At 52.2% G+C, this 67620-nt stretch overlaps 5 protein-coding genes across 10 annotated transcripts in view; 3 read left to right on the top strand and 2 right to left on the bottom strand.

Annotated features, from left to right (window-relative positions):
• The window catches only part of HDAC5 (histone deacetylase 5), a gene marked incomplete at its 5' end in the record, with an annotated part of 29507 nt that extends 17776 nt beyond the window's left edge, over positions 1-11731 (top strand). For 2 of the 4 annotated variants that reach the window (XM_079725721.1, XM_079725720.1), the window contains 24 exons: positions 88-347; positions 444-588; positions 698-812; positions 1095-1225; positions 1362-1508; positions 1598-1710; positions 2003-2134; positions 2355-2577; positions 3898-4109; positions 4370-4684; positions 5536-5701; positions 6516-6649; positions 7032-7152; positions 7617-7666; positions 7809-7916; positions 8284-8339; positions 8476-8563; positions 9507-9626; positions 9879-9976; positions 10129-10247; positions 10722-10855; positions 11121-11205; positions 11349-11514; positions 11606-11731. In XM_079725721.1, coding sequence (XP_079581847.1) covers positions 88-347; positions 444-588; positions 698-812; positions 1095-1225; positions 1362-1508; positions 1598-1710; positions 2003-2134; positions 2355-2577; positions 3898-4109; positions 4370-4684; positions 5536-5701; positions 6516-6649; positions 7032-7152; positions 7617-7666; positions 7809-7916; positions 8284-8339; positions 8476-8563; positions 9507-9626; positions 9879-9976; positions 10129-10247; positions 10722-10855; positions 11121-11205; positions 11349-11514; positions 11606-11645 — 3278 coding nt within the window. In that variant the 3' untranslated portion in view covers positions 11646-11731. Of the gene's footprint in view, positions 1-87; positions 589-697; positions 813-1094; positions 1226-1361; positions 1509-1597; positions 1711-2002; positions 2135-2354; positions 2578-3897; positions 4110-4369; positions 4685-5535; positions 5702-6515; positions 6650-7031; positions 7153-7616; positions 7667-7808; positions 7917-8283; positions 8340-8475; positions 8564-9506; positions 9627-9878; positions 9977-10128; positions 10248-10721; positions 10856-11120; positions 11206-11348; positions 11515-11605 lie in introns of all 4 variants that reach the window. The other 2 variants (XM_079725722.1, XM_079725719.1) reach the window with 2 other exon arrangements.
• A 1962-nt stretch (positions 11732-13693) lies between these two features.
• G6PC3 (glucose-6-phosphatase catalytic subunit 3) lies at positions 13694-17934 on the bottom strand (the record flags this gene model as incomplete). The annotated part of the gene is made up of 6 exons (XM_079725614.1): positions 13694-14350; positions 14585-14726; positions 14910-15028; positions 15226-15316; positions 15727-15833; positions 17717-17934. 6 exons carry the CDS (start codon positions 17932-17934, stop codon positions 13987-13989), a joined length of 1041 nt encoding a protein of 346 aa, XP_079581740.1. The 3' UTR covers positions 13694-13986.
• A 2788-nt stretch (positions 17935-20722) lies between these two features.
• LSM12 (LSM12 homolog) lies at positions 20723-39246 on the top strand (the record flags this gene model as incomplete). Of its 3 annotated transcripts, none has more annotated exons than XM_079725422.1 (5): positions 20723-20846; positions 22692-22825; positions 36249-36358; positions 37775-37901; positions 38687-39246. In XM_079725422.1, 5 exons carry the CDS (start codon positions 20723-20725, stop codon positions 38777-38779), a joined length of 588 nt encoding a protein of 195 aa, XP_079581548.1. In that variant the 3' UTR covers positions 38780-39246. The 3 variants fall into 3 exon arrangements, with proteins under 3 accessions (XP_079581548.1, XP_079581547.1, XP_079581549.1); XM_079725421.1 differs by having other exon boundaries at positions 37691-37901; XM_079725423.1 differs by lacking the exon at positions 22692-22825 and having other exon boundaries at positions 20723-20806.
• A 12550-nt stretch (positions 39247-51796) lies between these two features.
• On the top strand, positions 51797-55280 carry TMEM101 (transmembrane protein 101; the record flags this gene model as incomplete). Its single annotated transcript, XM_079724935.1, has 4 exons — positions 51797-51933; positions 52246-52426; positions 53311-53457; positions 54236-55280. The coding sequence occupies 4 exons, from the start codon at positions 51797-51799 to the stop codon at positions 54542-54544; spliced, it is 774 nt and encodes a 257-aa protein (XP_079581061.1). The 3' UTR covers positions 54545-55280.
• Positions 55281-56709: 1429 nt separating this feature from the next.
• On the bottom strand, positions 56710-61142 carry NAGS (N-acetylglutamate synthase; the record flags this gene model as incomplete). Its single annotated transcript, XM_079724637.1, has 7 exons — positions 60702-61142; positions 59857-60131; positions 59529-59742; positions 59049-59229; positions 58326-58497; positions 58045-58227; positions 56710-56863 (listed from the first exon to the last, which is right to left on the bottom strand). Exons 1-7 carry the CDS (start codon positions 61125-61127, stop codon positions 56710-56712), a joined length of 1605 nt encoding a protein of 534 aa, XP_079580763.1. The 5' UTR covers positions 61128-61142.
• Positions 61143-67620: the final 6478 nt, after the last annotated feature.

Genomic DNA, 67620 nt, shown 5'->3' with positions numbered 1-67620 from the left:
TAGCTTTCTGGGCCCCAGGCATGGCAGCCAGGGCCCGGTGGGGTCTGGGGTGGCCCACTGACCCCTTCCTGTCTCTTCTCCCTGCAGTGGAGGTGAAGCCGGTGCTGCCAGGGGCCATGCCCAGCTCCATGGGGGGCGGGGGAGGAGGCAGCCCCAGCCCCGTGGAGCTGCGGGGTGCGCTGGCAGGCCCCGTGGACCCCGCGCTGCGGGAGCAGCAGCTACAACAGGAGCTCCTGGCGCTCAAGCAGCAGCAGCAGCTGCAGAAGCAGCTCCTGTTCGCTGAGTTCCAGAAACAGCATGACCACCTGACCCGGCAGCATGAGGTCCAGCTGCAGAAGCACCTCAAGGTGAGCGAGGGAGGGCGCGGGGGTGGGGGGCCACCCAGACCTCTGACCCCCGCCCGGACCCGGCTCACCCAGCCTGCTCCCCCTGCGCCCCTGCAGCAGCAGCAGGAGATGCTGGCAGCCAAGAGGCAGCAGGAGCTGGAGCAGCAGCGGCAGCGGGAGCAGCAACGGCAGGAGGAGCTGGAGAAGCAGCGGCTGGAGCAGCAGCTGCTCATCCTGCGAAACAAGGAGAAGAGCAAAGAGAGTAAGGCCTGGGGCCGCCCGGGGCCAGCTGGGACTCCTGCCCCGCCCCACGCCTGCCAGCTGTGGGGACCTGGCCCCAAGCTCCCGGTCAGCTGTGCCCTGTCCCGCAGGTGCCATCGCCAGCACTGAGGTGAAGCTGAGGCTCCAGGAATTCCTCCTGTCGAAGTCAAAGGAGCCCACACCAGGCGGCCTCAACCATTCCCTCCCACAGCATCCCAAATGCTGGTAATGGCCCCTGGCAGGCATGGGTTGCAGAGGTGTCCTGCTCAGGGGCTGCTTGGCTGCAGGATGGCAAGGGGCTCCTGGCCTGAAGCCATATAGGGGCTCTGTAATCTCTCCTAGGAGATGAGACTCCCACCCCTGTTTGTCTCCTCGCTGCCCTCCCCAGGATCCATTTCCTATCCCCATATGCAGTGGATGTTTCATAAATGTAGATTGCTTGGTGGCCGGTCCAGCTGGCTGGGTGATAACCTACACCTGTTTCCATCCCCTCCCTCCACCCTGCAGGGGAGCCCACCATGCTTCTTTGGACCAGAGTTCCCCTCCCCAGAGCGGCCCCCCTGGGACGCCTCCCTCCTACAAACTGCCTTTGCTTGGGCCCTACGACAGCCGCGATGACTTCCCCCTCCGCAAAACAGGTGAGTGAGTACAACCTGGCCTCCCAGGATATGGGGGGGTGGCGGGGGCAGAGGTGGGAATGTGGAGGGGCCAGGCTAGGCTGCAGATGTGTCCGTTTGTGTGCGTGTGTCTGAGCCCTGGCTGCCTTCTCCCCAGCCTCCGAACCCAACTTAAAAGTACGTTCGAGGCTAAAGCAGAAGGTGGCAGAGCGGAGAAGCAGTCCCCTCCTGCGTCGCAAGGACGGGACTGTCATTAGCACCTTTAAGAAGAGAGCTGTTGAGATCACAGGTGCCGGGCCTGGAGGTAAGGGCTCCTCTCCTGTCCCTGTTCTGAGGGCCGGGGAGTGGGGGATGGCTCCGAGCAGGCCCAGGTGACAGCCACTTCTCCCGTAGCGGCAGCCGTGTGTAACAGCGCGCCAGGCTCCGGCCCCAGCTCTCCTAACAGCTCCCACAGCACCATCGCCGAGAATGGCTTTACTGGCTCAGTCCCCAACATCCCCACCGAGGTACAGGCCTGCCAAGGGCTGGGCGGGTGGGCCAGAGCTGCTTTCTGTCCCATCCGGTCTGTCTGGCTGAGAGTGCCCAGCAGGGACCCCTCTGCCTGCGTGGACAGGCTAGAGGGACCTATTGCCCCGAAGTGGGATCTGTCCCACGGGCCTCTGAATGGCTCTTATCTCTCAGTCCCCCCAAGGTGGGGCTTGGTGCAGGAAGCGGGGCGCCATTCAGAGCCCTCAGCCTTGGCCCCAGGTGGCCCCCCTTTGCCTGCTCTCATGCTTGTCTCTCCCAACTGCTCCCCAGATGCTCCCCCAGCACCGGGCCCTCCCTCTGGACAGCTCCCCCAACCAGTTCAGCCTCTACACGTCTCCCTCTCTGCCCAACATCTCCCTAGGGCTGCAGGCCACGGTCACTGTCACCAACTCGCACCTCACCGTAAGTACGGGGCACATACCCTGTCCTCCCTCTGGTGTTGAGGTCTTCGGTCCTGGATGCCCCCGGCTGGGGCTGTTGTCCTCCCAGGGTCCTGATGGAGATCAGATGGCCCTCCTGCAGAGCTGGGGGTGGGCAGAGGGTAGGTGAGGGATGCTGGTCCAAAGTCGGCAGGACTGGGGCCAGTATAAACCCCTCCCTCGTCTCCATCTCCTCTCCCCAGGCCTCCCCGAAGCTTTCGACGCAGCAGGAGGCCGAGAGGCAGGCCCTCCAGTCCCTGCGGCAGGGTGGTGCGCTGACGGGCAAGTTCATGAGCACATCCTCTATCCCCGGCTGCCTGCTGGGCGTGGCACTGGAGGGCGACACCAGCCCCCACGGGCACGCCTCTCTGCTGCAGCACGTGCTGCTGCTGGAGCAGGCCCGGCAGCAGAGTACCCTCATCGCTGGTGAGTGGGCGGGCAGCCGTCCGAGGAGGGGGTGTCAGCGCCCCCCATTCTGAGGGCTCAAGGAAGGACCAACTGCCAGGGAGAAGTAGCCAGGGATACTCACCAGCCCTGTCACAGCTCCCCTCCGTGGCATCAGTGATTTCTTCCATATTCTACAGACGTTATTGAGTACCTACAGCCGGCCAGGCACTGTTCCCGAAATCTGCCGTCGTAATGGAGCTCACATTCCAGAGCAGTGCTGTCCAGTAGAAATATAATACGAGCCGTATGTGTACTTTAAAGTGTTCTAGTGGCCACATTAAAAAATGTAAAAAGGAACAGGTGAAATTAGTTTTAATAACATATACTTAACTTAGTATATCTAGGATACTATCATTTGAACATAAAATGAATATAAAGAGTTAGCAATGAAATATTTTTTATTTATTTATTTATAAAAATAAATTTATTTATTTATTTATTTTTAATTTTGGCTGCGTTGGGTCTTCGTTGCTGCGTGCAGGCTTTCTTTAGTTGCAGCGAGTGGGGGCTCCTCTTGTTGCGGAGCACAGGCGCTAGGCGTGCGGGCTTTAGTTGTGGCGTGTGGGCTCAGTAGCTGTGGCTCGTGGGCTGCAGAGCGCAGGCTCCATAGCTATGGCGCCCAGGCTTAGCTGCTCTGCAGCATGTGGGATCTTCCCGGACCAGGGCTTGAACCCATGTCCCCTGCATTGGCAGGCGGATTCTTAACCACTGTGCCACCAGGGAAGTCCAGCAGTGAAATATTTTACTTTGTTTCATACCATCTTTGAAATTTGGTACGTATTTCACACTTAGAGCACATCTCAGTTGAGACAGGCCATGTTTCAAGTGCTCAGTGGTCACGTGTGGCTGGCAGCCATGGGATTGGACAGCACGGCTTTGGACAGTCAGCCCATAAGTAGCTGGTGGCATCAGAAGAGGTTCTGCTTAAAAGACACGTGATCCTGGCCTCCAGGCTTCCCAGCTGGGGGTGGGATCCTCCACGTCCGTGATCAGGGAGGTCTTGCAGTTGGGGACAACTAGTCATTGTTCATGCACACGGAGGGCCCGAGACTATACGTGCTCGTAAGTGAATCCAGGAAGTTTTGCTGGAGGTGGTGGCTCTGAGCTGCAAGACTGTTCAGTTGTGGGGAGGAGGAGGAATGGGGCTCAGGTTTGGGGGCAGGGTGCTCCAGGCCCCTCGAAGGTTTTTCCTGAGTATGGAGGTGGCGCTGTTCCAGAAGGGGGAGAGTCTCGGGGTGGGAGTGGGAGCCTGGTGCCCTGACAGTGATGGTTACTTCCCTCTCCCCACCACCTCCACAGTGCCGCTCCACGGGCAGTCCCCGCTGGTGACGGGTGAGCGCGTGGCCACCAGCATGCGGACGGTGGGCAAGCTCCCGCGGCACCGGCCCCTGAGCCGCACTCAGTCCTCGCCGCTGCCCCAGAGCCCCCAGGCCCTGCAGCAGCTGGTCATGCAGCAGCAGCACCAGCAGTTCCTAGAGAAGCAGAAGCAGCAGCAGCTGCAGCTGGGCAAGGTGAGCCGGGAGAAGCAAACATCCAGGGCTGTGCTGGGGTCAGGACACAGGGTGCCGGGCTGGCAGGGGGCTGGCACCCAGGCCACTCCCCAGGCTGCATCAGAGGAGCCGCCTCGCCTTTTTCTAATTCACATCAAAGGTCTGTATGGGCTGGGCGGCTGCCTGCCGGGGAGAGAGGAGGGAAGGATAGGACCTCCTGGGCCACAGGCTGCACAGCTGCGCCCCCTCCCAGCTGCCGTGCCTCCTTGTTCTGCTCCTAGATCCTCACCAAGACTGGGGAGCTGCCACGGCAGCCCACCACCCACCCCGAGGAGACAGAGGAGGAGCTGACAGAGCAGCAGGAGGCCTTCCTGGGGGAGGGAGCCCTGGCCATACCCCGAGAAGGCTCCACGGAGAGTGAGAGCACACAGGAAGACCTGGAGGAGGAGGAAGAGGAGGAGGAGGAGGAGGAGGAGGAAGAGGAGGAGGAGGAGGAGGAGGAGGAGGAGGACTGCATCCAGGTCAAGGATGAGGAGGGCGAGAGTGGTGCTGAGGAGGGGCCCGACTTGGAGGAGTCCAGTGCTGGTTACAAAAAGGTGTCCCCTCCGCCCCGGCCCTTGATCACCACCCCTGTGTCCTCCCCCCTATCTTTCCACCTTTGCCTTTCCCTCTCCCCAGTCTGCAGTTTCCAGGCTGTGCAGGAACAACGTTTTAAGAGTGAAAGGGGAGCAGGAAAGAGACAAGGGGCTGTGGAAGGGAGGGAGCTGCTTGTGTCAGTCTCGGAGCTGTCTGTGCCCCGTCTGCCAGCCCCTCCCTGCGTCTGGGACTGCCCCCGCCTGTCTGCTTCAGTGTGTGTGTGTGTGTGTGTGTGTGTGTGTGTGTGTGTGTGTGTGTGTGTGTGTGTGTGTGTGTGTGTGTGTGTGTGTGTGTGTGTGTGTGTGTGCGCGTGTGTGTGTGTGTGTGCGCGCGCGCGCGTGTGTGCGCGCGCGCGAGCATGCACGTGCACGTGGTCTGTGTATATCTGCGTTTCTGCCTGCGTAGGGCCGGTTGTGCGTCGGTCTCTGCGTGCGTGTGTACACACACGCCCCTGCTGTTACTACAGTCTGCCCTGGTGCCTAGCACGCACTCCATTCATTGCGGACACAGCTGAGCCCTCCGGGCCTGACTCATCCCACCCCCTCTCACACCCCCGTCCCTCCCAGCCTCTTACCTCAATGCTACTCCGGTAGCATGACTCATCACGTTCCCCCCGCCAATCTCTCTCCATCTCCTCGGAGATGGAGATGAAGATGGCTAAGGCTGGAGTGTCTCCTGTCCCTGGGGGGAGGAGGTGATACAGAAGAGAAGGGCTGGATTCAGGCCCCCCACCCCCTGGGAGGCCACCTGTCCTCTCTTCCATTTCAGGCTAAGCCTCACCCAGGCTCTCTCCCACTCTCCTCCTTCCCAGGTGTTTGCAGATGCCCAGCAGCTGCAGCCGCTGCAGGTGTACCAGGCGCCCCTCAGCCTGGCCACTGTGCCTCATCAGGCCCTGGGCCGCACCCAGTCCTCACCTGCTGCCCCTGGGGGCATGAAGAGCCCCCCGGACCAGCCCACCAAGCACCTCTTCACCACAGGTGAGCCCCGCGCCCGCACAAGCTGTCCTCACATCGTGTGCCAGGGGGCCTGTGCATGGCATCCAGCCTTGGGCATCGTGAAGAGATAAGATACAGCCCCTGCCCTGGAGAGATGGCCAGGGCCCCTCAGAGCGTCCCGAAGGGAGGGAAAACAGGCCTTGGCTCCCTCCCTCTGCACCACAGCCACCTGTGGTAGTGGTGGCAGCCTCTGCCTCAGTGGGAGGGTGGTGAGTGTCCCTACCCGCTGGGGCAGCGTCTTCTTTCAGGGGCCCACCCCACCACTGCTGAGGGACCGCCGGTTTGCGCCCTCGCCACACAAGCCCTGGAGGCCTAGGTGGAGGGAGCCCACTGTCTCAGTTTGGTCCTGCTGTTCTAGCTCCCTCTCTGCCCTGTGAGGTTAAATGTGAGGCCTCAGTCCATTCCAGAAGGCTCTTCCATGTGAAACTGCCCTGTGCTGGGCTCTGAGGGGGCACAGATGCTTGAGGACGGTGTTGGGGGTAGAGGGGCAGCACACAGGGGCTGTGACGGGGGGGAAAGGAGGATGTGCCATGAGGTCAGAACCGACGGGGGTGTCAAGGGCGGCCTGCTGGAGGCTTGAGGAGCAGGGAGGCTTTCGACAGGCGGTGATGGGGGAAAGGGATTTCATGAAAAGAAGAGGGGCAGGTGTGTGGGAGGGCAGCTGGGGTGCCTGTGAGGAGGTGCTGGGACCAGGGTGGGCTGGGGAAAAGCTCAGTGAGCTCTGCTGAGGATGGCAGGGGCCAGGCTGTCACACGGCCCAGAGCAGTGCTGGCTGACAGGTGTGTCTCTGGCCCAGGTGTGGTCTACGACACGTTCATGCTGAAGCACCAGTGCATGTGTGGCAACACACACGTGCACCCCGAGCACGCTGGCCGGATCCAGAGCATCTGGTCTCGGCTGCAGGAGACAGGCCTGCTCAGCAAGTGTGAGGTAAGGGAGCCCCTCCTTCCAGCCTCCACCTCAAACCCAGCGAAAGCCTTTGTGTTTCCCCTGTCGGGGAAGCCTCTGTCTGGGTCTCTTCCTCATTCTCTCTTCAACGCCTGACTTCAGGGCCAGGCCCCCCAGGCACCTCCCAGTTCCATCCCTTGTAGCCTGGTTTCCCCATGGTCCCCAGCTGAATGGGGGAGGGTCCTGGACTGGGGTCCCTGGGGGACCGGGGCATGCTTTCTCAACAACCTTTGGATCTCCCGAGGCTAGAAAGTGGTTCCGTGTGCCCCAGGCTGTGGGGCAGAGAGAGGGGCTGGGCCTCGGGGGAGCTGGGCCTGCGGTGCCGTCCCTCTCACCGGCCTCTCTTCCTGCTCTCCCCTGGCAGCGGATCCGGGGTCGCAAAGCCACGCTGGACGAGATCCAGACGGTGCACTCCGAATACCACACCCTGCTCTATGGGACCAGCCCCCTCAACCGACAGAAGCTGGACAGCAAGAAGCTGCTCGGTGAGCTGGCCGGCCGATGGGGGCGGCGTGGGCCAGGCCAGGTCTTCTGCCCCGTGGGACGGGGGCTGTCAGGAAGACCACCACTGGGGTAGGCAGGTGGGTTCCCGTGGGCGCAGTTGCTACATTGCACGCCTCCAGAGGGCACCATTCACACAGACTACAACATGCTGGTGGGATGTGTGCAGGAGGATGGGAGGTGACAGGTCAGGCCCGGTGATGGGCTTTGCCCTTCTCCCCAACCTGTCAGGCCCCTTTTTCTCCCTGCCATTTGCCCCAGAGGTAGGATGCCCCCCCCAGGACGGGGGACAGACATCTCCCAGCTGGCATGGGCTGCAGAGGCCTGTCGTGTGCTGGGGCCTGGCCGCCTTTTTCTGTGATTGAGTTTGCTGCCCTCTGCACACCCCAACCCGCGGCTTTGGCGGTTGAGGCAACTTCCAGAGTAGCTCTGTTCCTCTTCCCTGCAGGCCCCATCAGCCAGAAGATGTACGCCATGCTGCCTTGTGGGGGCATCGGGGTGAGTAGGGCACCTGCCCGTGGGGATGGGTGGGTGGTGCTCCCAGCTCCAGCCCCTCCCTTCCTGCCCACCACAGCTGCACCCCCATTCTCGCCCTCCCCCTGCAGGGGGCACGCTGAAGCCTGCTCTCCTGCCCCCGCAGGTGGACAGTGACACCGTGTGGAATGAGATGCACTCCTCCAGTGCCGTGCGCATGGCGGTGGGCTGCCTGGTGGAGCTGGCTTTCAAGGTGGCGACGGGGGAGCTGAAGGTGAGTGTGTGTGGGGCCTTGGTCCTGTTGCCTCAGGAGCGGGGGATGGGGGCAGCCGTGGCTTTCCTGTCAGTAAGACACCATCCTCTGTAATCTCAACTCTCAGGTGTAGGTGTGGGGAGGAGGTGCCAGCTCCAGGCCAGCTGGGGGGTGAGGGGTATAGAGGGAATGACCAAGAGGCACTAACGTCTGTGCTGTCATGGGTCTCACGTGGCCCTCGGCTGGCGCTCCTAAAGGTTGTGGGATTGACGCTTATGACTTATGTTCTCGTCCTGGCTTATGCTTCTCTCCTGTGTCCACCCACTTCGTGGCCACCTTGCCCGCCTGTCTGCCTCTGGTTTCTGTCCCTCCGTCTGTACCTCTCCAGAATGGTTTTGCCATCATCCGGCCCCCAGGACACCACGCGGAGGAATCCACAGCCATGTGAGTGCCACCGCAGCCCTGCCCCAGACCCACTGCCCTCACACCATCTCCCTCTCAGCAGAGCTGATGCGCGTGTATCTGTGAGCAAACGCCCACTAAGGCTGACGACCTGCCCTCTTCTCTGCTCGCCCCCCAGGGGATTCTGCTTCTTCAACTCCGTAGCCATCACAACCAAACTCCTGCAGCAGAAGCTGAATGTGGGCAAGGTTCTCATCGTGGACTGGGTAGGCAGTGGGCTGGTGGGACCAGGGTCAGCCTTCCTTCAGGAAGCCTCCACCCCAACCCCACGCCCTCTTCCTCAGGTGCCCGTGCTGGGGCTGTTAGCCCAGCCTTCACAGTCCCATAGGGCCCCCCTCCTCACTAGTGGAGACTCAAAGTGCTTTTAGCCCCTGGTCCACCTTGGCCCCCAGCCCGCAGCCTTGAGCAGCCGAGGAGATTTTCTACCTTGAGTGGTAGAGACAGCTCCTGCCGTTGCTAGAGTCCCTCTTGACTGGGGGCTGACCGTGTGCCAGACACGTGGTGCTGCTTCGTGGCCACCTTGCTACCTAAGTAGTAGGATGTCCATTTCGATAAACAGAGACACTGGGCTGTTGGGGGACTTACCCAACCAAAGTTACTTAGCTTGGGATGTTGGTACTGGGTTTCAGATGAGGCCTGTGGGCCCCGGCATTTCTGCTCCTGCTGCCACGCTGTGCTTCTCCGCCCCTGCCTCTCACGGCAGAGGGAAAGGCCCCCACCGCTCCCTGTGGGGAGCAGGCCTCAGCAAGGAGGGATCTAATCTCTTGCCCCTGTCACAGGGCTTGCCCCAGCTTGGGCTTCAAAGTTCATGATGTTGGGTTCTTCTTCAGAATGCATCTGTTTGCTTCCAATTCCTGACTAGCCGTACTGTTTCCCTCCACACTGCTGAGCAGAGTGGGCTCACAGGGAGATCCACCACGTTCGTCCCCTGGCTTTGTGTCTCCTCTGTGCAGTGCCATGTCCCGGCCCGCAGACCCTGGTTAGAAAAGCGTGGGGTGATTCCGTGGCGAACAGAACACAGATGCCCTGTAGCTAGTGGTGGGCTGCACCCCCAGAGTCCACCACAGGGTCGGGGTGGGCCAAGCAGAATTCTGACCTTTGGGTCAGACCCTGGGCCTTTTCCCTGACGCTCCCACCCCTTCCCACTAGGACATTCACCACGGCAACGGCACCCAGCAAGCGTTCTACAACGACCCCTCCGTGCTGTACATCTCCCTGCATCGCTATGACAATGGGAACTTCTTTCCGGGCTCTGGGGCTCCTGAAGAGGTACAGCTCCTGGGCTCAAACGTGGGGCCCTCGGGGAGATAGCAGAATGGGACCTGGCAGGGAGCCATGGAGGCCCGTGGTGGTGCTGGTACCTGGGGAGTCTGGGCTTCTAGTGGGAGGACCACGCCAGCCAACTGCCCCTCCATGCAGAACAGAGGTCAGTGGAGTGAGGGCTGGAGGCAGGGCTGAGGGCGGGGCAACGTCTGGGATCCCCAGGCAGTGAGAGTAACCCCTCCCCCACCGTGCTGCCAGGTTGGCGGAGGGCCGGGCGTGGGGTACAATGTGAACGTGGCATGGACGGGAGGTGTGGAGCCCCCCATCGGAGACGTGGAGTACCTAACGGCCTTCAGGTGGGGACTGAGAAGAGCCGAGGGAGGGGTGGGAACCGCCGGGCCCTGCCGTGGGAGGGGCAGAAGGCACTCAGTTCCGCGTGGGTGGAGGGGGTCGGCTCTGCGGGGGGCAGAGCCACCTGCCAGCGTCAGCTTGGGCCCTCCCTTTGCAGGACAGTGGTGATGCCCATTGCCCACGAGTTCTCACCTGACGTGGTCCTGGTCTCCGCCGGGTTTGATGCTGTTGAGGGACACCTGTCTCCGCTGGGTGGATACTCTGTCACCGCCAGATGTGAGCCTGTGGGGGCACCGAGGGAGGCTATGGAGCAGTGAAGATGGGGTCAAGTGGGAGGTTGGGAGGAGGGTTGAAGGCAGGTCTAAGACTTGCAATCATTCTGGCAGCATCGTCCCACTCTCCCTCTGCCAACCCTGGCCTCGAGGGGCAAGCAGGTTGGGGGGAGTATCTCCTCCAGGAGTTGTAAGGATGGAGCTCGCTGGTCCCTCATGTTTCAGTGGTGGTTTTTCATGGTGCTCCTTAGGAGACGTGTAATTGGATCTTTTTAGCCTCTTATGTTTTGTCTTTTATGGAGCATTTAGTCCATTGACACTGAATTTTATTATGGATATCTATTTGGGTTTAAATCCACCATCTTCTTTTGTGCTGTTTGTCCCATCTCTTGTTTCTTTTTCTCTCCGTTCTTACTTTTTCTTGAATTGAGTTTTTTCTTTAACCGTTTCCTCTTCCTCCCTTCACCCGTCCCTAAAGGTTTTGGCCACTTGACCAGGCAGCTGATGACGCTGGCAGGGGGCCGGGTGGTGCTGGCCCTCGAGGGAGGCCATGACTTGACCGCCATCTGTGATGCCTCTGAGGCCTGTGTCTCCGCTCTGCTCAGCGTGGAGGTGAGGGGTGCACAGCGGGACTGGGGGAGGTGGGCCAGTAGGCCAGGGGGTAAGGGGCCAGCGAGGGAGGGTCCCTTTCCCGGGTCAGGCGGCACCGAGGGCCCTTGGGGAGGTTTTCCTGATTCCTGAGGACAGGTGGTGGCCAGGGAAGGCTTCCTAAATAGAGGTTTCCCCAGAAGGGCTATGCTTGCCCCTGTCACGGGGCTGAACGGCGGGATGGTTAGAGGGGCAGCCACTCTAAGCCTTCTCTTCCTTCCCCTGCCAGCTGCAGCCCTTGGACGAGGCAGTCTTGCAACAAAAGCCCAACGTCAACGCAGTGGCCACGCTAGAGAAAGTCATCGAGATCCAGAGTGCGTGGGCACAGGCAGAGGGACTCAGGGCCCAGCTTGCCGAGGGGGCGGAGCTTGCGTGACGCCAGGGCTAGGGCTGGGGGTGTCCGTACGTTTGGGGGTTTCTGGCTCTCCCTGACCCCCGGCCCATCCCTCATCCACAGGCAAACACTGGAGCTGTGTGCAGAGGTTCGCTGCTGGTCTAGGCCGTTCCCTGCGGGAGGCCCAGGCCGGTGAGACAGAGGAGGCTGAGACTGTGAGCGCCATGGCCTTGCTGTCGGTGGGGGCCGAGCAGGCCCAGGCTGCTGCAGGCCGGGAGCACAGCCCCAGGTGAGGTGCCCCCCACCTCCCTGCCCTCACCCAGACTGCTCCCCCCCATCCCGCATTGCTTCAGTGCCCTTCCCTGTGCTTGTGCCCACAGGCCGGCAGAGGAGCCCATGGAGCAGGAACCTGCCCTGTGACGCCCTGGCCCCCACCCCTCTGGGCTTCATCATTGTGATTTTGTTTATTTTTTCTATTAAAAAACAAAAAGTCACACATTCAACAACGTGTGCCGTGTGGGTCTCTCAGCCTCGCCCCTCCTCCTCTAAGCTGCCTCAGACCCCCCCTTCCCCGCCCCACCGTGGCCCGTGTCTCAGCTCTAGAAGTTTGCGCCCTCTGTAGGGCGAGGAGTACCCTTTCCAGCCCTTCCCTCACGTTGTACCCCACACCCACTTCCTGCATTCTGTCTTTGTCGCCCTTGGAGCTTGGGCCAGCTCAAGGTGGGCCTGGGGCCCAGATAGCACCTTCCGGTTCTGGGGTCCCCCTGAGTGAGGAGGGAACAGTAAGTTTGGTGCCTTGGCTTCAGCTGACTTAGGGGGAAATGCCTTAATTTCACCCTCCTCCCCTCTCCAGCCCCAGGGGAGGATCCGGAGGGTCCCTCTACAGTCTAAAGATGTAGAGTGGAGGGGAGGTGGGCTCCCGCCCTGCGATTCTCACTCTTTTCCCCCCGTGTCCTCACCATCTCCACACACACCCCTCTCCTCCTCCTTTCTCCTGGCCTCAGCACGGAAGGGAAGCTTTGTGCTCTAGGATATGGGCCTGAGGTCTGCGGGCAGGGCTGCCTTGCTTTACCCTCCTCAGGGCCTATTTCCCCTTCTCAGGGGCCGGAGAGGGTGAAAGCGTGTGGGGAGGTTTGGAGCTGCGCTCCTGGGTTCTGAGGGGCCAAGAGGAGGCACAGAGCCAGGCCTGCTCTCCATCTTCGGCCTCCCTGACCCTCTGCTGGCACAGTCTGGGGAGCGGGGAGAAGGTGGCCCCTGCAGGGGGGCTCCAGGCTGGTGAGAGCCCCCCTGCTGTTCAGGACCAGATTTCCCCAGCCATCCAGCATGCTGCAAGCAGAAGGGTCAGTGGCCCACCTCTCTCCTGGGGCCTTTGGCTTTGAAGCCTGGGGATGGTGAGTGGGAGTTCTAGAAGGGCCAGGGCCAGAACCCAGGAGTCTGCCCTCAGCTGTAGCTTGCCTTCCTCCTGGGCTTCCTCTGTGGGCCACCAGCCCAAGGGAACTAAGACCAGGATGGGGCTGGGCACTGCCCTTTCTCTTTCCCAGAAGCCCTGCTAGCCTTCTTGTTTCCAGGGCTAGGAGCCCACAAGGCTTCTAGCGAATGCTCTCCAGCCTGTGGGAAACCAAAGATGGGAAGCAGCTCCTAGGGGGCTGAGTCTTCCTCCCTCCTTCTCCCCAACACCGCATAAACTTTCTTTCCTCCCGTCCCCAGGGCTCCACCAATCTGTTTACATATTTATTATCCTAATGGGGGCCTGAGCAGGGTTGAGGGAGCCAGGGGAGGGGCAGGAGTCCCGCCACCATTGGTTCATTGTGCGCTTGTGTCTTGTTAGTGTGTTCTAGATCCTCCTGGGGGATGGGGATGGGGCTGGGCCCAGTGTACCAGGCCTCCCCATGCTGAGCCCCAGCTCCGGGCCGCTTACCCTCCCTCTCCCCACGGCCGGTCTGGTTCTCACGTAAACCCACTCCTTGCTTTGTCTCCTTGGACATGGATTTCAGTTAAGTATTTTGTAACCTGTTACACTGTGTGTCCTTGTGTAAATAAACTTGTTTCTGGCAGTGCCTTCTGGGGCCAATGTCTCTGTTCTCTGGGCTCTCAAATGGAGTTGAGGGTGCCATTCCCCCTCCTGGCCAAAAAAAACTACTCTTCTTTTCTCCAGCCCCTGGACTAGCCAATTTAGGGAACAAGAGGCTGGGGTGGGAGGGAGTGGGATCTCTGTCCTGTGGGTTAAGAACAAGGTTTCACTGAACGTAGCCACAGCATCTCCTGGAACCTCTGTGTGGCCTACGTGGTGATGGTGGGGAGGGGGCCCAGGGCTGAAGGTCTCCCTGTTCCTTCTGACTCTCAGTCTCTGGGGGCACAGGGTTGAAGCGGGTGCAGAACAGGTGGCCTGGCAAGGGTTCCACGTGCAGCCACACAGGCAAGTCCAGTGGAGATGTGCACAGAGTCAAGAGAGGAGTCCAGAGGTGTGGAAGGGCTTTATTGGGGCTGCTCTGAACCCCTCACAGTGTTACAGGAACCCACTGGTCTCGCTGTTGCCTTTGCCCTTTGGGGACTTGGGAGGGAAGGCAGGAGGAGGACCAGCCTTCCTGGGAGAGAGAAGGCCCTTCTCTGGGGCTGAGACCAGGCGGTGGGAGAAGTAGAAAATTCACCATGAGCAGGGCCTGTTGGGGGCTGGAAGGGGACGGGGCTGCCTCCTCGGAGTGTGGAGGTCACGGAGTGTGGGCTTTGTGTGAGGGAGAGTGGCTGTAGGAGGCACCTAGAGTTAGGAAGAGCGGATGGGTGGTGCTTCCTGGGCACTGAATGTGTGCACCAGCCAGGGTACGAGGGCCAGGACCAGGCATGGCCAGAGGGTGTGCTTGAGGAAATTGAAGATGTAGAAAAGGCTGATCTGAGGGGGGTAGCCCAGCCAGTCCAGGGGGCCCAGCAGCCCCATGGCCAACACAAGGCAGGCTAGCTTCTGGCCGTGTCCCAGGTATGCCCGCCGCACCTGGGCATAGCAGGGGGAGTGAAGGGCGATGCCCAGACCCAGGGCGGCCCCTGAGTCGCGGCTCAGAGAGGCAAAGGGCCGGCTGTCCAAGTGCACCCACTCAGGCCGTTCACACCACTTAGAGGCTAGGTTGATGGACCTGTGGGGAGCAAGAGTCTTTGCCAGGAGAGAGATTCCCCTGGGTCCTAGAGGGCTGATGGCTCTCCACCCCTTTGGGGCCTACCGCCATGTTCTGCCGTGACCCCAGAAGACTCAATGTTTGTGAACAGCTAATGTGTCCCGTTTTAGCTACAACCAACCAGAGACCCACCAGGCCAGGTATAGGTGAGGCAGGACAGACCCCAACTTGCCCAAGCTTCAAAGCAGGACTTACCAAGAAAGATCCAGGCCCAGTGTAAAGAGGGTCCAATAGATGAGGCTGGCACCCAGCAAGAGGGCCAGTGAGGTCAACCCGTAGAAGCTTAGCTCCCGCTCCGTGGGCACCCGGGGGGTCATCAGCCAGCCCAGGACAGCACCTGGGGAAGTGGGGTGACAGCAGCTTCAAGGAGTTTGGGGATATGACCCCCACCCCGAGCCGCAGGGTAGTTTGGCAGGAGAAGGGGGGCCTTGGGGTTGGCTGTACAATGGGAAGATCATACACTGGTCCTCCCACTGCCAACGGCACCCTCTGGGTCCACCCTGTTGCCCCAGTTGCTCACCAGTTATTAGGCCAGCCAACACCTGGTGAGGGAAATGTGCTAAGAGGAAGACCCGCGACAAGCCGACCGCCAGCAGGAAGGTGCAATAAGCCAAGCTAGGTATCAGCCTCACCCAGCGGCTAAAAAGAAGACAGGCAAATGGTTCAGGAGGTGTCCACGCACAGCTGGGCTTCCCTCAGCACCCAGGCACCTCACAGTTGGACCAAATGCCCCAGTGTCTGCAGGACTCCAGCTCCCAGGCTGCCCTGCTGCTGGGTCTTTTGGGTCCAGGGTACCATCACCTCTGCCCCCGTTGGTGGGCAATGCCAAGGTGTACCTGTGGGTCCGAGTGGCCACTTGGGAAGAGATGGCCGTCATTATGGGCCAAAGGGCTGCTCCTGTGATCATACAGTGTCCGGAAGGGCTGCCTGCCAGGGGATTCAGAAGCTTGTGGTGAGAGGACGCGGGTGGAACCCAGGTGCCCTTGGTGATTGCTCAACACAGCTGCCTCCCCGTGGCCGAGGGGAGAGCCTTCCTCCAGCACTGACCCTTAGCTGCCTCTGCCCTGAACCCTTCTTCGTCCCCGCCTGAGGCCACTGCTCTCAGGCTTCTGCCTTGACCTCGGCTCTTGGCTTTCCTCTATACAAGGTGGACAGCTGGCACACTGGCACGGCTGCTCTTCTCCTATAATTCAGCATGGTCTTCCCTGGGTTTCTTTGTTCTCTGGCCCAGTAACTGAGAGGCTGGGCCTCTGATTAGGTTGCCCCAGCTAAAAAGTACTACCAAACGCTCACCGAACCCTAACCACATTGGGAGAGGGAAGTTTGAGGCTTCTCACCTGGACCAGTTTCACAAGAAGAGGGGAACTGGTGAACCTGGGCTGGAGCCTGGCTGTAGTACCCAGACTCATGGACCCACCAAAAGGGCCTGTCTCCAAACAGAAACCTAGAAGAGAACAGATGCAAGATGCCATTCCACGCACACACAGCCAGGGGAACGGGGGGGTGAGGCAGGACACCTGGAGTACTCTGGAGGCCTTACAGGCTGGAGTCAGAAAGGGTGTCCAGTTCTGTGCCATTGCCTTGCCAGGGTTTTTTACCTTGGAACAGGAGAAAGCATGCTATTTGTTTTAAAGGGATAAGGAGGCAAGAGATTGTGGTGTGTGCACGTGTGTGCTCTGAGATGCTCCGAAGTCCCGTTCTGAGCCCTCCCGCCGCAGGGCCAGCTCCGCTCTTGCCGTCCATAGAGCCCAGGACCTGCCCCTCGCCCTCCCTCCCCAGACCCTCGCTGACCCTCCTGCTTCCCCTCCCTCCATTTCCCAAATTCCAGCCTGAGTTACTTAGGTAAGACTCTCGTGTTTGAAAATGGGAGTGGGGAATGGACAAGGAGGCTGAGAGAGAATAAGGAAGACAAAAAAGCTCAAAATCCACTGGCTTAGCCAGGTGCTTCACTGGACCCTGGGAAACACACTGCAGAGGCTGCTGTGGCCAGGAAGAGAAAAGGTGGGAGAGCAGAAGAGATGCTGGCAGGAAGCCAAGTGCTGGGGAGGGAGGTGCGGAAGGGACTTGCCTCTCCCCGCCAAAAAGGGAGCCTGGATCACGCACCAGATGCTCAACACATACTTAGGAAATGAATAGGGGCTCTGCCATGTGGGGGGTGTTAACAGTGTCTACCCAAGGGGGTGGTCTTAGGGGAACAGGACTAGAGAGGAAGGCTTATACAGACTCTGAGGAAGGAGGGCACAAAGCAAAGAGCAATTCAGTAGGAAGGAAGTGATGAGACAATTGCTTTCCGTTTACAGCAGGGATGAAGCCCTGGCTGAGAAGAGTGGAAGGGAAGGTATTTTGTTTTTCAGCAAGTCATTCCGGCCCATCCATTCAAGTGTCTCCTATGAACCTCCCTTCCCTCCCCCAGGCTGGAAATCTGGCAACAGAGACAGTGGTGAGGGGTGAGGGGAGGTGCAGCTGCATGCCCAGCGGGAAGTATAGCTCCCTTCTGCACCCGAGAGAACAGGTGGCACGAAGAGATACACCCCAAGGGCCCCACCCACTTGCCTGGGGTTCCTGGCTTCTAAGTCTCTGTGCAGAGCCTACTAGTGAATGAAGGGGAAAAGGGAGAAGAGACAGTGTTCCCTGGAAGGCAATGCTTTAGCCCAGTGCTTTTTGAAATTTACTGTGCACACAAATCGCCTGGGGTCCTTGCTAAAATGCAGATTCTGATTCAGTAGCTCTGGCGTGGGGCCTGAGATTCTGCATTTCTAGCAAGTTTTCAAATGCCCCTTGTGCTGCTGGCCATGGTCTGGGGGACCACACCTTAATCTGCAAGACTTTTCTGTCCTTAGCCGCTAGTGTGAAGCCTGGCACAAAGCATGCTTCTTAAAAACTATGTCAAATAAAGGAATGAATAAATGCATCAAAGAGTGAGTTGAGAAGCAGGACTTTCTGCTACTTAAGTCACCACGGATGCCTGTTAAAATACAGATTCCCAGCCCCTCCCCTGGAGTTTCAAAATCAGTCTGTCTGAGGTGGAATGGGGTATTTGCATTTTAAATATGCCCCCTTAGGTGATTTCTCTGATCAGGCCCGTTAAACACTAGTTTAATGATTAGGATGGGGACTCTGAGGTCCAAGATGCACAAAGATGCTCATAGGGGAAAAGTCAGTGGCCACGGGGTAGGGGTGGGAGGTCTTAAGGCCATGGGTTCACTGTCGGGGGGTTGGGGGGAAGCCAGGCCTTTGAGGCAGCTGACGAGAGAGATCAAGGACTGCACAGGGCTCAGGGCCTTTGGGGGTGGGGGACCAGGACGCCGGAGGGCTTCGCTGTCTCACCACTTGAAGACGAGGTTGAGCCACTCGGTGATGAGGCTGATCCAGAGCACCGCGATGCCCACCCGGCGAGAGGCGTAGTAGGCCACGGGAAAGTAGAACAGAAAGAGGCTCTTGGGGTCGCCCAGAAAGGTGACCCAGAGCCACACGTTCTCCAACCAGGGCAGCTGGTTCTGCAGCGCCTCCGCCATCGCGATGCCCGCGCCCAGCGTGGACTCCATGGCGACCCCGCGGCCGGCCCGGCCAGGGTTTGAGCTAAAGCGGAAGCCAAGGAGTCCAGGCGACCAGGAAGCAGCTCCTCACGGCCCTCCAAAGCCCACCCTTCGGATCCGAGGCCCCGCCCCCTGGCGGTGGCCCGGAAAGCCCCGCCTCCCTGCCCCGCCCCCGGCAGCCCCAGGCTCGCGCGAGCCAGGCCTCCTGCCGGTGCCGTTTCCTCCTCCTGCGCTCTTCCCGGGCCTCCCTCTCTACTGGGCAGCGCAGGGGACAAATCTTTTCGAAGGCGTTTCCGCAGAGCCCCACGTGGCTGCTATTGCCGGCACGTGGGCAGAGGGCGTAGAGGCGGCTCCAGCTGCTGTTCCGGGTCATGGGACAGACTAACCTGAGGGTCGGCGGTGAATCCCTCCTTTACTTCTGTGAAGATGGATATGTAATATCCCGGGCCAGGATTCCTTCCAGACCAGACCTTTCTCCTCCAGTACCGCTACCCTCCAAAAATATTTCGAGATCTCTTGGAGAGAAGGCTAGGGACAACCCCTGCTCCGGGGAGCCAGGCATCCCTGGTCGGCGCTGAAGCGGGCCCCTACGTTTGCACACACAGCTGGCTAACCGGTACACGCCTTCCTCCCCCAGCCCAAGACTCTCCTGCTTGAATTCCTCTGCTGTTGATTTGGAGGCTGACAGATCAGCCTCTTGATTTTGAGGGGTCATCCCTAACGGCTTGAGAGTTGTTACGCATAGCACAGTCTAAATCACCCTTCCTCCCAGTTCTGTGCTCGCCTTGCCCCTCTCCTTTCGTCATCTTGTCATGTTGCCTTCCAGAACCCCGCTGGGCAGATAAACCATGAGATAGTAGCTGGGTTGGTAAAGGAAGAGGAGAGGCGACAAAAATTGGAATAATCCTTTGGAGGAACACACAGAAAATAGAAATCTCAGCTATTCTAGGTGAGGTCTTGCCTAGAGGCAGAGGTGAGGTGGGAGGAGACTGGTGAAGTCTTTCCCTCCTACCTCAAGCAACTTTGTCCTTGGAGAGTTTTTGAGGGGTGAAAATGAGAATGTAAATTTGGGTTCTTCTTGTAAAGAGATTAATTTCACTAATTAAAAAGGTGTGGGGAAAGGAAGCTAGATACAAATCTCATTTTGCTCCCTTGCTAAATGTTTTTCAATTGCCCCTAGGAAAAAGCCTAAATTTTCTTAGTCTTTGAAAGTTTGCTTGGCCTCTAGCCAAGACAACTTTTACCAGCCCAGTCCCACATTCTGTTTCATGATATTTCTGAGCTACTTTATGCTCCCTGAAATCACCAAGCTCTCTCCTTTTAGGGGTCCTGACGTCTGCAGTTACCTCTGCTTAGAACGTAGCCACTCTTTCCCTGCTTGTCTTCCAGGTCTCAGATTTTCCCACTTCTTCCAGGAAGCTTTTCCTAACAGTGCCTGGCAGTCATTTATGAGAACCTATAATCACAATGTTATATAAAAGGTGGAGTGGCAGTTACGTATGACTTGTTATGGGGTAGACGTGAAAGTTCTCTGGAAAAACCCAAGTATGAGGGAGCAGTATGTTTATTTCTATTACAATGATTGTACTAATATGGGCCCAACTTTAGGAAGTTGATGTCTCTTGCAAGGCAAGGAAACACTTTTGAAATTTGTTCAGGTTAAGCAGTGCCAGGACTGGCCCTTTGCCTCCCTCTCTTTGCCTGTCGTTACTCATACATGAGGCTCTAGAATTTCTTTAGTGGAAGGGTAGGTGGGTTAGGGATGGCAACTGGTGATGGTAGGGCTTGAAAATGCATCTGCATCGTACTTACATGTTAAGAAAACTGTTTCGTATATTAGATAGTCATTAATGGGGGGCCCAAAACTCCTGCCCCAAGGCTCCCTTTGTCAATACCATTGCTCCTCATTCTGGCTCTTTGCCCGGTTTTCTAGAGGAGAAGGCAAGATGGGAGATGGGGAAGCATCTTGAGTTCCAACAGTGACGGGTGATCACGGAGGAACTACCATTTATTAAGGATCTACTACATGCCATGCATTTGTACACATTATCTCATTATCTCCCGCTCCTCCTAACTGCTCTGTGAGGTATTATCTAATATAGCATAGCAGTAAATAGCACCGTCTTTGGAAACAGGTAGACCGATCCTTGCTAGTTGTGCGACCCTGGACAAAGTTTAGTCTAAGACTTAGTTTCTTCCTCTGTAAAATGAGGATACTGATCCCTACATCGAAGGGTTGCCGGATGCTCAACAGTGATAATACAGAAGGAATAAAGAAAAGAATCAGGCTTAGTAATTTGCTCAAGGTCATATAACTCAGTGGAATTCCGATTCCGTTTTAGTTAACTCTACAGCCAATGTTCTTTCCACTACCACTCTGTAGTTAGGTGTAACCGTTTTGAGCAAGTTTAGTTAAGTCTTCTGGGCCTCGGATTCCTCATTTGTAAAATACAGAGTTCATTCATCAAACCCTTGTGTCAAGGTGTGCACGTAATGGAGACTGCAGTTCCCTCCTCCCTCCCCTTTTCATTCCACGTAGGTCATTTATCCTTAACTTCTAAAATGGACCTTGCAAGCCCGTTACAAACCGGGCGCAGCCGCACAAACGTAATTATTCACATTCCTCTTTATTTCCTCTTTTCTCCTCATCCACCTAGGCTCCCGCCCCACCCAGTCCAGGCCACGCCCTAGCGTGTGACGTCAGCACGCCCCGTGCGTCGCGGCGCGGCGCTCACTGGGGGCCCGGCTTTCGCCCGCTGCTGCCGCCGCCGCCGCCGGCCGCGGCTGCTCTCCCAAGATGGCGGCTCCTCCGGGCGAGTACTTCAGCGTTGGGAGCCAGGTGTCGTGCCGGACGTGCCAGGAGCAGCGGCTGCAGGGCGAGGTGGTAGCCTTCGACTACCAGTCCAAGATGCTGGCTTTAAGTATCCTTCCCTGCGCGGAGCCCGAGGCCGGGCCGGCGTGTATGTGCGGCGGTGGGGGGGCGGGGGACGACGGCAGTGGCTGGGGCCCTCTCCGGGCCTAGGGGCGACCGGCTACCGCGGCGCCCGGAGCGCATGCGCACGGCCCTGAGCTCCCCTCCCCCTCTCGCGGGTCCCTCGGTCCGCCTTGGGGACCCTTGTCTCCCACCCCTTGTGGAAGCTGGGCCCCGAACGAGGGAGGGTGGGTGGGTGGAGGGGGGCTTGACACGCTGATGGCTTTTCGGGGGGAACGCTAGGAGAGGGGACACAGTAATCCGGAGAGGGGTGGCCGTGGGAGGGGGCTGGTGATTGGAGCTCGGATGGGAGGGGGACGGGTAAAATCATGTGGGGAGAGGGTGTGTAGAGTAAGGAACTGCTAGTGAGTGGGACAAGGGTATGGAGTTCAGGAGGGGTTGTCCACTGATGGGATTTGGTCCAAGAAAGGGCGGTGGGGTGGTGACCAAATGGGCCTCGCCTGTTTGGGGGGAGAGTAACTGCAGGACAGAGTTTGTAGCAGAACTGGGGATAGGGGCTTGTTTTGCTGGTGCTTGTGTATGCGTGGTGCCGCTGGGGGCAGGGAGTGCTGAATTTTCGGCTTCTCAGTGATTTGGAAGTTGCTGTTTTGGGGATGTTTGTATTGGAAACCTGGTCTAGAGAGAGGACCACGTTTTTCAGGGACTTATCTATGGATGTGTGGGTTACAGGTGAAAGAGTAAACTGTCTTCTCTTGTCAGCCCAGCACATGGAGTCCTGACTTCTCCATAGCAGTAGCCTTGCCTTTTGAATGTGTCAGTGTTTAACAGAATGGAAAAGGTGGTCTCTTTCTTTGGGGTGGAAGTGATTTCTGAATTACTCCAGGAAACTCAGTCATGGAAACAGAATACTACCTGGTTGTAATACATGTGCCACCCCTTCCCCTTTTATTTGAGCCACAGGTGGGTTTATTTGGATTTTTTTTTTTAAGAGTAATCTCTTAGGGGACCTTTCAAAAGGAAATTTCTTACTGAGTCTGCTGCTGCCTTTGGCAAGTATTTTAATTCATTTAACTACTGGTTGTGGATTTGTAGCTTAGGAAGATGTCCTTTGAAACTAATTACAGCAAGAACAGTTGCGTTTTTTAAAAAATTTTTGTTTTTTGAACACAAGACTTCGTACCTGGACCAAGTAAGACCTTTTACATTAGTGGTTTAGTTGGAAGGGTTTCGGAATGAAGAATTACTGTACCTTTATTTGACAAGCAGTATGCTTTTGAGAAATGGTTGGAGAATGAGTGAGTGAGTGCGTGAATGAATGAATGAATGAATGGGTTAGCTCGCTGGGTCACCTTGAGTGAGCTTCCTTTCCAGTGTTGTAGTTTTCTCCTGTGCAAAATGGGAAATCTCAAATCTGAAAAAGAGAACAGAGTACTGTTCGGATATAGGGAGTATTATTCTACCAAGAACAGAAAGAACTTGCTCTTCAGTGTGGTTCATTACGTTCAACACCAACGGTATGCATAGCGGCATTAAAACTGTATTAAGCCTCTTCACAACACCGGTAAAGAGAAGGTGACAGAAACACTGTTGAGGCTTCCAATTTTGGATTGTGTGTGGCTTTGAAAAGCTTGAGATCTTTTGGTTATGGGGTTGTGCGGCAGGAAAGTGACAGGCAGAGATTTCCTGAGGAGAGGTGTGATTCTTGTGAGGCTCCCTCTCTTGCTTGTGGCACACCTTTTACACAAGCCTTGGGTGAATTGTGTTTTCCATGCCCCTTTGGGATGTGTCCGTTGTCTGCTTGCCCCTATTTTCCTTAACTTTATTTTTTCACCAGAATGTCCCTCTTCCAGTGGAAAGCCCAACCACGCAGACATCTTGCTCATAAACTTACAGTATGTTTCAGAAGTGGAAATAATTAATGACCGAACAGAAACCCCTCCTCCCCTAGCTTCACTCAATGTTAGTAAGGTAAGGACTTGAGGGCAGTTCTGGTTCTCCAAAATGATGGGAAATTTGAGTCTCATTGACTCTTGGTGGTACATACATTGTCCATTGTTTGTTTTTCATTTTTTTCAGTGATTTACCATTGCTTGTTTTGATATATTTTTAAAAAAATATATCAGTTTAACTTTTCTCTTTATTCCTGGGTATCTTCAGAAGATTTTAAGAAATGTCTTAATGCCCAAATAGAGAAATAGAGTTGAGAGCTGGCTTTTGTCCTTTGTGAAAGAGGGCTTCCCCGCCCCTCTGCAACCTGCAGTCCATGTGTGAACTTCCAGTGTTGGGAGGGTTGGGTAGGGGCGTTGCTTCTGAACCTCCTGAAATTGTGTATGTGTGCACATGAGAATATATGTTTCCTGGGTGAAGATTTGGAATATGTTTTTAGATTCTCAGAGGGGTTAATGACCTACAAAAATTTGAAAACCACTGCCTTAGAGCTTTGTTTTTGTCTTTATGTTTGAATTTCGAGGTCTAACAAAATTAGAGTTTTAGGATATTTTAATCTTGGATGTACACGTTGGTCTCTGGGAACCCTCAAATAACTTTCCTGATTCTTTAGTTCTGTTAGCCAGAGTTCATGTTGATCAATAATAGTAATACCCCAAGCCCTGTTGTAGCCTTTGCTGTCCCCTGTACTTGGAACACCCTTTCAGAATGACTGGAGTCGTATCCATCAGGACTCAGTTTAATGGCACCTCTTTCAAGAGGTCTTCTGATCACTCAGGCTAAAGTGATTTGCCCCCATTATTGTCTCTTACAGTACCTTAGCCTTCAGAGATAAGGTGACATATCATTTATAGTCCAGTCTGGGACATTTTCGAGAGTAAAGGGGGGGGTGGCGCTTTTGTTTTACACGGAGACAAGTATAGATGGGTGTGTCCTGGGCAAATTGCGACTTAAGGTTACCCTCTTCATAGCTTTTTTGTAACTATAATTGTATATCATTTGTTTACTTTTCTATCTAACCAAAATTCGTTTTGTGGGGATCGGAACTATACCTGTTTTGTTCATCACTAAATATACAGAGCCTTGCACAGAGTAGGTGCTTCGTAAGTACTTGTTGAATGAATAAGTTAGGCCTTCAGTTTTCATAACTGTTGCCTTTCCTTAAGTCTCTTGAATTAGTGTGGTGGAAGTTTTCTTCCCTGTATAAGAGTATTGTAATAATGTATATTCTCTTGCCTCTCTTGGGAATGTAGTGTGTTTGCTACAATTCAGCAAAGCAGGGAGGCACTCAGGCAGCTGAAACAAAGGAGAGTGACTGAGGCTGGCAGAACGCAGTTACCTCAGATCTGGAGCTCCCTTCTTTCTGGATTCCAGGGAAGTGCCACACTTTTTTTTTTTTACTGGTGTCTGAGGACAGATTCAGAAGGGTCTTGGGTTTCATATTAAAGGCTGTTGCGTACAGAATGTCCCATTCTTAGACTTATAGATTTTTGGAACACTGGCTCAGTCCTCCTGTTAAAGTATAGGTCGTCTTTGGATGATCTTCTGTTAGCAGAAGAGATTATTTATTTTATTTTTGGCTGTGTTGGGTCTTTGTTGCTGCATGCACGCTTTCTCTAGTTGTGGTGAATGGGGGCTACTCTTCATTGCGGTGCGCGGGCTTCTTGTTGCGGTGGCTTCTCTTGTTGCGGAGCGCGGGCTCTAGGCGCACGGCTTCAGTAGTTGTGGCACGCGGGCTCAGTAGTTGTGGCTCACAGGCTCTAGAGCGCAGGCTCAGTAGTTGTGGCGCGCGGGTTCTAGAGGGCAGGCTCAGTAGTTGTGGAGCACGGGCTTAGTGGCTCCACGGCATGTGGGATCTTCCCGGACCAGGGCTTGAACCCGTGTGCCCTGCATTGGCAGGCGGATTCTTAACCACTGTCCCACCAGGGCAGTCCCCAGAGGAGATTTTAAAAGTTTCAAATAAAATAGTTTATGCCTGGTATGTTGCGGGTGAAAAGGGCTCTAAGTTATCCTTTAGTGTTTGTAGGGTATGAGAAGTTTGTCAACAACCTTTAGTGAGTAGTCGAGGAAAAGTTATCTGAAAGAGGGATGATTTTCTCAAATTTAAAAGATACAGGATTCTGCTCTTATGACCACCAAGTGCCACCATTTATCTGAGAGGGGCTGGAGTGGTGTGGGTGGGACTGTTAAGTGGGAGATGTTGAGAAGCAATTCTTTTCTTACATTTGACTTCAAGCATAAATGGTTCTTGGTTATTAGTTTGCAGATTATCTTTGCCTTTAGGGTTTTGCTTTCTGCTGGTCAGTTGTCTACTAGCATTATTGTAAACTAGTTGTTTACCCACTCTTTCAAGAAAGCAGCCAGAAGTAATAGGTTGTGGAATACCAGAAATCTTTACTTTTCTTACTTTGTGGCCTGCTTGCCAAGTCTTGAAAAAGGAGTCAGAAACTGAAGACTAAAATTAGGTTGGAGGGCTATCTTTGGGTTTCATTTATTCATTCTTCATTCGTGGAGTTGTTTATGAATAAGCTATATTGGTTTTCCCTTGAAACCAACCTTTGAGGATGCTTTGTGATTCTTCCCGAGGGCTCTTACTGTTACTGAAAACAGCTAATCTGGGCAACTACATGTTGCTTGAATGACATGAAAAGTTCTTCTCATTTAAGAGCATGAGCTTGAGTTTTTTTTTTTAGGATGGAGGATTGTTTAAGCGTTTTAGAAGGGAACTAAAGTGCCTTGAAATCCCTGGAAGAAAGCTGTTGATACTTGCAGTCTAGGGAGCACTACCTGTGTACTCCACTTGCAGTGGAAGATAACATCACATGATGGCTCATCTTGCTGACATAGTAAGTGCTTTGTTTAATTAAACCTGTTGATATAAACCGGATATTTACTCCGACCCAGCAGGAAATGGAATAGAAGGCCTTTTAAAGGAAATATTTAATTCCAGCCCAACTAGAGATGGTATGAACTAGCAGTTCTTGGAGATGAGCTTGTTCTGCTTTTGGTTGGCACTTTCACTGCAGGCTAAGATGTCCTGTGTCTGTCCACAGCAGTGAGATGTAAGAGGAAGCTTGGAAGAGGACAGTGGGGTCGCAGAAGGTGGAAGTTTTGAATGTCATTTTATCTTCTCCACAGTAACATTGTACCCTGTAAAATTGTTTCCAATTTCCTGACTGTAAAAGTACAGAAGCACACCAGAGCCAATCATAAGTGAGGCTCAGGTTATTCACCACGTGGCTTATTAGTTTTCTGTCACGAGGAAGGTTTAAATATTGCATGAGGTTGAGAGCCCAGGGTCTGCATGGTAGGGTGAAGTAAAGTGTTTCTTGACAAGTTCCTTTGAATTGACTCCACATTTTGTTCTCTGGGGATAAAGATTGCCCGTGAGTTAGCAGTGCTCTCAGATGATTTGGGACATGTCAGTATTAACAGAGTTCTCTTTTATGTAGCATTTATCAAACATTTACTGAAAATTATTTTGTGCAAGGCATTGTGGTAGGCTCTGTTGGGGACCATACCTTACATTTTTCTAGGGCTTTACAGTTTACAAAGAGCTTTGACACATCTCGGTTCATTCTCAAAACGATGCTTTGTGATCTTTAGAGTGTATTCTTTTCCTTTTAGTTTAAGAGATGGGAAGATAGGCTTATCAGTTTAAGTGACTTGTTCTAGGTTATATGGCAAGTAGTGTGGGAACTAGTACTTTTACATGCCACTCTCTGAACTAGTGATCGGTAGACATCTCATTTAATCCTAACAATAGTTCTTATGGTGGGCGTACCATCACCATCTTACAGAAGAGTAAACTGAGTCTCAGAGAGGATGAGTCACTAGCTTAAGGTCATTCAACTAGTAAGTGATCGAGCTGGGATTTGAACTCAGGTCTGATGTTTTGATGGCAAAGTCCCATGTTTTTTCTGCTTCTGTGTGCTTACCCAAGGAACTTATAGAGTAGGTTGGTGACATGAAATGAGCATGCAGATATCTGTAATCCTAAGTAATATTTCTGAGTAAAGAGAAACATCTGTGTTGTGTGGTCAGGAGCAGAATGGTCTAGTAGAAAGAACATTGGAACCAAGTGGATTAGTCTTTAAAGTCACTTCTCTGCCTCTTAACCTTGCTGAGCATCAGCTTTCTCACCGTAGAGATGGGGTCATGTTAGTACCTATCTCATAGAGTTGTTTGGAGGATTAGGTCCAGTTGACCAGAGTTGGCAGATGTTAGTCCTATTCTCCCGCATTAGCTATGTGCAGCCAACTGCTGTTCCTTGAATCATGGTGTAGGGGCAGGACGGGGGCGGGGAGGGACAGTATGACAAAGGGAAGCAGCCAAGAACACTGGCACCGTTCCTGTGTCAGTCTTCCCTGATACTGGATCTGACGTTCACTCAGATATCAGAACTTGCCAACCCAAGACTGGGGAAAATCAGAACTATATTGGATACCTCTTGCTGTGACCAGAATTAACGTGAATTTCCAGGGCAGTGTTATCAAGTGGCATAATTAAGTGAACAGTTGCCTGAGTACTGGAGGTTAGTGTGAGCAGTCACAGAACCTAAGAGGTTGTGCTTTCAACTCCTGAGACTCTTAGGAACAAACTCACTGAGACAGCCAAGGCAAGTGTTATGTATTCATTTGTTTGGATAAATGCCTCCAGTGCATCGAATGACATGTAAGTCTTCTTTTCACTTTGCTGATTTGGAGAAGACTTTCTGGAGGAGATGCTCTCATGTTGTGCAGGAGGCAGGAAAAAGGACAAAGCATGGAAAAGTGAACTCCACAGATAAGGCATCTACCTCCCTTACCAAACCACTGACTGACTGATCAGGCTGTTTTGAGTATTTATTACCCATTTGTACCTTACTAACCAGCAGTGAGTGATTAAATAGAAGAAGAACCAGGAAGAAGAGATTCAAAGAGCTTTTCGTCAGCACCTGGTAATGAAGAATGAGTGCTGCCTTTGGATAAAAATGATACTTGGGAGATTGGTCTGGGAGTGGAAGGGCCTGGGAAGGCTGAGAAAATGGAAGAGTCACAAAGTTCACTTTTGAAAGGAACTGACGTCATTGCTTACCTTTAGGTATGACGTCACACAGGGAAGAACTGACTTGGTTTTTGTTTTGATTTCTGACCAGCTTGAAAGCTAAGATTTAGCATAACCTTACGGCTTTCAGTTGATGTGAGGGATAATCCTCAAGTATGAGTAAATTCCTGGGGTCGTTGGTAGCTACTGCACTGTGGCCTGTGTTCATGGACCTATCCTGTTAGCTGAGACCTTGACCATATCTTGACCCTAATGTGTTGAGGTATGGAGTTATCACCAAGTAGAATCAGATGACTTGGCCACCCTATGTTTAGGTATGTATATATGAGTAAAAGGTAGAATGTGTTCATATTATGAAAGTGGAAGGGAAACAACTTGTCTAGGGAAGGCAAGACTTTCTTGTCAGATAAATTTTTTTCTGGCTTCTAGAAGCTACGTGTAACCTACTGGCTCACTTGATTAGAATATGTTGTCAAGGCCACAGTCCCAGGTTAGAGTCCACCAGTAAGTTTTGCACCTGACTCTGAGCAGACAGCTGCTTCCTCACAGAAGTGCCATGAAGATGCAAGTGTGGGCTGAAGAGGAAGAACCCATCATTGCTGAGCAACAGGGACACAGTAAGTAGGGAGTGGTGTGAGATGAAGTCAGAGGGGTAGAGTGATTGACTGCCATTTAAAAAATCACTAACCTTTGAAAGAGGTCACATTTGGTGGCATTCAAACATTGGGGTCAACCTGATAACCATAGTAGGGGGTGCAGCGTTCCAGGCTAGGGCTCATGACTCACTTCAGGCTATAGTGCATGGCAGCCAGCTGACTTGGTGGAGCCCTCCTCAGGTCAAGAGTTTGGTTCTGAAGGGGGCTTTCCTGACATCACAAGGGTGTGGGGAGAATCGTCTACGTGAAAAGACAGATTGCTCGGCCCAAGTGACTGGCAGAGACGTGCCATAGGTGTGTTGTTGCAGCCACCTCTGCATTCTATCTCTTTGACACAGAGACGATTCAAAATAAGCACTTTACTGATAGCTCAGTGGTAGTATCTCTTACAGTGTTAAGAAAGGGGCATTCTAACTGGTTTAATTTTCCTGGCAGAGATCAGGCTTGGGGGGAAGAAAAAAACAAGTGGTGCAGTCAAGTTCTAGCATTGGAATTTAAGGCTAGCTTAGATAAATACCAGAAACTACCCTGGAGAGTGAAGCAAATTGTACATGAACTAGAAAGTTAAAGGATCTATATACCATGCCAAAAGCTAACAGTATAGTGTGGTAGAATGTGGGAAGTTTGAACAACTGGGTTCTTTTCACAGCTGGGCTGCTAATGAATTGTTATATGACTGTGTGTTAGCCACTTAACCATTGGGAACTGTTCTGTGAATCTCTAATAGTCAAGGTTTCTTTTCCTTTGATCTGACTTCCCTCTCTCTCCCCCTCCCTTCCTGGTGCTGGGAATGTCAGGATGATTAAGATAATGCTTTTGCCCTCAAAAATCTCATGTTTGGGAGTGGTCAGAGACAGCAGCATTTAACTTTTTGAAGGGGGGCAGCAAACCTTTTCTGTGAAGGGCCCAATAGTAAATATTTTAGGCTTTGTGGGCTATACATTCTCTGTCACAACTATCAACTTTGCCTTTGCCGCAAAAGCAGCCGTGGGTGATATGTAAACAAATGGCCATGGTCGTTCCAATAAAACTTAACTAAAACAGGTGGTTGTCTGAATTTGGCCCACAGGCTGTAGTTTGCCAATCCTTGGCTTAGAGTAATGAACATTTTAGGAAAGCCTTCTCAGAGGTAACAGTGGAGGAGGGTCTTGAAGACTAAATCACAATTGATTAGGTAAAGGGAGGGAAGTTAAATGGAATCAAGCTGATTTGGATTGATTTCAGTTTGTCCATCTTTGCAATTTAAAAACTTTTGCTGTTCTGTCAGTGAGCTAAACTGGTGGCAGTTCTTAGAAACGAGGGAAGGGACTAAGTTAAGTGCCAGTGTTGGTGTTAGATGTATATCGTACTGAACTCCAATAACAACCCTTTAGGATGGGCCCCCATGAATGGACTAAGGCTCAAGAGAGGTTATGCATCTTGCTCAGATTCATGCAGCTAGTGGGTGGTAGGTAAGGGTTTGCTCTGGAATCTCTTTTGTTTGGGGTGGGGGGGCAAGGGGTGGCTTTTCTTTCTTACTTTTCTTTTTCTGCCCTCTTCAGAGCCCAGGAAACGACAGCACATGGTTCTTTCACTATCTCTGAATAAAATCAACTCTTTATTCTATAAGCAAATCCCCATTTTGGCACATAAAGTGCATTTTCCAACTTACTATTCCAGTTATATTTTGGAAGTTATTCTGTTAAGGATTTATAGCCTCTCTAGCAGCTCTTACAGAAAGCAGAAGAGAGAGAGAGCCCTGAGCTCATTGGCTAAAGGAAGGTTGGATTATATGAATTTTTTTGAAATAACCCACAAGCCACCTTCTCTGTGCTAATAATAATGATGTTATTATAGTAATAATGTTAACAGCTAATATTTGTACAGTGCTTTACAACTCACCTAGTGCTTTCACCCATGTTATCTCCCTGAATCCTTACGGCCATGTGTGAGATGGCTAATTTGAGCGTGTACTCTCACAGATAGGTTGCTGAGGTCAAATTTCAGTTTATATCTGCGCCAGTTTTTTTTCCTGGCAGAGTCCTGCGGAGGTTCCACAGCAGTGCTGGTGTCAGGGTCTTGGGACTAGGAAATTACTCTGTTGGTGTCCAGGAGGTTTAGCTGTCTTTTGTAGCTATGAATAGTGTTTGTTGACATAATTACAAACAACTAAGAAAAACTATTGACTTTGCTGGCAACTAGTTTTTGTTCTAAGCCAGGTGAAGTATAAAACTTTGCTTATAGCCTGTACTGACTGACTTGAGGCTGGCCTGTATTGTACGACAGCAATATGGTGGTCAGAGCCTGGAGACTGAGGTGGCACTGTGGCCCCTGGATTTGCAAGGGTGTTTTTCCTTTTTTTTTTTTAAACATCTTTATTGGAGTTTAATTGCTGCATGGTGTTTTTCATCAGAGCTCAACGCTGTCAGTGCACCTTAACTTTCTAGTGCAGAAGACTTGCTTGACTTACGTTCTCTAGTCTTGGCACATCAGAAAATGATGGGTTCAGGAAATAGCCATTATTATTGGCCTGAAATGCTTTCTCACACAGGATCTGTTTTCTTAAAAGCATTCCTATGAATTACCGTCAACCAAAGAAATAAAGGATGTCCTTGAGGTTTAGGGTGAGACTGGGACCCTTTTCAGAAAACAGAGGCCCTTCACTAAAAGGCAGACAATTGTGTTCTGTACAGAGGACATTGATGGAAATGTCAGAATTCACTGATAAAAAGAGAAGATGGCAGCTGAGGCTTAAAATGTTTTCTCTTTTATGAAACATTTTCTTTTACATTCAAATTTATAAGTGTATTTTCAACATTTCTCTTATTTCTCTTAGGTGGAACTATTTGAGTATAGTGCAGAGTTCAGAATGCAGGCTCTGGAGTCAGACTGTCTGGGTTCAAGTCCAGACTCACCCACTTGTGACTTGGTAAACTTGGGCAAGTCCATCTGTTAAGTTGGAGTAATTTTAGTCCCTATTTCACAGAATTGTTGGGAAGATTAAACATTTAATACATGTAAAGCATGTTGTTCCGTGCATTGCGTGGAGTAATTTCTCACTCAACAAATTAGCTCTTAGGATTTTAATGTTCACTGCCAGGCCTCTTGGACTCTACTGTTCCCCTGTTTGATTCAGTGTTTTGGTTCATTTTATGTATTCTGGGACATGACTTCAAGTAGGGTACTCTGTTTGAGTTCCCAGCTATCTGAGATTGTAAAGAACAGTATGCTATTAGAAAGTTTCAGACAGTAGCGTTCAGCCAGGGAGCAGGAAGACTTGGGGATATTGATAGTTGGAAGAAATATATATATATATATTTTTTAAATAACTTTATTTAATGAATCTCATATTGATGAATATTTGGGTTATTTAGGGGTTTTCATATTATTCATCTATCTCAGGTTACTTTTTTAAAAATTTATTTATATTATGTATTTATCTTTGGCTGCGTTGGGTATTCGCTGCTGTGCGCGGGCTTTCTCTAGTTGCAGCGAGCGGGGACCACTCCTCGTTGCTGTGCATGGGCTTCTCAGTGCAGTGGCTTCGCTTGTTGTGGAGCATGGGCTCTAGGCATGCGGGTTCAGTAGTTGTGGCTCACGGGCTCTAGAGCACAGGCTCAGTAGTTGTGACGCACGGGCTTAGTGGCTCCGCGGCATGTGGGATCTTCCCGGACCAGGGCTCGAACCCGTGTCCCCTGCATTGGCAGGCGAATTCTTAACCACTGCGCCACCAGGGAAGCCCCAGAAGAAATATTTCTGAGCCTGCTTGTTGCTAGCCAAGAATGAGGGCTTTCCAGGAGTGCGCCCCAGAATTGAAACAGCAGGGGCAAGCGTGGGCCCTTAAGATGACAGTGGTTCTTGGCTGCTTTGGTCTGCCATCCCTCAGCCTCCATCAGGACTTGCAGGCAGCACTGCCAGTTCTGGGCAGCAGCTGCAGTGCTTCCTAACCCCTCTGTGAGGGCAGCTGGTTGGAAGGCCTGAATACAGAGGGAAGACAAACCAAGAGTGGCTCAGTGGAGTCAGTAGGTCACATCCAGCAGGTTCCTCTCTGGACTTTGCTTCCCTTGTTGGATCAGCTGTCACAGCCTGTTAAATACTTGCAGTAGGAATCCCTCTGGATTCCTCACAGCACCTGTGCTTTCCTGGTCTGGGTATGTGGAAATAAGATGGCCCAGCTGGTTACCAAGTAACAAGATGAGGTTATAACAAGATGCTTGGATTATGTTGTTGTGGCTGCTTCCTCTTCTCCATGTCACTGAGTGCAGGAGAGATGTGTTGTCGCTGTTCACTGATTCACTCACTTGAGGGTTACCCAGCAGCAGGCATGACTAGAAGCCTTTTAATATTGATGTGCTTTGGAGTCAAGTTCATGCACTTTTCTTTGTTGCCCACATCAAGATGCTATATATAAAATGGCCAAGAGAGGAAGAACTGGTTAGTAGACTAGGAATGAATATTTTCACTGGGAATTGTGCAAAATAAAAGGAGAGGTAGATAAATGCAGGTTGTCTCGTGCAGTTATTTCAATTAGGTCACATGTACATTAGTAACATGTATTTGTAGGTTTGTGCTTCTCCGTTTGCCTGAACCCAGTGTATTCTTAAAGTTGGTGCCTTTAACATTCTTTATGATTCAGTTTTAATTGGGAGAGAGGCCAGCAGTTAGCATGCTTGCATTGAAAATGAATGTAGTATGGTGATAGTTACTGAATTTAAAAACTGCAGTCCTGATGACCCTCCGAAGCCTAAAAGGCACACCCTACACCTTCTCTATTGGGGACAGCTTTTATTGGTTCTCTCTGGCCATTTGACAGTAACCATAAACTTATTAACTTGGAGTAACTGGACCATTTATAGATATGCATTAGTTTACAAAAATATGATGTGGGGAAATGCAGAGCTACAGCTAACTTGAGGGTAGAGTGATAGTCACTTGCTTTACAAAAGGAGGCTTGTCCACATTTGTCATGGGTTTTCAGGAACATGTGTGAAAAGAACAGGGTAATCTCCCTTCCCTTCTCACCCCAATTTTGAGAAGAAACATTTCTAGATTCTTTTTGTGAAGGTAATCTTCCTCATGCCTAATTGATGCAGTTCTCTGTGGGAGAAATTTACCCCATTTATACAGCTTCTTAGTGAAAGCAGATCTCTGTAGCTGAATATTAGGTTTAAGCATTTTCAGATAGCCATGAAAATACAGTTCATAAACTGGCAGCTGGAGGCTTCAGGGTTTGCTGTGAATCCAAATCCCCAAAGCAGTTGCAGGTACAGGTAGAGTAGTTGAGGATATTGGGGCAAATTGAAATAGTCAGCTTACACTGATTTCCGCTGACTTTTCCAAGGCTCTCCCTTGTATCATTTAGCATTTGGGATCAGTCTGCACTGTGGGTTGAGATGGAGAGTCATCTAGTCCATTCTGCTTTGCTTTCAGACCCTTTAGAAGAGATTGTACAACAGGTATTTGGCGGAGGTGGGGGGGCGGTGGGAGTGGCTAGGGCGTATTTTGAAATCATTGTTCTATAACCATTGTGTTGATTTAACTCAGGCTGTCTAAACAAATCACTTGTGGCTGAGATTTATATCCATTTTACTCTGCCTCTGGCAAAAATTCAAAAGTGGTTCTTCTTCCAGCCTTCCTGCCCTTCCCCAACCCCAGCTTAATTTGTCAGTTCCATTCTTAAATATTCTGCATGGATGCCTGCTTTTCTTGAGCCAACTCTTGTCTTCCTGAATGGGCGCTGTTACTATCTAGGCAACACAAGCTTTATAGAAGCAGCTTTGTCTGACGCAACATTGGGAGATGTTTTTGGTCTTCAGGGATAAATGTTTTTAAAGAGACCTCAAAGTGAGACCCTTCTGCCTGCTCATGGGGTAAGCATCTGCCTGACCACTGCCCACTTCTCAGGAGCTCTGCAGGAGCTTGGTTAATCCAAGGGAGCTCTGCTTCCCTCCAGTTTTCCTTTCTTTCCTTGGAGACTTCAGATTTTCTTCAGGATTGTTTGGAAAGTGAGACTCAAGGAAACTCCTTGTTACTAGGGTTTTCTTGGTGACCAAGTAAGCTTTGCTTGTTGCTCTTAAAATACACCCCTAGCAGTTCTCGTTCCATAGAAACTGAGTGCTTTCAAGCCACGAGGCTTCCTTGCTGCAGTTGGGATTGCCAGTGCTCAGGGGAATGCTGTCAGCCCTGTGCATTTCCTTCTCTGTAAAGTTGTAACCTCGTGGGGCCAGAATGGCAGGACCTGGCTTGAAAGATCATTTATTTACTGCTGCTGTATTTGTCTCTCTCCATGTCCTGGGGACCAAGTGAAAAGGGAGCTCTGGCTTTAAATCACTGCAGAGCTTTGGCCTTTCTTCCCCCTTTTACCTAGGGAGTCCGAAGTGACAGCATGCATGAGCTGCGCTCTTACCCCCTTCTCCCTCAGACAGTCTTTGAAACTCAGAGGCAGTTGAGACTCCTCAGTTACCCTAACCTGATTGAAGGCCTCCTCCTCTCTCCTTCATAGTCAAACCCACACTTAATAAAGTGCTTCATTTTCCCAACAATTAGACACTTTGCTTATTTTTCCCCCTGTAGAACTATGTTTGGCTTATGGTTTGAAAGGTCACTGTTAAAGCAGAATATGAATGTTTAAGAATTCCAAGCATCTAGGTACTTTGGGAATGTGCTGGAGGTATGACCTCTCTTTGCATTTAAGGAGCTGGCATTTGAGGACAGGTTGGGTGTTCTCATGTGTATGTTTGTGCATATGTCTTTAGTATGCTGCAGCATCAGTATACTAAGTATATGTTCTTGTTCATGGATCTGAAAATCTCCAAGTCATTTGTTTGACTTTCAGATGCATTATCTGCCTCTCGTGTAAACCATCAGTGTATTTGTTTTGTCTTCCACTCGAATTTGTACTTCTGTAGTCTAGCAACCAATAGTGTGGGGTGGGGACCACAAATGTATTAGAGGGGATAGACAGGATACCCACCCCTGCTGGGAGCGATTTACTAGATTTGAGTAGACCTACTAGATTTTACTACAATTCTTGATCAGTTTATGGTTGTTCCACTAGAGGGCAGTTAAGGAACAGACACGCGGTAGAATGCAGACCATTCCTTTTTTTAAAGAGCATGGTAGCTATAGCCCGAGTCGAAGGTGGACAGTATCCATGGTTAGGTTTCTTGGAGTCCTGGCTCCCCATGTGAGTACAGATAATGGTACTATAATGGTTGTCAAGTCTTTAGAACTTCAAATCCTGGTCTTTGAAGGTGTGGTAGACATTTATTTCTAAACCTGAGGCTCTAGCGCAGTAGCTGATAAAAATTCTTAATTCTTTCCTTTCGTAGAAATGTATGCATTACCTTTTATCTCTGACCACCACTTCCCATCAGGTAGGCCCCCCGCCGTCCAGTCATGCCCTATAACCTTGCCCTGCTCTATTGTCTTCCTTGCACTTAGCCCTGTCTGAAGTTATCTTGTTTGTTTTTGTTTATAGTCGGTCTCCCCTGCCCCCTTCTGTGCTGTATCTCTAGCTTAGTACAGTGAATGTCTGGCACATGGTAGGCATTCAGTAAGTACTGGAAGGAACGGATGTTTGCCAGGAATAGCAGTAACTGTTGAGGTATATTGTGTGTGTTTTTGTTTGTTTCACTTTTGATCTCTGAAAAAACTCAATCTACCCAAACCAGTCTTTTCCAGCATCTTTTCCTCAACTTAGGTCCTGAAGGAAGGATGAAGGTGAATGCTCTTCTGAGTCTCTTTCCTTTCCCCCACCCTAGCTTGCCAGCAAAGCACGGACAGAGAAGGAGGAGAAGCTGAGCCAGGCCTATGCAATCAGCGCTGGTGTCTCCCTAGAGGGCCAGCAGCTCTTCCAGACCATACACAAGACGTGAGTTGGGGGGAGCATAGGGGTCCCTTGCCCCGGGGGTGATGCTGCCTGGCTGTGCTGTCTGGTGGCTGATTTGGGGGTAGTGATGTTTATGAATGTCACAAGGGGAGCTGGGTAGTGTGTTGGCAGTACCTCGGCTTCCAGGGATGCGGTGCTTGTTGCCTTTCTATATGGTAGAATGGTGTAATCTCCAACAAGTTGTCTGCGCTGGGCTTCAATTTCTTCATCTGTAGAACTTAGTTTTGGATTAGAGTATCCCCAAGGGTCCCTTCCAGACCCAGTGTTCCATAATTTAGAACTAGTGATTTCTTTCTCTTTTATTATTTTGATCTTGTACCTTTCTCTAAAAGCTGACGCAGTCTTATTAAGGGAAAGTTATATCTGTCTCCCTCTTCCCAATTATATATTGGGGTGAACATAGGGCGTTAGGGAGAGCAGAAGGCCACCTTATTACCACCTCATAAAGGACATTTTGTCACAGCAGAAGTCATTTGACTCTCCACTAGCTTCCCTAGCTGCTGAAAAACTGAAACATTTGACACTCCCCCTTCCTCCTGCTGCCTTCTGTTACCCTATTTAACCACCTGAGTCTGGTGCACAGATGGTAGCTGGCATCAGAGCTGTTTGAGGCCATGGTGTGAGTATCTAAGCATTTACAGGTATGTGAAGGAACTCTCATGGCAGTGGCAGCTGCCCTAGGTTCCAAGTGTGAACTGGGATGGATTTTCCCAGGCTGGCAAGTTACCCAGCTGTCTGATCATTGAGAAGGGCCAGTTTGAGGAGCAGCTATTATTTCGGGGGGTGGGAAACAGAGTACAGATTGCAGTAAGATGGGGAGTTTGTTCTGCCTTTTTAAAGGTACTATTTCCCCCTAGGCCAAAGGTTGGCAAACTACAGCCAGTGGGCCAGATCTACTCATTTGTTTATGTATCATCTGTGACTGCTTTTGAGGTACAGCAGCAGAGTAGTTGTGACAGAGATTGTATGGCCTGCAAAGCCAGAAATACTTGCTGTCCGACCCTTTATAGAAAAAATTTTGCCAACCCCTGCCCTAGGCTGCTGTTTGAATTGAATCTAGTGGCCTGAGCCTAGCTGTTTATTTGTAAGTCAAAATTAGTTTGGACTTCTGAGGCTGCCACCAAGTTTTCTGTGGTTTTTCAGGTCCCTAATGCTTCAGAGTAACTCTTCTGGACCATCCTTGGAATAAGTGTGCATTGGTTTCATTGCTTTTCCTAGCCAGTGGTGCCCAGGAAATGTTTCTTGGCTACTTCTCCCTATGGGCTGATGGCAAGCAGTTACTGGCTGAGTGGTGAGCTAGGAACTTGGGGTTAGCTTTCTGGAGTTATTTATTCATCAGGCAGGAGGTGTGGGATGCCCCGCAAGAGGTAACTTTCACCTGCTCTCTTCTCCTTCCAGCATTAAAGACTGTAAATGGCAAGAAAAAAACATCGTAGTCATGGAAGAAGTTGTTATTACACCCCCATATCAAGTGGAAAACTGTAAAGGCAAAGAGGGGAGTGCACTGAGCCATGTACGCAAAATAGTAAGTAAAGGAGCCGTGAAACCTTAGGGAGAGGATGATTCCTCAGCCTTCTCCCCTCCAGCCTCAGGGCAAGACATTACGCCGCAGTCCCTGCCCCTTTTGACACAGCCAGCCTGCGAGCAGCCCTGCCTGATCACCCTGCCTCCCTGCACCATGGTGTTCTGCAGCCATGGCTTGGACACTTGCGGGGTGTGGAACCACTGGGCAGTGCAGAATAAAGCGAGCGGTCAACCCCGTGTCCTCTGCAGTGTGGCTTTTTGGAAATTATCCAGACCATTCCATGATACTGTGTCTGAACCCAGGCAGGGTTCTTCTCGGGAAGGGCTGGTTGGTGTACATCAGTGGCTGTTGGAGTCTGTGACCCTTCATGTGTCATCTGACTTTCTAGATTGAGTTGCAGCATTTGTAAAAACAAACTGAGCATTGAGAGACCAACATTGTGGATGTAAAAAGTTTTAAGACTGTAATTCCCCACCAGCTTTTCATTCTGCACTTGTGTAAGGAGGGGAGAGGGAGTTTGGGTCATAATAATCTCCCTTCATACTCTACTTTATAGATTCCCCTTCTGTTAGACAGTCTTAGCTGAAGCTGCAAAAAAATGTGGCTGAAACAAGAGGACCCCCCCAGCTATCTTGTTGGGAAGGCCAACAGACAGCAAGCGCAAAGGTGCTGAATAATCCACGAGCTAGACAGCCAGGACGGGCTGTTGACGTCTAGAGTGAACTGTTTGGGAGGCCTTGTGTGCCCATCTCTTTTTCTGATCTAGGCTGACTGGTCTCTTTCAGGTTGAAAAACATTTTAGAGACGTGGAAAGCCAAAAGATACTGCAGCGTTCACAAGCCCAGCAACCACAGAAGGAGGCTGCCCTGTCATCCTGAGTCCACACATACAGAGGACTCTTCCAGCATCCAGCCAAGGAGGCGATGGTGGTGGCTTCAGCGGAGGCAGGCCGGGGGAGGGAAGGGATTCTATATTTCCTGTTGGCTCTTGTCAACAAAGGGTCAGCATTTCCAAATCTTAGACTTGAACAAACAAAACACCCAACAGAAAAGAACAAGAGAATAATTTAAAAGTTGAATCATTACTTGACTAACAGACTTCGGTCCACCATGTCCTTTTCACAGCCCCCCTTCTGGAACAGTCACCTTGTTAATTTTATTTTTGAAAATTCCTTTCCTGCTCTGCCCTTTCACCTCTGACTTTCCTTTCCCAGTCTGTCTCTGCCATTCTGTTTTTATAAGTGGCTACACTTGCCTTCTGAGTGATTGAAAGAAACTTTTACATCTTCTCTTCCAAAATAAAAGTAACAGGCTGACTGTGATACTTAAGTTGAGACTAGAGCAGAACACAGAGGTCTCACTTTAAATTTTTCTTTTTTTTTTTTTTCTTTTGTTTTTCTTTTTTTGCACAGGGCATGGCTTGAATTAGTTTTATTTTTCTTAACTTTAAATATATATATGAAAATATATATTAAAATGTTCTCTAAATATTTTCTGCTTCTTGCAGGTCTCTTTTTACTAGATCATGGCCGCTCTTCCCACCTCATCCCTCTGAAAATAAAAGTCTATTGTCCTCCCCACCACCCATAGCCAGGCAACTAACTTGACTTAGTTCACAGCAAGAATCTCCTGCAGCACTTTGTAGAGCCAGTGTATGCAGATGGGATCTGGCTTTGAGGGTTCCTGGTAGCTTTTCAGTCTTTAACTGTATGTGTACCAGTCTCACATTCGGCAAAAACCTCAGGATTCTCCCTCTGCCTTTGTCTTACTTCACGGTACTAGAAGAACTTCCTCACCACTCTCCTGTCTCCTAGATGGGAGCGTCCACTGCCCTTTCTCCTGTGCCCTCTGCAGGAAGAACTATTTTGCACGGCACATCTCAGCTCCTTCTCGAAGGATGGTTTTCTTTCATGAGAAACCTGGAGTCTGCCTGTTCCGACCTCTCTTTAAGTCTGTATCCAGAGCCACTAGCCCAGGAGAAAGCTTGGGTGACCTATCATTTCTCTTCTGCCAACCTCCTGCTCTTATGCCCTTCCCTACCCCCCCTTAAGTTTTACAAGCTTATGACAGTTTGTATGTGCTCAGCCGATGGGCAGAAAACCTGGGAAGAATTTCTGGACTTTAGCCCACCGGTTTGTCTGGTTTGACTAACCTGCTGAGAGTTAAACTGGCACCCATTGCCTCTGTTGCCTGCAAGGCGGTCCAGTGGGTAGAGTGTGCCACCATCTGAATGTCAGGCACCGTGGCGTGGGAGGTGGGTGATGCTCATGTGACTGGCTAGAGCTTTGGGGGTGGGGTGGGGGTTAACTACTATTGCTTTGGCCATGATCTCTTTCCCCTTCCTTTTTTTTTTAATTAAATAAATGGATCAAAATTAAATAATTCAAGCCCTGCCTTCAAAATGAAATTTTTTTTTTTTTTAGTATTGTTTAGCAAGAACAATAAAACCCAAATTTTTTTAACCATCACTCCTGTCTCGGGTTTGTGCGTGCTTTAGAGGCCCCAGAGGGAGGGGTCTGAGGATGTGTGTGTTTGGTTTAAGCTTTCCCTTTAAACTCTCTGCTTCCTACTCTTTACCCTCTCTCCTCCTGCCCCTGAGAACTCATCCAGAAAACAGTGCCAGGTATATAAGTTAAGAAGGGGATCCAGGGTTGGGAGCTGCATGTAGGTGGAGTAGAGGAAATAAAGGGGGTGGGTACGTACATGAGACCGTTTGTTACAGGACTGTTGGGAGAAAAAATGAGAGAAGACTGAGAAGTATACTTTCATATCACCTGCCATTGGCCAGAACTTGATTTAAAGTACCAAGCCTTGGGCTTCCCTGGTGGCGCAGTAGTTGAGAGTCCGCCTGCCGATGCAGGGGACACGGGTTCGTGCCCCGGTCCGGGAAGATCCCGCGTGCCGCGGAGCGGCTGGGCCCGTGAGCCATGGCCGCTGGGCCTGCGCGTCCAGAGCCTGTGCTCCGCAACGGGAGAGGTCACAACACTGAGAGGCCCGCGTACCGCAAAAAAAAAAAAAAAAAAAAAAAAAAAAAAAAAAATACCAAGCCTTTGATTTAGTCCGCATGGAAATGTAGACTTCTGGAGAAGATAAAAGAGGGAGAAGAGAGGCGCCCTTGCAAGGTCTAGAAAACCTGAGAGATGCAATTAAAGAAGTGAACGTGTTTAATGGGAAATGGCAATCCTTGAAGGAAGCTCTGTGTCACGTGTCCCACGTCATCACTTTCTCCCCGTCGGTCTCTAGGTCTGTGAATGGGAGACTGGGTACCAACTGTTTCTGGGAGGAAGCACTTTTGACTCTTTGGCTTTAGTTCATGAAATGATGTGGGGGAACTTGGAGCAATTCAAGAGGTGGAGTTGGTATGGTGGGAAAGACATGCAGTGTGGAAGGGAGAACAAAGGCTTTGGAGACAAAAATAGTTGGCTTCACATTCTCACACTTCCAGTTCCTCGCTTTGTGACTGCGGATACGTCATTTTATTTGTCCAAGCTTTAGTTTCCCCACCTGTAAACGTGAAACTAATGCTCGTCTCCTAGAACTGACGTGAAGGGTTAAATAAGATATTTAAAATGCTTAATACTTAGAAGGTACTCTGTAATTGTTAGTATACATGTTAGCTTGGTCCTGGGGTGGTTAAATCTGGAGATGGGATTGAATTAGCTGGTGTTCAGAAGCTCCAGCTTTGTTTTAGAAGTCTTTGTTCAGATGCCATTTTAAGTGAGGCCAATATGTAAAACATTTGGGCAGAGACAGGGGGCCTCGGAACCCTGCCCTCTCAGTCTCTTACAGATCTCATCCCTACCTCTTCCCTGAAGTCTCTGAGAAGTTTCTTTGATTATCATTTGAAAACCACTCATTTTACAGAAGGTGAGTGGGTTCCACCAGGGCCAAGTGACTTGTTTAGAATCCTGCCGCCGCCCACAGTGGCGGAGCTGGAACAAACCCCAGGCTTTATGCGCTTGTGGGCTCCTGGTGCTTCCCTGTGACTTCACGAACTGATGGTATGTGTATTGTTCACTTTGTTAGCCAGGTTTGGGGTGGAACGCAGAGGAGCTTGGTGAGAGTGGCAGGAGTTGTGCCCCGGATGGAAAGAACATTGAACTGTTGAACGTGGTGCAGGGGGCGTGCGTCTATGGTGGAACACATACAGGTGGTTTTGCAGTGTTTCCTTAGTTTTGAGGCATTCTCCTTTCTCCTGAAACACACACACCTTTACACCCCAGCACCCGGTCACCACCGCACTGCCACATACATGCCTTTGGGTTTACTGCTATTTAGAGCGTTTGGTCAGTATGGTATAAACAGCCTTACCACGGTGAGTTGATACTGAATCTGTGCTGTTGTATGTCTGAACAGCTCATGGCTGATTTATGTTTGGTGTATTGAATATTGCTCAAGCACTTCAATATTAGTTAAGGGGCTGCAGCCGGGAACCACTGATTCACGGTAAAGGCTCCTTGACATTTTTTAAAAAATAATTTTATTTATTTAGTTTTGGCTGAGTTGGGTCCTTGTTGCTGAGCGTGGGCCCTCTCCAGCTGCGGCGAGCGGGGGCCACTCCTCACTGCGGTGCGCGGGCTTCTCATTGCGGTGGCCTCCCGTTGCGGAGCACGGGCTCTAGGCGTGCGGGCTTCAGTCGTTGTGGCTCACGGGCTCCAGAGCGCAGGCTCAGCAGCTGTGGTGCACGGGCTTAGTTGCTCTGCGGCATGTGGGATCCTCCTGGACCAGGGCTCGAACCCGTGTCCCCTGCATTGGCAGGCGGATTCCCGCCCACTGTGCCACCAGGGAAGCCCTCCTTGACATTTTTGAAGGTAAGAATGTGTCAAAAATCTGTTTTCCCATAAGACATACTGGTAAAGGCAGATGTAGAGGGCTTTCAGTCCTGCACAGAAATAGAACCGACTGTCCTGCTGGTGTGGAGGAGACTGACAATGTGTAATACCAGAAGCTGAGGAGCTGCATTGTACGGGATGTGTTGTGGGGACAGGCTGGGGACAAAAGTTTGGGAACTGGGATTGGTCGTCTGGGTTGGAGGATAGTCATTGTTTACATGGCAGATTTGCTTTCCCATCCCTGCTGGAGGCCACTGGTGCCAGAACGTTCCCCTTTAAGAAACGTGAAATCGTCATGTACTGCCTAGACTTCAGGGGTTTAACGTAACGGCATGAAGTACTTTACAGGTGAAAAAGGGGTGCTGTTGGGCTGCCATCCACTGGTGATAGACTGCTGCTGGGTAATGAAGTTTCAGAGTGAGTTTGTTCTTCTTTATTATAAAAGCCTTACATGGCTTGTTACAGGAAAATGAGAAAGCAAGGCAAATATTTTCCATCTACCACCCCCCAAAACATTACTGACATCTTTCACATCCTCTAGATGTTAACACCCTTCTCGCTGAGCCTTGCATTTCTGAAAATGCAGCGTGCTTCACCATGTCAAAAGAAACTTGCCCACCAGTTCCCTCATCCCCAGCCCACAGAGTGCACTCTGTAATCTGTTGGCATCTTAGAATTGATACATGTAAAAGGTATGGGGGCCTGCTGATCTCTAAGATTACTTCCAACCTCAATAATCTGTTCTATTTTATTTTATCTTCTCCGTCTTTTCCTACAATGCCTTGCTTCAGTGCCACCTGTGAAGCCATCATTGACAGTGAAAATGGAAAGGGCTTCCTACAATTCGTTTATATCACTCATACCATGAGGCATGTATAACCTGCATTATAGTTATTTGGGTTTATCTTAAATGGTCTGATGAGGAATTTTGAGGCCCTAAGGCAAGGATAATGTATTATTCCCTAGCATCCAGCCATCAAGGTAAGACTGAAGGTAGAGTTTTGAAAGTCAACAGTTTAATAACTGGATGAGTTGCCTGACCCAAGATGAAAAGTGGTCCAGACTGACTGAGGTTTTTTTTTTTTTTTTTTTTTTTTTTTTTTTTTTTTTTTTTTTTTTTGTGGTACGCCGGCCTCTCCCATTGCGGAGCACAGGCTCCGGACACGCAGGCTTAGCGGCCATGGCTCACGGGCCCAGCCGCTCTGCGGCATATGGGATCTTCCCAGACCGGGGCACGAACCCGTGTCCCCTGCATCGGCAGACAGACTTTCAACCACTGTGCCACCAAGGAAGCCCAGCTGACTGAGTTTTGAGGAAAGCTTGAAGTGAAGTTTGGAAAAAGGATGAGGGACCAGTAAAGAACATGGGAGGAGCTGGGGAGGAGGGTGTACCGGGTTCCAGCTTGAAAAGCACCAGGGCCCTCCCCCAGGTTTCTCCAGAGCAGACTTTGGCAGCTAGGACCAAGGTAGGTCAGATTGTGGCCTCCCAAATTTCCAGTTTTGTTGAAAAGACTAAAAAACGAAATTCCTGAACTGGCAAGGTAAGGCAATTCTCTAGTGACTTCGCAACCAACCTCTCTTCCCTTTCCCCCAACTAATCCTGACGCTGACTGCAGCAGTTAGTCTTTAGTGGAGAGACTAAAGTGGTGGCTGCTTTTTCTGATCTGGCCCCCTTTCTGGTCTGTCTCCTAGCTTAAAGTAGGTGCTTATGCTTACTGTAGGGAGGTACGTGTACTGCTCTAAAGAGAATATTCTGGGATGGCTCCCGAGATGTAATTTAAACTGAAATCGGAAGAACAAGGTGCCAGCAAAGGATGCTTGGTTAGAGGGACCAGCAGGAGGTAAAGTTGAGGTTGACAAGAGCTTAGGGATGTTTAGGAACTGCTAGAATGTAGGAGGCTGAAGCCTAGTGAGCAAGATGGAGAAATTGGCAGGAGCCAGATCATGCAGGGCCTTGTAGTCATTGTGGTAGGGACTGGAATCTCTGTTCTTGACACAGTGGGAAGCTGTTAGAGGGTTTTAAGCTGTCAGGGGATTTAGGCTGATGTTAGATGGCAACAGTGGAAGCAGAAAGACTGTTGGCATTAAGAGCCTGTTGCAGCGGTTCAGACAAGACGGTGGTGGTGGCAGAAACATTGCAGGACTGATTGGACTGGCTAATAGCTGGGATGTGAGGGCAAGGTGGGCAGAGAAAGAGGAGCTAAGAAGGAGATCTGAGTGGATGGCGGACAGCGGGAGAGGAGGAGGTTTGTAGGAACGTGGAGTTCTGTTATTTTGTCTCACCCATGAAAAGCTGGAGAGCAGATGGCAAATGGGCAGCTGGATAACGAGCTTGGAGTTCAGAGGAGAAGAGTGGGCTGGAGCTAGACTTTCAGGAGTTGTGACCTCATCCTGAATGCCGAGAAATGGATGAGGATCCATGGCCACAGTAGGGGTTTTGGCCTCTGATGGAAGGGGGCCCTTCCTCCATAATAAAGAGGAAGGAAGGAGAAGATAGTACCGCTGCAGGTGAGCTTGTAGATTTGGCAGGGAGATGAGGGTGAAGGAGTATGTGGCCAGTGGCTCAGTAAACACGCGAGGGAACTACCTGAAGATTGCTGAGTGCTCTTTAGAGGTGCTTGCTCATGCATTAGGTTGCAACCGCGTGGCCACTGTGTGAGTTACATTGAGTGACTTGGTGTAGACCCAGAGGGTGGATAGTTGGGTATAAGCAGGATGGGAGGTTTATCAGGTCTGTACTGTGGTGGGAGAAGGGAATTCAGCTGAGGATGTTTGCAAGGGGGAGTGATTATAGCGGTGGTCCCTTGACCCCTACAATGCATGCTGCTGTCAAATACAGTTCGGTTCTTGTTCAGATTAACCTTTATGAAAGTGTCTTGCCGTCATTCACAGGCACTGGCTAAGGGAAGGATATGCAGCCACGTAACTCCAGAAGGCAGTGTGTGAACAGACAGGATGCTTCTAGTTCCAGGGGTGGCCCAGGTGTGGTATCCGAAGCTCAGCACAGGTATCCTAGCACTTAGAAATGCCAACGATCTTGGAGCTTATATGGATCTTTAAACTGCCTCCCAGTTTAAATATCCACTCTTACAGCATCCTTGACAGGCTGCCCCTACTCGAACACTTCCATTGATGGGGAGCTCATTACTTTGAGAAGCAACATGTGATAGCTGTACCTCGCCGTTTGGTCCTCCGCGCAGCAGCTGTAGAACTGAGGCTAGAGCTCCGGTCTCCTGCACTCTAGTCCTTGCTCTTTATGTCCTTGAGTGAGGGTCACTGAAGTAGCTAAACAGGCAGATATGACTGGGAGCTGTCTTGTCTTCTCCAGTGAAATGGCTTATTTTTAGCCAACTATTCCAGCCTCTGAAGAGCTTTTAAAAAATTTTGGTGCTGAAATCTAATATACTAGTTATCCATCCCAATGTTGTGTTCCAGTTTTTATAAACTGTTTTTGCATATTATCTAAAGGGATATCATGAGAGACTTTAATAAGATCCAGATGTTTGTCTGTGATAGCCACCTAACAACTCTTATCAAAAAGGGAAACAAACTTGTTTGGGTAGACTCACGTGGGCACCTAGTGGCCATCATGTTTTCGGTAACTGATGAGACTACCTGTTCCATGAACCCTTTTTGAATTTTGTTAACTGTTGTTACACTTATCTGACTTCTGAACATTGGAACTTGTGCTGAGTTCTAGTCTCTGGCAACCCTCTGTGTGTAATGTTTTCTCAAAAATTATTGACAGTGATTCCTCAAGTTTTTCCGGTATAATTTGCTTGAACCAGATCACTTGAATTAATTCAAAGGGGCTCAAGTCTGATCAACCACAAGCCGAGACTAATTTCCCACGTTGGTGGTGGCTCAGCTGCTCTTACCATTCTGGGCATCATCTGTATTATTCACCTGTGACCTTGACTTCTTAGGGGGATGTTTGGCTGGCATGGGAAACAGTGGCCCACTCTTTGGGGCCCTGTAGCTTAGTGGCTAGGCGCTTGCCTGGATTCAAAAAAGCCTGAGTCATGTCAGATTTCACCTCTGCCACTAATTAGCAGTATGACTTGGCAACTTACCTTGCCTTGCCAAGCATCAGTTCCCTCATCTGTGAAATGAGTGTCTTAGTTGAGAATTAAATGAAGCCTTTAATGAGATGCCTGGCCCTTGGTAACCATCTCTTCCATACGGCCATTATTATTCTCTTTAAGAGTTTGCTGGGTGGGGCTCGTGAGCACACTCAGGAGCCTAGAGAGAAAGTAACTTGTTTAGCCTCCCAGGGCAAGGCAGAAGCACGGGGTACCCTGGCCCCAGACCCCTCTGTTTCAGAAGGAGATGCTGGGTACTCCTGGAAGGCCAGAGTGTACTTTGACCTTTGGCCTAGTGAGAACAAGAGCGAGCATTCCCTTCCTTTGCATCCAGATGTCTTAGGCAAGAAGTAGGAATGAAAGAGACACCGGGCTGCTTCCTCACTTGAGGAAGGGCTCCAAGGGGGCTCCAGCTGCCATCCTGACAAGAAATAGAGGAGGGCCTGGGTCTCCAGAAGGAAGAGAGAGGTTGAGGGGGGAGCACCTGCTCTTAGAAAAGCAGGGCAGGGTCCTGCTCCCCTGGATATAAGGCCAAAAGGCCTTGGAGATTTCCTCAACCTGCCCTCCATCCCCACCCTCAGGGTTATGGCTTCCTGAGAGCTGATTGTGCCTGCTTTGGGGGGTGGGGCTCTGGCAGGAGGCCAGCAAGGCAGGTAACTAGAGCTGAGCTTCGTCTGCCATTCCTGGGCTGGGAGTGCACTCAGCAAGTAGTGCCAGGAATATATGTGAGTGCCCAGGGCTTCCGCCTGAGGCCCCGACCTCAGTGGCCAGATTAGGCCAGCATCTAGCTGAAGCTCTTCTTGTAGGAGAAGGCAGCGTTTCTCCTGCGATCGTGTGGGAAGTAAGTGAGGTCGGGTGTGGAGTGTGAGTGAAAAAGGTCTAGAGGATTAAAAAGGCCATCTTCCTTGATCGCCTTTCATCCTAGTAGGAATAATGGAATGGGGGGGTGTCTGGGGCTGGGGGATCTGGTTGCTGGGGTCTCAGGCTGAAATGGCTTTTGCCAGAAGCCTAGGTAGCAGGTAAAATCTTGGGAGATGGAGGGAAGGTGACCTTGAGACCATGTTGGGGGACCTGGCAACATGGTGAGACCTCTGAATGGTGTTTGCGTTTATTTTTCTTTCCTAGCGTCACCGTGCTTCCCCAGGCTCCTGGGTGGAGGAGTGTGGCGCGGGTTCTCAGCATCCATGACGGCCTGGTGCCATCCTCACTCCAGCCCCTCATGGGGCAAGGATGGGGCAGGTGTGGCCACTCCTTCCTCACAGTGACCATGGCCACAATGGTGGCATCGGCCTTGCTTGGAGTCTGGCGGCAGTGTGGCCAGCACCATGTACCTGCCCAGCCTTGGGCATTGTGTGGACTGTGGGGGCCTCGAGCTGCTCAGCCCCCTCCCAGGCTCCCTGACCATTTAGCTTTTGGAGCTGAGCCACAGTAGTTTCAGCCACCTGGCAGGTGGCTCCTTCCATGGCCTGTGGGGACTGTGGTGCGCTGCTTTCTCACAGTGTCCCATGGGATCTGGCTAGTGGAGCCCTGGGTGAGGGGCCTGGGTTTCTTGGAGCATCTGGCCCTCATCCACACCAGCTGGCTCACCTGTGCCCAGAGTTTTCCATCACCCTGTGCTCTCTGCTCTGTCTAGACCTCTCACAACCTGCTTGCTACCCTGGAGCCCTACAGCTTGTGGGGCCTGGGAAACTTGGGGCAGCTGGACCTGAGCCACACAGCCGGGCTGAGCTGGGCACTGCTGGAGCCAGGGGCCTCTTCCACCTGTGCTGGCAGGGCTGGCTGGGAACCGGCACAGCAAGTCAGGGGCACCAGCCTGGAGGTGCTCTCTGGCTGGGACCGACATCAGTGAGCTGGAGGCTGAGGCCTTTGTAGCCCTGCCAGCGCTGGGCCTGCTCTCTATTGTAGGCAACCTGCTGCAGCATGTCAAGTTCAAGATGTGGCGGGCATCCAGACAGCAGGCATGCTGCTGCTGCTGACCAGTAACCCCTGGGTCTGCGACTGACCTGCAGTGGGCCCTTGGGAAGCTGGACCACCTGTGGCACTTGTGTGTGGCTGACCTGGGTAGCATGACTTGTGGTGGCCCTGGGCGGCTGGCGGGGCGGTGCTGAGCAGTGTGGAGCCCCAGCTCTGCCTTGGCTAGGTATCGGGCACCATTCTAGTCAATGTGGCTGTGGTCATGGTTGAGTGCAAGTGCAGGCGGGGCCCCAGGAGAACTGGAGAGCAGGAGAGCCCTCGAGAGAGGCAGCTGGAGGAGGGGGAGAGGATGGGGCTGTGAGAGAGGAAGAGGGGTGGTCCTTAGAAGTCTTCGGGGCTCAGTTGTTTGCCCAGGCAGGGTGGGAGGAATGGTGGGAGGGGTGAGAGAAATGGCTGTGTTCATCTCTCAGGGCCTAGGGCCAACCACCCTCCTCACATATTTCCCCCGATCTAGCACAATGCCATGTTTTCCAGCCCTAGAAAGAGGGATCTGGCCCCTAGTCCTCAACACTTCTTTGGGGAAGAGGACACTAAAAGGTAGAAACTGAAGACCGGAGGGAACTGGGGTGGGATGGGTACAAGGAAAGCATTAACCCCCATCTCCTTCCCCTTCCTCACACATGTCCCTGGGCTCTGCTGTTGGGGACTTGATCAGAAACTGGTTGCTAAAGTTATGATGGAGGTGGAGTAAGAGTACGGTTCCCGTGGGCACAACCCAGGCAGGCTCCTAGAACTATTTTGTGGATGTACACTATCCCAGTTCTCAACACCGTAGCTCCTTCCTGATGGCTGTGCATCTTGTCCGGTTTGAATCGGGGTTGGGTGAGGAGATTGGAAAAAGAAAATCAGTTGGAAAATTGATTCTGTAGTATGTGCCTGCATTTTGGTGAAGAAAACTTGCCTCATGTGGTGGGGGGTGGGAGGGGTGGGAGGGGAAGGCAAAATGACCTTTAACCCAGTCTTTTTCTCATTCCCCTTGACTGGCGTTTTCCCACCCCAGCAATCACACAATCTCATTCCCTAGTTTTCTGCCTGGATACATCCCTTTCTCACATACCCAGGCTTTATCCTAGTGACTTTGTAAAAAATTAGATGTGAAAAGGTGTTTTGTTGTCCCAAGCTTTCACTGGCTGATTGGTAATTTTAAATTCATATTGTCAGAAATGTTTCTTGGACAGGAGGCCCCTTTCCCAGGGAAATGAAAACAGACCTCCTGAATTAAATGGCCTTGTGGAAGTGCTTGTAGAGTCTTAACTTGAATATTAGAAGATGAATTTGTATGTTGCAGGGTGGTGGTGGGGTGTGCAGGAAGGTAGGTGGGGGTGGCTTTGTGGTGGCAATCCCAGAGTGTCCAGAACTTTTGCTCATTTACTTATTCAACAAATGATTCCTGAGGCAAGAAATAGCGGTAACACCTTTTCATTTATTTATCTATTTGGCACACATTTCCTGAATGCATCCTGTCTATTAGGCCCTGAGGATATAATTGTAAACAGAAACCAGACACTGTCCTTGCCCTCATGGAGCTCACAATCTAGTGTTAATCTAGTCATCAACGACAACAAAAAAAATCACAAATATATAATTGCCAGTGTGCTGATTCAAAGGAAGGGTGCCTTTTGGTTATGAGAACATAAAATAGAGGAACTAAGAACAAACAGCACCAAAGGAGAAGCGGGGAAGAGCAGTTGGAAACCTGGTGCAGCTAAACTGACAAAAGGTGGTAGTTTGGGCTAGAGTGGGAGTGTCGGAGCTGGAGAAATGGACTGCCTGAGTTGTCCCATATGTCCACATCAGATCTCTCTCAGGGGACAGAAGGAAGGCAGACCAAGGTCACACTTCTCTACGAGTGGCTCTTAGGAAAACCTCTTTTTTTTTTTTTTAACTTTTATTGGAGTATAGTGGCTTTACAATATTGTGTTAGTTTCTACTGTACAGCAAAGTGAATCAGCTATACGTATACATATATCCCCTCTTTTTTGGTTTTCCTTCTCATTTAGGTCACCACAGAGCATTGAGTAGAGTTCCCTGTGCTATACAGTAGGTTCTCATTAGTTATCTATTTTATACGTAGTATCAATAGTGTATATATGTCAATCTCAATCTTCCAATTCATCATACCCCCTCCTTTCCCCCTTGGTATCCATGTTTGTTCTGTCTCTATTTCTGCTTTGTAAATAAGATCATCTGTACCAATTTTTTCAGATTCCACATATATGCATTAATATGTGATATTTGTTTTTCTTTTTCTGACTTACTTCATTCTGTAGAGACTCTTACAGTTTCTCAGTCCATCCATGTCTCTACAAATGACCCAATTTTGTTCCTTTTTATGGCTGAGTAATATTCCATTGTATATATGTACCACATCTTCTTTATCCGTTCCTCTGTTGATGGACATGTCCTGGCTAGGTTGCTTCCATGTCCTGGCTATTGTAAGTAGTGCTGCAGTGAACACTGGGGTGCATGTGTTTTTCTGAGTTATGGGGAAAACCTTTTACTTTCAGCTTAAACAGAAGCAGAGGGATTTCCTCTGGGGTGTGTGTGTGTGCGTGTGTGTTGTGTACACCATTTAGTGAACCCCTACTACGTGCTCGAACCAACACTGTCACATTTAAACCTCACAACAACCCTGTGAGATAGGTGTCATCTCCGTTTCCCAGATGAATCTTGGAAAGTGTAGGAGATATGCCCAAAGTCACAGGGTTGCGTTAGGGTTGGAGCCTAAGTTTAGCTGCATTCAAAGGCTAGTTCGCTTACTGTTCCTTCCTGTACTCTAGTTTTCAACTTTGCAGCTACAAGAAGGGACCCTTGAGCCTCCATGGGCAGAAGGAAAGACAACCCTGCAGCTAGAACACTTCCTTCGGCCCAGAACTAAAGAGCGAGAGCTTTGTTTCCTGACGGAAGGGGGGAAATAAAACCCCGCGAGATCCGGAAGTTGCGCGTCGCGTCCTCGCGTCGGCCTCCTTGGCCGCGGGGTGAGGCGGCGGCGGACTGCCCTTCCTCAAGATGGCGTCGAAGATAGGTTCGCGACGGTGGATGCTGCAGCTGATCATGCAGTTGGGTTCGGTGTTGCTCACACGCTGCCCCTTCTGGGGCTGCTTCAGCCAGCTCATGCTGTACGCTGAGAGGGCCGAGGCGCGCCGGTGAGCAGGCCCGCGCGGCCGCCGAACGCGGTGGGGGCGGTCCGGCCTGTCCCAGGAACGGGGGTGCGGTGAGGTGGGGAAGAAGTTGCGGCCCAGAAGTTGGGACCCTTGGACTGGGAGGAATTGGGACCTTGGACTTGTTAGGGACTCTGGTCTGGAGCAAGGTGGGCATGGAGCGTAGTGTGGGGGTCCTAGCTATGAGAGGGGCCGCCGGCTTGGGGAAGCAGTGAGCTTGCGGGAACCCAAGGGGTCTCAAGGCTCTTTTCCCCGCTTCATTCTGTCCTCGTTCCTTCCCCCCCTCCCGGCTCTCAGGAAGCCCGACATCCCAGTGCCCTACCTGTACTTCGACATGGGGGCGGCCGTGCTGTGCGCTAGCTTCATGTCCTTTGGAGTGAAGCGGCGCTGGTTCGCTCTGGGGGCCGCACTCCAGCTGGCCATTAGTACCTACGCCGCCTACATCGGGGGCTACGTCCACTACGGGGACTGGCTGAAGGTGAGCCCCTTGGCCCTAAGTGGGACTTCGCTGGGGTGTTGGGGAGCCAATGCCCGGGACAGTTGGGCAATGCCTGGTGCTAGCCAGGAGCACAGTGCGAAGCCTGGAAAGGCTGCACCCCCAGGCGTGTGGAGGTTATTGCAGCCGGCAAGAATGGAAGGACCTTAGAGACCACGCACACCTCCCCTTCAGAGTGTGGAAACTGAGGTCCAGAAATGCGAAACAGACTTTCCCAAAGTTACACCACAGTTAACATTATAGGTGTGACCAGAACCCAGGTCACCTGGTTCCCAGAACCCTTTGAACCATTAGTTATCTCAGACTCATAGGGCAAAAGGGACCTTAGAGAGTAGCTGGTCCACCCAACCGACTTTATGAAGTTTATCTAATCCTAGGGCAGCATTTAAGCCTGTAGATGCCAGGACCTGTGCCAGGCACTACAGGCTTGGGAATAAGCCTGGACCAAGGCATTACCTGCAAGGAGTGGACTGTCCGTCCAATAGGGGTGGCGGATGTGTGAATAGCTATAGGACAGTGAGATCAACGGTTAGTTATGGAACAGCGTATACTATACAGCAGAAAGAACATTGGGCTTCGAGTGTGCAGACCTGGGGGTGGGGAGGGGGGCAACGCTTGGTATCTGGGTTCTGCCACTTACTTTCTGTAGGACCTTGGACAATTTTCTTAACCCCTCTGGGCCTCAGTTTCTACTTCTGGTAGGAAAATTACTTATCTCTGCTCTACCTGCCCACCACACTTGGAAATGGTAAGAGGGCTCATCAGGTGGAATGGGCTGTATAGAGATGGGCAGTTCTGCGCTCCGGGCAGCCAGGAGAAGTGTGGTGGCTTCAGGTCCTGACTGGGGTCCCCTCGCCTCGGCCTAGGTCCGTATGTACTCTCGCACAGTTGCCATCATCGGTGGCTTTCTTGTGCTGGCCAGCGGTGCTGGGGAGCTGTACCGTCGGAAACCCCGCAGCCGTTCCCTCCAGTCCACCGGCCAGGTCTTCCTGGGCATCTACCTCATCTGCGTGGTAGGTTGGGGGACCGTTGGCTGGAGGTGCTTGATTGGGAGTGAGAAGTGAGCCCATGCCTGGTGCCTGGCAGAACCCAGGTGGGCAGAACGGGGCCTTGCATGTAGTTCCTGACGGCCTGGCTCCCGGCAGCGGCCCCTGCCGGATTCTGGGCCTCGGGGGCCCTTCGAGTGCCTGAGACCTGGCTGAGAGTCCCTTCTTCCAGCATTATTGCCACTGGGGAGAGAAGAGGACGGGTTGACCCTTCAGTCCCAAGCCCGAGAGCCAGGAGAACAAGCGGGACGGGTCCTCTCATGGCTTCAGCCCCCAGAGGACTAGGAGAGGGGACAAAGGAGAGGTTTGGTAGAGTTCAGGTCCCAGATGGCACTCTGCCACTTAGAGCTGATGGGGCTGCCTAGCGTAGCCAGTTATGTCCTCCCTGGTGCTCGGGGAGGCCAGTGTGGATGGGGACGTGAACAGGCCCCAAGTCACTTGGCTTCACCTTAGTTGCTGGGCACCATCTCCCATGTGCAGAGCTCTGTATTCAGAGGTGAGAGCCCCGGTCTGACTGTGGAACCTCCTCCCTTCTGAGACCCCAGGGTGAGGAGAGACAGAGGTCCTAACCTCATGGAGCTCCCTAGTCAGATGGGGAGACACAGGCTTTACTCTCAGAAAGCCCCAAGTCTGAGAGGGGAGTCAGAAGCCCACCTTGTAGGGGCTGGCTTGCATGCCCGGGGTGGCCTCACCCAGACAGGCTCCTCAGCCTGTTGGAGAGCCTTAGAGGATGGTGTGTCTCCAGGCCTACTCGCTGCAGCACAGCAAGGAGGACCGGCTGGCGTATCTGAACCATCTCCCAGGAGGGGAGCTGATGATCCAGCTCTTCTTCGTGCTGTATGGCGTCCTGGCCCTGGCTTTCCTGTCAGGCTACTACGTGACCCTGGCTGCCCAGATCTTGGCTGTTCTGCTGCCCCCGGTTATGCTGCTCATTGATGGCAATGTTGCCTACTGGCATGACACGCGGCGTGTTGAGTTCTGGAACCAGATGAAGCTCCTTGGAGAGAGCGTGGGCATCTTTGGGGCCGCTGTCATCCTGGCCACCGACGGCTGAGTTGCACAGCGGGAGTCTGAGATGGGTGCAGGGAGCCACTGAGGGCTACCCTACCTTCCTCCTTGCTGGCCCAGTTATGTTTATTTATGCTTTTTGGTCTGTTTGATCACTTGTGTCGTGTGCATGTGTGTGCGTACGCATGTGTGTGCGTGTGTTGGTAAGAGGCAGGTCTCTTCCCCAGTTCCTGGGCTTGGGCCTTGGTGGGGTGGGAGCCCTGATGACTCTGCCTTACAGGTTTCTTTTTCCTGTTTGTTACGAGGAGAGCTGAGGCCAGCTGCTCCCTTGGCTCTCCTGTCCCAGGGAAGGGAGTAAGGCAGGGCTAGGGTGGGGTACTGAGAGTGGGAGACAGGAGAACCGGAAGTGAGCCAATGTGAAACATCCCTTTTTGAACCTGGCAGATGCAGCTAGGCTCCGCAGTGCTTTTCTGAGAGCGAGAGCGAGTGAGTGTGTACGTTGACACGTGGCTCAGGCCCAGGAGGAGCAGACGGGCCGGGCACCACGGAAGCCATGTGGGCTCTCGGGGTGTGCCAGGGGCAGAAACAGCACTAGCTGTCACCCACCTTGAGGGTAGAGCAGGCCCCAGTTTTCTCTGGGGTTTGCAGGGGTGGGACAGGCAGCAGCCAGCTTCCTGCCTCTGGCCTTCTGTTTCCAGCTCCGTGGTTGGCCTGGTGGGGGTGAGTGCCCTCCCAAACACCAGACCACACAGTCCTCCAAAAATAAACATTTTATATAGACATTTGGCTTTGCTTCTCTGTTCTCCCCACGGGGCACTTAGCCATTGGCTGGGATTGATCTTGGGTTTCTTGAAATACCATATCTGGTTAAGCCCCACCTTGATCCGCCCATGATCTTCCCCCTGTTCTGAGAGTTCCCGCAGTCCTTTGGCTCTCTTTTCAAGAGTCTCCGAATGCTCCCTGTAGTATATGCTTTGACCTTTCACTTCAGTCCCTCTTGTGGCTTATCTTTTCCTCCCCATCTGGTGCCAGCTCTTTTCGAAGAAATCTTTGGTGAGGGCAGCTAGAGGGAGAGAACTGATATTAAGTGTCACTGTGAGGCTGAGGAGGTTTCATTTCACAGGTGAGGAAATGGAGGCTCAGAGAAGGTGAGCAGCTTGCCTCAAGCCACAGAGCTGGATTCCAGGTCAGGTCTGTCTGATGCCCACGCCCAGATATGTACGCGACACCAGCCCTCTCTTGGGGGTTGGTTGTGTCACAGCAGCCCCGTGTGTGTGTGTGTGCCACGGTGACCCTCTCCCTACTCGTCCGCACGCCTCCTGACAGAAAGTAGCCCCAGCAGCCAGTATGGTGCCTGGCACACGGTGGGGGACAAAAATGTGAAATGAAACCTCGGGCTCTGGACTCCTACCCGTCTGAGATGTTCTCTTCCTGCAAAGATGGAGACACAACCTCCAGGGGGGCCCAGGGGACAACATCCAAGTCTGGGCTTGGCCCTGAGCCCTGCCTGGAAAGGGAGCTGGGGCTGCTGTCTGGTCTGTGGCATGGAAGATGTTTCCTAACTACGGGGTAGGGGAGTCTCTCTGGTTACTGCTGACAGCTGGGGGAGGGAGGTGGCGGCAGCATTCATCCGGGGGCCTCGGCCTCATTTAGCTCCTCTCTTCCCTCTAGGAAGAGGTTCCCCAGCCCTCAAGATCTTGTTTCCAGAGGGTCACTGCTAATTTCCTTTCAAGTGTGAGCTGACTTTCAGACAAGTATTTGCATTTTAATCAAGGTCTCCTGAAAAGTTGCAAGACCCGAAGGAACTAAAACGAATGGTGGAATATCAGGCAGATGTAGGTGATATTTTGGGCAAAGGGAGCCTCACAACAGCACAGAGACCACAGACACTGGCCCACCCTTAAGCCTTGAGTAGAGCCCTCAAAGGCAAGCCCTCCTCCCCCCAAATCCCTAGACTGAAAATTCAAGGCCATCTGGTTGTGGCTTTGGAGCAAGTAGGGGGTCTTGGGCAGGCCCTTCTCCTTCCTGCACTTGTCCTCACGTGGGTGCCCTCCTCTGGGCAGGGTAGAGTAGGGGCTGCTGCCTTCTCTGCAGCTCACTCAGCCAACAAGCCTGGTCCGGCCTGTGGCTGCCTCGGGTCACCTTCAGCAGGCATGGCTTTTGGTCCACCCTGGCTGTCCCAGGGCCTGCATGCAGGGCTGGTAGAGAGGGTCAGCTGCCTGGGTCAGAAGCCGGCTTGCAGAAGGAGTCTGGCAGCCCCTTGGCGTGGTTGACCAGCTCGTAAGAGTCCCGGATGTCGGCCAGGCCAAACCAGAAGAAGATCCACTGCTTGTTGGAGAAGCTGCCATCGCTGTGTTTGAAGTACCTGGTGGAGGTGGGAGATAGGTTTTAGGCAAGGCCAGTGCTCACTACTCACTGGTTCATTTACTGAGGACCTACTACAGGCATACCTCGTTTTATTGCGCTTCACTTTATTGTGCTTTGCAGGTACTCCGTTTTTTTTACAAATTGAAGGTTTGTGGAAACCCTGTGTAGAGCAAGTCTATCAGGGTAATTTTTCCAACAGCATTTGCTCACTTCGTGTCTCTGTTGCATTTTGGTAATTCTTGGAATATTTCAAACCCTTCACCAGCAAATAGATGATTATTCACTGAAGGCTCAAGTGATGGTTAGCAGTTTTTAGCAATAAAAGTATTTTAAAATTAAGGTATATACACTGTTTTTTTTTAGACATAATGCTATTGCACACTTAATAGACTAAAGTATAGTGTAAACATAACTTTTATATATACTCGGAAACCAAAAAATTCATGTGATTTACTTTATTGCAATATTCATTTTATTGTGGAGGTCTGGAACCAAACTGGCAGTATCTCTGGGGTATGCCTGTACATGCTGGACACTCTGCTAGGACCTGTGGTCTGTAATCTGATTTTATCCTTATAGCATTAGCCAACAGCCTGGTGGTGTTACGCTTTTTTCACAGAGAAGCAGCTAAAGCTCAGAGAAGCTAGCTAACTAGCCAGAGTCACACAGCTAGGAGGGTTAGAGTGAGGCCCTCTTTTGTTCTCTCCACACTGCCTTGGCTGTGCAGCCCGGGGAGGGGTTCTTGTTCACTTCTTGGTGCCCACAGAGCAGGGTAGTGGGGGATGAGGTGATAATTGCAGAAGGAAAGAGAGGAGGGAGTGTTCCACTGGAGATGCAATGGGCCTGGGGCTGGGCCTGGAATAGAGCGCTGAGGCGCTGGATTTCTCCAGACCCTGGGAGAGGCAGGCTGCTTCGCAGGTGGATACTGTCTTCAAGGAATCTACCCTAGCAGGGCAGGGTTAAGTGTGCTCTGCCTCTAGGGAAATCTCAGGCTCCGTGTGTGGTCCACTCCCTGGGGAATGTGGGGCCACACTGAGCGGGCCATTTCCCTTGGGGAAGAATGTCTAATGAAGGGGAGGCCCAGCCTTCCTAGCTGGTGGTCCCCCGGCCTAGCTGGCCAGAGCTGGAGAGGAGAGTGGGGGCGGGGCCCAGCCCAGAGCCGGGAGGGGCGGGACCTACCAGGGATTGATGGGGTTGGTGACCCGGGAGCGCCAGAAAAGCGTCTGCAGGTCCTGCCGCAGGCGCTCCCACAGCATCTGGCCGGAGCCTTGGCCCTGGCGGCTGGAGCTCACCACAAACTTGTCTAGATACGGGGTGCCCCCAAGTACAGGCTCCGTGGTCAGAATGGCAGCCGCGTTGTACCTGGCGCAGCGGGGGAGAGGCAGGCTGGGACCTCTCCTTGGTCCAAAGCTCCCCGGCTCTGTCCCTTGGTCCCTGCCCTCTGGGGCCCGCAGGCTCACCCCTCAGAGACGTAGACAGAGTGCAACCTCGGGCGCAGCGAGGCCAAATAGTCGTCCCGGAGCTTTTTGCCGAAGCTGACGTTGACCAGGTTCACCAGGAGGCCCTGGTCCAGGCTGTCCAGGCTGCGCACGCGCAGCATCCGCTCGGCGTTCTTGAACAGCGTCCCGGACCCTGGGGGTGGGATGGAGGAGGAGGGGTTAGTTCGGCCCGAGATCCAGGTCCCCTCCGCTCCTCCGTTTTTGCAGCCTGGTGGGGGTTCCAGATAGGACAGGGGCTGGTGGGGCAATTACTCTCTGGGAGCTCTCCACAGTGTGACGCTTCCTAAGATCTGCGTAGATTTATGCGCGATTTGCACTCAGGGATTTGCTTTTTCCCCAGGCAGTTTGTCCCTCAAGTTCCGCCTATCGCCTCTAGTCCCACCTACCTCTCCTAGTCCCGCCTACCCTTGCCCTCCCCCGCCCCTGGTCCCGCCCGCCTATCCAAACCCCGCCCACGTTTCCTAGCTCTGTCCATTCCACTTGGTTCCGCTGGGTCTGTGGTTCCTCCCACCCACCCAAGTCCCTCCCATCTGTCTAGTTCCAGCCAAGTTCTAGCCCAGGACCGTCCACCTCCTAGCTCACCTCCCCCAGGTTTGGCAAGAGCAGGAAGCCTTTACTGTCTGGAGAGGAAGCCGCTTCTCCTGGCTCCCCAAACCCCGGCGCGCCCCCCACCCCGGCCCTCACCCTTGTTGCTGAAGAGCTCGGTGAGCAGCGTGCGGGCGTCGGTGATGACGGCCGAGGAGTGGTGAGGCAGGCGGCTGAGCACGTCCACGATGAGCCGAATCTGCTGCCGTTCCTTGGTGCTCACCCACTCGGCGTTGGTCACTAGGTCCAGGTCGGCGGGCAAGTTCACGTTACTCAGGACCTGTGTCCAGAACAAGGGGGTGAGCCTCCGACCTGCAGCCGGACAAGGACTGTGCCCCCGCCCCACGGACCTCTCCTCACTGACCCCTTTTCCCTTACTTCCTCCCAAAGTCCTTGGCCAGGGAGGGCTCAGATCTGAGCACCATAGGCTGAGTCCCTCCCTGACACTCCGTTTCCGACCCATGCGGCTGGAGAGAGAGTGACTCTGGGGCCCGTCTGGGAGGCGTGCAGGGGACCTAAGAGAGGGGCTCAGCCTGGCGCAGAGTCGCGGGGAGTGGGGTCCAAAAAGAGGAGACACACCTTGTGACTGCTGTCGTGCAGACCGCCCGTGGTATTGAGGAAGATGATTTTGGTGGGCTGCAGCGCCTTGGCCAGGGACGCGGTCACCTCCAGTGAGTCCAGGAGCACGGAGCGGCGGGCGGCCGTCTCCCCGATGGGACACAGGATGGGGATGCTGCCCGACTCCAGGCACCACTGTAGGAGGTCGGTCTCCACCGAGACGATGCCGCCATAGCTGTGGGCCAGACGTGGTGCTCGAGGAGGTTGCCTCCAGGACCCGCGGGTCCGGGGCTGGGCGGGCGGAGTAGCGTGATCTGAGGACGCAGGGGCAGGCAGGGTCAGCACTCACCTGGCATGAGGGGCTGGCTCAGCAGCGGCCAGCACCGACCCGCCGCCAAAAAAAGGCACGGCAGTGGCGGCATTGTGCCGCAGGGCGTCCACCAGCACCTTGCATCTCTGGGCAAGCTGTGCCTTGGCCTCCCAGAAGGAAAGACAGCCCGAGGGCGCCGTGGGAGCGGGCAGCCCCAGGACCACCAGCGGCTTCATGTCCATGCGCTGCAGGAAGGCCAGGGCGAAGGCCAGGCTGGATACGGCCTTAGGGCACTTGAGCACCTCCTCGTCCACCTGCGGAGGAGTGGGCGTTCAACGGGCACGACACCGACCCTGACTCCTGCTGCACCCGCTTGCTCCTACAGCCGGGTCCTCAGGGCCCTCTCGGGGCCCCCACCCTGCTCAGGAGCCGTCAGGCTCCATTTCTGGCCACCTGCGCCCACCTGCTTCGCCCTTTGCCCCGTTGGGACTTGCCATCCTCTTATCTCACACTAGTGTTCCTCCCTCCGCTCCTCCCTGCGACCTTGGACTGTAGGACACCTTAGGGGGAGGGGTGACGCAGGCGGCTTCTATCCAGGTTCCCCAACTGCCAACTGAACCCCTAACTGCGCCCAGGATGGGAGGACTTCTCTGGCGCATCACGTTTGACGGGCTGGGGACCCGAGGCTCCTCACCCGGGCTGGGCGCGAGACTTTTCGAGGAGCGCACAGCCTCGCGCAGTCCCAGGAGCTCGCCTGGGCTCCGTCGAGCCCCTTCCTGGCTCCGCTGTGCAGAGTCCGCAGCCCGTCCTGCCATGCCTGGCGAAACGTCGCTACACAACCCCCGTCCCCTGTCGGTGACCCGGCCGACGCCGGGCTCTCTCACCTCGATGACGGCAAAGGGCCTGTCCGCGGAGTGGTGGCAGGTCTGGAACTGCGTGAGCCAGTGGCGCGCCTCCCCGGGGCTGGCCCCACACTGGTTCAGGAAGGCCTGGATGTCCCGCTGCACCAGCGAGCGGCCGGCCGGGGGCCCGGGGGAGTCGGGGGACACAGGGGGCGCGGGGGGCAGTGTCCACGACAGCTCCTCCGCTGCAGGCGAGTGGGCGTCGTACACGGCGCCCTCGGCCTCCTCTTGGGCGGGCTGGGCCGGCGCCCAGGCGGTGCTGAGCCGGCGTCCCGGGCTGGTGCCCCTGGCCGCCCGCCGCCACGCGCTGCCGCTGAGCCTCCGGGCGCCCCCAGTGCCTTGGGGGCCGCGCAGCCTCCCGCCCGCAGGGGCGGCCCGCAGGGCCCAGGCCAACCGCGCCGTCGCCATGACAACCAAACCAGCTCGCCCCCCCACAAATGACCGTCTGTCCAGAGCTCCTGGCTCTGGGGGCCTCTTAACCTACGGCGGGGCGGGGCTGGGGCTGCCGGGGCGGGGCGCCGACGCGGGGGGGCGCGGAGTCGCCTCCGGGTGCGTTTGAGGAGGATCAGGCCATGGATCAGAGGGCGGCGCCGACAGGATCCCCCGCCCCTGGGGTGGGGGGATGGAACCCACTGGCGAGAGTCACGAGGCAGAGATAAATGGTGGCTGGGTGTCTTTAATTTGCTGCCAAGGCCGGTTCCAGGAAGGGCTCAGGGGACCCACAGGTGGATTTGGCGCTCTGCGGGGTCTTGAGTGATTAAGGGGGAGTCTGATTAGGGCAAGAGGGGAGAGCAGGTGGCAGTTGCCGCCTGGCTGAGGGAGGAGACTGGAGGGAGAGGTGGGGGAAGAGTGAAAGCGTGGAGGGCGGGGATGCCTGTGTCCTGTTGGAGCGCAAAGAAGATGGAATCACGAGGTTACCAGAGTTTGCCAAACGCCAGCCACTGGGTACCACCTTGAAGAATTTTGTCATACCTTCAAATCACCCCTTATTAGTGTTAAAGTTTTTCTTTAAACTTTTTTTTTTGCCAGAGAAACCAAATGTTATAATATGGTATAATGAAATTAACATTCTGAATTATGAAAAAATATGACATATGCCTTCTTGCTTCCTCTACCACCCCCACCCCCCACCCCCCATCCCCCATCCCCCCCCCAGTGCAAGCCTCCATCACCTCCCACTTCTATTATCTCAATCCTCTGCTAATTAGACTTCCTGCTTCCACCCTTGCCCCTTCAGTCGACTCTTCAATGAGCGGCTAGAATTAATCCTGTGACTTGGCAGTCCAGTGGTTAAGACTCCCCCTTCCAATTCAGGGGGTGCGAGTTCAATCCCTGGTCGGGGAGCTAAGATCCCACATGCCTCGGGGCCAAAAAAAACAAAATATAAAAAACAGAAGCAGTATTGTAACAAATTCAATAAAGACTTTAAAAAAAATGAACTTCTTAATTTTAAAATTTATCCACATCAGGATTGTAACTAGAAGGCCATTATCACTTGAAAGAAAGTCTTACAAATAAAGAGAGAACAAAATGTTATAAATTCCAGCTGGATAGTTGCCTGCTCCTCTTGTAGAGATCCCCTAGCACACTGTGAGGCTTTCTCCAAGGTAGAATAATAGCTGCTGACACATGCAGAACGCCAAGCACTGTGCAAAGCACTTCACAAATAGTAACTCATTTAATCCTTACAATGACTCCAGAATCGGTATTATTATTACATCCATTTTATAGAGGAGGAAATTGAGGCACAGAAATATGTGAGGGACAAGGTCATTGAGTTTGTAAGCAGTGGAGCTGGTCTTTGAAGCAAAGCAGTTTTGCTCCCGATCCATGCTCTTAAGCAAGATTTGAAAAGGACTTGAAAACTTTCACAGGATGTGATTCATTGTTGCTTAATACTGCATCCCCTGTGCTGCCTAAAAACACCTGGTGTGCTAACAGTTGTACATATCCTGCCCTCGGTTACATTCTATCCCGATGGGGTCCCACCCTCTGTCTTTACAGAGGGCGGTGAAATCAACTGTAGAGGGGAGGTGACTTGGCCGACGTCACACAGCTTGTTAGTGTCATGGCTGGACCCTTGACATCCTGAGTTCCTACCCCATGCTCTTTCCTTCCTTTCGTACAGCTCTGTGTTCCCTGTGCTGGGTGTCAGGCTCTGCCTGAATGGGGAGCAGCGGTCTGGGCTCTCCTCTCCTGAGTATCCCAGAGGATGCTGCGTGAGTGCACTGACCTTCCAAGGATCCCCCACCAAAACACACGTTCGCATGAACACGTGCACACGTACACAAGCAGACACATACGCACACACAGCACAGCACATGCACGCACCGTCCTGGGCAGGAGACTCCTGGCAGGGGGAGACGGGAGCTGACCTCTGTGATCTCCTCCATTGACTTTTCCGTTTTCCTACTTAGAAATCCTGAGTTCCAACAGAGTGGAGCAATGGCAGGGAGGGTGTGTACCCCTTCCCCTGAGGGGCCACCTCCAGGGCCTTTGTTCTCTTCTCTCTTTATTGCTGCCCCTCCCGATCCCCACACTTCCCAGAATCCACTAGAGGAGGTGGTCTTAACCCTTGGAGCCCAAATCATGTTCTTCTTTCTGCTCTCACAGACCCTCCACCTCAAATGTGCTTCCCCTTCCTGGTCTCTCCATCCAAGCCCCTCGTCAGAGCGCCCACCCTCCCGGGCCACGCTTTACTCAGAGTTCCTCTTTCTGGGTCTCTCCCGCTTTTGCTGCTCTGGGTCTCTGCCCCTACCCTGGCCCCTCTTCGCTTCTTCCAACTAAAGTGTACACCCCTTTTAGGTCCTTTCCCCCAGCTGCGGCTGAGTCCTGCTTCTTGCCAGCTTGGGGCCCCCGTGAGGGCAAGGATGGCCTCTCCCTTCAGACTGGGGCTTTCTGAGGGCGGGGCTGCTGTCTCCTTCCCAGACTGGGGGCTTCCTGAGAGCCCGCCAGGTCCAGCAGCCAACAGCATCCTCCCCATTTCCCCTGGGCCGGTGGGGCAGACCCTGGCTGGGGAACTCCTTTCCTCTCCTTTGGGTTTCAGCCCAGAGGGCCGTGTCCCCAGGCAGCCAATGGGGCCCAGGGATACCCCGAGTAGATGATTAACTCCAGGCCGGGTGACCCTGGGGCCACTCTCCCTGGAGAAGGCCAGCCCGTGGTTGGGGAATTGGCCCTGCTTTCTGGAGGGGATGGCTGCGGGTATGGGGTCAACACCGCTACCTGACCCACCCCTCTGAACTGAAGGCCTACAGGATCATTGTTGGCCTGTGGTTCCTGCTTGAATTTTATGTTTTCCCCTCTGAAGCTGGCTGATGTTTCATCTTTCAGAGAAAAGCCTATTGTCAATGGGCCCAGAATCAGGCTCCTATCTTCTAATCAGGCCTCGGGTCCTCGAGATGCTGGGAGCAGACACAACCTTCCAACCCCTCCAGACACTCCTCTCAGCAGGGGCCTCAGCCCTGGGCACAGGGGCTGGTTTGAAGGGCCAAGGTTTTCCCTCGCATGAGAGTCCTCCTTGACTGCCACTTAGTATAGGTGGGCATGGAGGTGACAGTAATCTGGGCAGGTGAGGGTTGATAGTTGACCATCCCAATCACAGCACCAGAGGGGACATACACACAGATGCACAAAGTACACAGAAGTAGAGACCCACGCCACCCTTTGAGATGCACACAGATACACAGGTGTGAAGACACACAAGCATACAGAGATACACAGAGTATGTAACATGGAGAGCTGCAGCATCCATAGTCACACAGATACATATGTGCACATAGAGAGATACACGTGTGTAGACACACAGCTATACAGAGAGACACAGGTCCACTCAGACACACATATGCATACAGAATTGTGTACATTTGTGGAGGCTTTCTCAGTGACTGTGTCATACATAGAAACACACGCATGTTTACATGGAAGGCTACTGAGAACACACAGCTATACAGCCAATTGTAGTCATTGACCTCCACAGGGATATTTAGATCTGGAGATACAAATGTACACAGACTTGTGTACACACACACACTACATGCAGAGTTAGAAGCAGAACCCACTTCTCCCCGAGACCATACCCATCTACCCATGTACAGAGGCACACAACCATACTCATTCATATGCCCGGATGACATCTGGCATATAAGAGGTGCCCAGTAGTTATTTATTGGATAAATTAATGAAGAGAGGACAGAGAGAAAGAAGCAGAGCCTGTGGAAAGAAACGTCTGGCTTCATGGTTTGTGGGGTCTGTGGAATCTGTGTGCGTGGGCTTGGCCCTAGGATTGCCCAGGCAGCCCCAAGGCAGCCCTCTCCACCAGTGAGGAGCACACAGTATGTGCCAGGTACTGAACTAGGTGCTCTGAGGAAGCTGTCCCTTTTTTTTTTTTTTTTTTGGCTGGAAGTCAGGAGGCCTGGGCTCTGCCACTTCCTAGGATGCAAAGGTTTGGGCAAGGCTTTTAACTTCTATGAGCCTCAGTTTTCTCACCTGTAAAATGGGGGAAAGAAAACTTAATCTCATTGAATCGTGGTGAGGATGTAAAGTTCTCTGTGGGCATGCAGTCAGCCAAATCCTGGCAAACTTTATAGGACAAACAACCTGGTTTCTTCAACAAATAAGTTGCAAGGAAAGAGTAGGAGGGGAAGGATGAACCTATAGATCAAAAGAAGAATTTTAAAAGCCTCTTTTCATCCTTATTTGGATTCTGATTCAAACAAACCATAAAATATTAGACGATCAGGAAAATTTGAGCACAAAAATACTTGATATATTAATTTTTTAGATGTGATATGGTTGTTAATGTTTTAAAAATGATTCCATATCTTTTAGTATACATACTGAATATTTATACATGAACAGATAAGATGTCTTGAATTTTCTTCAAAATAACCCAGGAGAAGGGAAAGCGGGGTGGGGGAACAGAGCCACAATGAGTTAGGAGTTGCTATTTGTTGAAGCTGGATGATGGATACAGGGGATTCACTATACAATCTCCCAACTTTTATGAATGCTTGGACGTTTGCAAAATAAAAGATTCAATGAATTCCCATACGCGCATGTTCCCAGTCTGACATAATGTAAACACTTAGTAAGAGCTAGTTTTCTCCTTCCAGGCATAGTTTTCCTCCAAGGCATAAATATGTGCAATACTAAATACTCCACAAATACATAGTACAACGTGGAGGAGGAAACCCACAGATTTATGGATATTAAGATTTTCAGTTCCAAGTGTGCCATGAACCTCTTGTCCAGCAGGGGGCTCCCTACTCTCTGCCGCTCTGTCGCTGCTGCCCCGGGGGTTTGTTAAAAGGAATAGACAACCAGACGTCAGGGAGGTAATCTGAGACTTGTTCTCCCATCTCTTTACTTGGCTGCCTTGTGAGTAAACTCTTTCTCGGCTGCCAACCATGGCATCTCAGCGTTTGGCTTGCTGTGCGTTGGCCAACGGACCTGCTTTGCTTGGGCACACTCTCCTTATCAGGAATCACCATTCATCAAGTTACGCTGATGTTACCGGAAACAAAAATCAGCACTCAGAGGTGGTATCCGACCCATTCTCCGGCCCCTTTGTCTGATCTGCTTGGAAGATGGCGCCAAGCCTCCCTTTTACATTCATCTCTTCATCTCTCCTGCCCACCGTGCTGTCCTCAGTCTCCGTTCCTTCTTCCTTTGTTATGTAAGGTCTAGGTGTCCCTCCCGGAGGCCCCTGATGTGCCCTCAGTGGTGTCCCCGAGTCCAGCACGTTAGCACACCCCATCATTTAAGCGGAGAGCAGTGCTCGCAGTGTACCACGGGGCCTCCAGGAGCTGAGAGAGGTCTGGGGACAGAAAGAAGCCACGAAGAGTCCCTTGGAGTTTCAGGAATCGTTCCGGGTTCTTCCAGAGCACGGTATGGCCAACACGAGGAGTCACGAGCCCTGGGCTTGAATCCCATATCCAATTCTCCTTCATGGTGTGACCTTGGACCAGCCCTTAGACTACTGAACCTGTTTCCTTATTGTTAATCAGGAGAGAATAATCCTTAGTTCACAAGGTCAGGGTGAAGATGGAACAAGCTCTGTGGAGACCACGAAGATGATACAGTGTTCCCATCAATACTTGTGGTGGCCTCTTCCCAGAGAGCCACCGCCCCTCTTCCCCTATTGCAACAGGCAGGCAGCCTCTTTTCTGAACACTGCTGTCCTTCGATTATTGTTCCCCTTTATTTATTTAATTTTTTTGCGGTACGCGGGCCTCTCACTGTTGCGGCCTCTCCCGTTGCGGAGCACAGGCTCCGGACACGCAGGCTCAGCGGCCATGGCTCACGGGCCCAGCCCCTCCGCGGCATGTGGGATCTTCCCGGACCGGGGCACGAACCCATGTCCCCTGCATCGGCAGGCGGACTCTCAACCACTGTGCCATCAGGGAAGCCCTCCCCTTTATTTTTAATTCTCTGACTCTGAGGGGTTCGGTACAACAGCCATTAACCACATGTGTCTGTTCATTACTTGAAATGTGGCTGGTTTGAATTGAGATGTGCTTTTTAAAAAAAATTTTTAATTTTAATTTTGTTATTGAAGTAGAGTTGATTTACAATGTTGTGTTGGTTTCAGGTGTACAGCAGAGTGATTCAGTTGTATATGTTATATATTCTTATATTATTCAGTTATATGTACATATTCTTTTTCAGATTCTCTTCCATTATAGGTTATTACAAGATATTGAGTATGATTCCCTGTGCTATACAGGGATCTGTATTCGAAAATGGGGTCTGGCTGCTTGCCACTCAAAAGCCAATAACGAGGGACTTCCCTGCTGGCACAGTGGTTAAGAATCCGCCTGCCAATGCAGAGGACACGGGTTCGAGCCCTGGTCCAGGAAGATCCCACATGCCGCGGAGCAACTAAGCCGGGGCGCCACAACTA

This window comes from Hyperoodon ampullatus (assembly GCF_949752795.1).
Source record: "Hyperoodon ampullatus genome assembly, chromosome: 19".
NCBI lineage: Eukaryota > Metazoa > Chordata > Mammalia > Artiodactyla > Ziphiidae > Hyperoodon > Hyperoodon ampullatus.
The sequence above is the reverse complement of the archived record's forward strand: the minus strand, read 5'-3'. Positions and strand labels throughout refer to the sequence as shown.